The sequence below is a fragment of the Polypterus senegalus genome, chromosome 7, assembly GCF_016835505.1.
Source record: "Polypterus senegalus isolate Bchr_013 chromosome 7, ASM1683550v1, whole genome shotgun sequence".
NCBI classification, from domain to species: domain Eukaryota; kingdom Metazoa; phylum Chordata; class Cladistia; order Polypteriformes; family Polypteridae; genus Polypterus; species Polypterus senegalus.
In genome coordinates this window covers 182,918,260-182,990,348 of record NC_053160.1, presented here as the reverse complement: position 1 = coordinate 182,990,348, position 72,089 = coordinate 182,918,260, and the positions used below count along the sequence as shown (strand labels likewise).

Below are 72,089 nucleotides of genomic sequence, written 5' to 3'. Positions count from 1 at the left end.
TGTAAGTATGATGTGACTTGACCGTCTCACAGTTCGTGAAAGTGTCTCTCTTCAAAAGATCACGTCTCGTCGCAGGAAAAAAAAGTCTCGTCCCAAGATTTTTTTTAAATAATAGAGAGATGTTAATTTCTACCACACTCTGGGAGGGTACACCTTAGGAAATGACAATTATAGAAGTTTAAAAATGTCTGCCTTAAAATGACTTAGTTGACTACTGTGAGCCTTGCCCGGACACCACCAGTCGGAAACCACATCTTTATAAAATGCACACGTTTATTACACACAAATAAACACAGGATACAGTCCTGAACACCACACAATGCACTCAGCAAATAAATCACCACAATATATTTCTTCTCTTCCTCAGTCCTTGGCCGCCTATTTCCTCCTGGGAGCTTTGTCCTGCTCCCACTCCCGACTCAAGCTTTCCGACTGTAAGGAGGCGGCCCCTTTTATTCCCGCCCAGATGTGCTCCACGTGACAGGTGATGTTCTTCCGGCAGCACTTCCTGGTGTGGCGGAAGTGCTGCCCTTTGCACCGGAAGCACTCCAGGTGTCCCGGGCAGATTCATTCGCCATCTTGCCTGGTGTGGCGGAAGTGACAGTTCTCTGGGTCCCACGAGGCTTGAGGCACCCCCTGGCGGTGGCCATGGTTCCCAACAGGCCAGAACCTCTTTGTTCCTCTCCCGTGGTCCTCTCCTTGTCCAGGGCGGATGCCCCCTCGTGACCCGGACGCTATTAATGCCCCTTTCCGGTCCTTCCAGGCATCCCGGCCAGGTACTGACCCCAGTAATCTGCCACACTATATTTAGTCCTCTTTATAATGAGCCTCTGGGGGCAGGGCCTCCTAATGCTGCAACTGTTGCTCCGCCCCCCCAGGCCTTACAAGCCTTTAATGGCCTCTTTGCAGAGACCCCTTCTTACTTTGACATTAAAGAGTCTTCCTCTGTTGATCAGTGTCAATAAAAGCCAAGTTAAATCCAATGTGATTCAATTTTGTACAACAATAAACTGTGAAAACTTCCAAGGGGGTGAATTCTTTTCATAGGCACTGTATTCTTTTCCTAAGAGTCACAAATATTTATAATTGCAATGTCACTCCACAGGCATAAAGAATGGTCCTTATGTACTAACCTTTTTCTTCTAATACAAAAAGGTTTTCATCTTCAAATCAGCTAAATGTTTTACTGTTGTTTATTCATATCCCTAATCATTTCTGCTGTTCTATTATAGATGGTATTGTGCCATGAGTCTGCTGCAGGATAAGTCATTAGAAAATACAGTCTGACATATTGGACATGGTCTTCTTTGCATCACTGGAAATCAAACAATAAGGAGCATTTTTTAATGTATGAAGCACGCATAATTGCAAAATTCTCCCCTGGCTCCATCCCAAGCTACTAGTCCTCACAAGAATGAAGCAGAAGCAAGAAATTGCACAGGGTAACAAGCCGCAGGAGAAAACCAGTGGGAGTTTATGAGAAATACAGAACTCCTTCCAAAGGATGGATATGAAACACCGGTCCAATCAAAGCATAACAATGTCCATGAAGATGTGAGAAGGCCATGTGAGTGGGCAAGAGCTGATTATTTGAAAAGCAGATGTGACCATGCCGGCCACGAGAGGCTGAAAGGACTCGCATCCAACTGTGAGGAGACGGTCGTGAGGAGTAAAGCACAACTGGTGTGTTTTGCCGAGTCTCCATGGGGAATTTAAGTAGCAAATCACATAAAAAAAAACACACCATGCTCCTCTACGTTGACATGAACAAAAGCAATAAAACAGAATTGATAGGACTGGTGTGCTGCCAAAAAAAAAACAGGTAAACACAAAAGTGTCAATGGTAATATTCCATGTTTTCCATTCCCAAAAAATCTGTTGAGTGTTGTGTTTTGTTATTATGAAATCGCAGGTGAAATTAATCTTAACGTCAGTTCTGTGTAACTAAACTTGCCTGTTTCGCTTATCGCCACTTAGGGCCAAGATATACTCGACGCTCAGAAAGCTTATGCACACAGATCATGGCTGCCACGGATTCCCAGTGCACGTCGTCAGAAATTAATGTGATGGGCGCACAAGTTGAAGCACCAGCAAAAATTTTTGTACGTGAGAGCAGCATCGTTGTTTACTATTAACATTTCCATAGCTACAAATATGCTTCATTAGAACAGCAGGCATCAAATCGCCAGCTCTTTGAAAATGTATGTGGAAATTTGAGACTGATATGTCCGTGCAAAGTGCAAAAGTCTGAGAAAAGAAGTGGAGATTTAGTTGCTACAAGATAAAGCAGTGTGATGGCAAGCTGCATTGCAGCTCCAACAGGATCAATGTGTGTGCTTCGATGGTTGATGAATGGTTCGATGCAGTGAAGCAAATCATCAAACTTGCATGCTGACCTTCAAAAGTATCTGTGGTGCTTTTCTTCATCCATTTCTCACATAGGCAATACAAGAGTCGCATATTCTCCATCGTAATGACACAATATAATACATTTAAAGGTCTGACATACCATCGTCTGTGTCTCTGTTGCTGTCTCTTTTTGCACCTTCGCAACAGCATCTCACACTGCCACTTGATGGAATCCTCCAAATTTACATGAAGTACGTGGACAAGTATAGTCAGTACGCTACTTGTGGAGCAGTAGAATCCGCAAGGATACGCATCACGTCAAGTATATCCCAGACCTTAGAGCTCCCCTGTTTACTTCACTTTATCTCCTCGTTGCTTTCTTCTCACCAGTTCTCTCTGGACAGTATTTAATCCAAATTGTGCACAGCTGTGAACCGTGAGCCCTCTCGTTGTTGTTGATAATCAGGTCTAGGATGGTGGTATAGTTGGAGAATTTAGTATACTTATTTCATTTTATTCGAATTTAATCAAAAACGAGAAACGTTGATGGACTTTATACAGGTGAGGAAACCTCTCAGTTTGGAGCCATGTCATTGAGAGTGTTTATTCACATGAGCCCACCAGGACTAAGCCAAAAAAATAAAAAATCAGAAGAGAGGATTGTAAGAGAAATCAGCCGATTCCCATATTTGTCCATTTCCTCCATAGTTCAAAAAATTCCAATGCAGAGTAGGATCCTTGATGCCCAGTTGACTTTGCCTTCCTCCACATCCAAGTAAACATAGCAACCTGCAGAGAATCAGAGTTGTCTCAAGACCCCAACTGAATGAAGACCTCACAGGAAAATTTCCTTCCTGGATAAACATTCAAGTAGATTTTACTTCTGCAACCCCACTCCTTTTCATTGTTTCATGTGCTTTATTTTACAGTGTTTAATATTACGTCCCAGCACTGAGAAAAGTACAACTTATTTGTTGAATGAGCAGAAGGTGGAGAGGTACAGTAGTTGGGGTTAGCTGGGAGTTACAGATCTTCCCCTGGGTCGGCCACTTCAGGCCTGTGTAGGACGCAGACACATATGGAAGTTCCCTGGCATCTTCTACAAGCCTCTGCTGTGATTTCCTTGGACTAGTGCCTCTACGGCAGGGGTCTCCAACACGTCACTCGTGAGCTACCGGTAGCTCGCCAAAGGGTTAATGAATCCTACATAAATTTGAAAACTTGATTAGTTAAATTAGGGGTGTGATCTTTCCAAAAAATCATATCACAATCCCATTAACACTAAATCACGATCCACAATCTGAATTGCAATCTTTTTTTTCAATGTAAGAGAATATCCGGATTCAAACTCATCAGGACCTAAGTAACATTTTATTTTAAATATCAAAAAACTTGAATTCAATTGTTCTCGTGTTCGCTACCTAAGCGGAGTTAAGGAACACGCCCTGAAGCTGGCGAGTGAGTGAGGAAAGCCTCGCCTCTTGGCGTGTTTCCTGGATTTGTGCAAATAAATCGGTACCTTAAGCAAATTATGATACATAGTGAAATGAGAGAAGTCGCAAAATCAACAGGAATGTTCCAGCAAATTATAGAAAAAAAAGATCTAAATCCGTTAAGTAGTTCTCTGGTTCGCTAACTAAGCGGAGTTAAGGTTACTCCCTGAGGCAGACGTGTGAGGAGGGCCCCGCAGCCCGATGATTCTCTCTTGGATTCGTGCTAATAAATTGGTACAGCAAGCAAACTGTGATACTTATATCTATAAGATATATATATATATATATTATATATATTATATTATATTTATATATATTATATTTATATATATATATGAGAACAACACTCATATCAATGAAAAAAACCAATTACTTTAACAATCATGTTACGTTATTTTTAAAATTTTTCCTTTTCTTTTTCATAACTTCTTTAACACATTACTTCTCCGCTGCGAAGCGCAGGTATTCTGCTAGTATTATATATTAGTAATAATGTGCAGCTAAAGTCTCAACAGCATTCTCAGCATTTCTGGGGCTGAGTAGAACGAGATAGCTAGAAGAATCCTAACCAAGCAGCTCTAAAGAGGTCTACTTTGTTTGGGTCTCCATACCTCTGTCAGTCTGACGTGAATGTCATGAAATTACAGTTCAGAACAAGACTGACAGACGAATATTGAAACAACTCCATAAGAGTGAACTGAAGTGGCTCCACTCCACCAGACACCTCAGTGCCAGTCATCTGACTAAGTGAACAACACATCACACATGCAACTGGACAAAGTGAATCAGTGACATTTGACAAAATGACAAATGAATAAATCAGATCTGTGGATTTGGAATTGCATTGTTTTGTTTTGACAGCATTCATGTTTTAATTCAATAGTGTGAGATACAATAGAAATTGCATACAGACATACAAAATGCACTTGCAGGTGAACTAAATATGTTTTGTGATGTTTCAATGCAAAATGTGAGTTGTGGACACCAACATTTTGTAAATGTTCAGGCAAAACAAGCTTATTCAGAAATAAGCTATGAGAATAAACGTTAGAAAACATGAGGAGCTCTCAGCCATTTTCATTTTGTAAAAGTAGCTCTCGGGAAAAAAGTTTGGGGACCCCTGTCCTGCGGTATATGCAGTTCATCATTTCATCATTCAAGTTCAGGAAACCAAGTAGGGTCCAAGGCACTTAAAGAAACCTTTTGAATCAGCCCTAAAATGGACTGGAAGCCAGTGTTGAGACTTAAGAACAGGAGTTATGTGCTTAGAAGACCACAATCTTAGTAATGGCCTTAGCAGCAGCATTCTCAATTGGTTGAAAAAACCACACTGTTCTGCCTAAACAGAAATTGTGGCGTATGGATGGAGAAATTGGATCAGAAGATTAAAAGCTGTCAAATATTAAGCCAAAGTGTGTTAACGACTAGTGTCATGAATACATCCATAATATGGTGGTGTCTATGGAAAACAAAATGGAGTTGTAAGAAGATGCAGAAATAATTTAACACCATTAAAACAAACTTTAAACAAAATATAAATGGCAGAAATTAATTCCCTGTAGTAAAAAAAAACAAAAACTACACCTCTCACATATTTTCACAAGTAACTGGAATAGCAAAAAAAAAAAAAAGTTATTTATATCATAATACTGACAGATTGAGTTGAGTCATTTCTGAATAATTCATCAAGGTGTTAGTGTTAAGGATTATTTTTACATGTTTTGTGCTTTTAGCACTTTCTGGTGGTCTTTACATATATTGTAATGTAGCACTTTGAGCTACATTTTTTTTGTATGAATATGTGCTATATAAATAAATGTTGATTGATTGATTGATTGATTGATTGATTGATTGATATTGTGGAAAGCACCTCCGGGTGCTCCGATTTCCTCCCATAGTCCAAAGACATGCAGGCTACGTGAATTGATGACCCTAAATAGGCCCCAGTGTGTGACTGGGTTCATGTGTTTGTGTGTGTGCTTTCCTTGTCATGAACTGGCACCCTGTCCAGGGTTTCTTCCTGCCTTCAGCCCTATGCTAGCTGAGATAGTCTCCAGCAGACTGGACAGGGTGCCAGTACATCACAGAGTGAACACACACATACACACACACACACACAAAATAGGGCCAATTGAGGATCACTAATGCATCTAAAAAGCATGTCTTTGGACCATGGGAGGAAACCAGAACATCTGGAGGAAACTCACGCTTACACACTCCATGCAAGGAGGACCTGAGACACAAACCCTATTCTCCTTACTGCATGGCAGCAGTACTAACACTACACCATCGTGCCGCCTAGACAGAAGATAATTACAGAAATAACACACTACGTGAAAACATAAGAAACATAATTAATCAAAAATGCACAGTAACTCACTCTAGTTGATACCTAGCACATGGGTTCTGCCACGAGGTACCCAGTGTCATTCAGCACCAGCATCCCTTCTTCATTCATCCACTTACCTAATCTTTCCTGAAGACAACTTTGAAGTCTGAATGATGGCAGCCTGACAAGAACATGTAAGGAAACATTCACACAGCCACTCTATGGTGGCATCAACCAGCATTTCATCACCCGAGTGATAATAATCACAATAAGATCCAATATGCACCCTTCTTCCTTATTTTATTAAATAGTTAAATGGAGAATAGACTCACACACTCCAACAGTGCTACTTCTCTAAATGCTAATTTTGTTTGACAGCAACATTTTATTTTTATTGCTAACTGTTCCAACATGTGAAAAGGCAGACCTTAACAATTGAGACATCAAACGCCAGGATATTACACTAAATTACTTTAAGGACTACCAGACAAATGTAAAGAGAAAAATTTAATGACTATTAAGTTGATTTTGTACTGACAGATCAAAGTTTCTTCCAAACCTTTCAGCTTATGGAAAAAAAAACAGAAACAAAGAAACATTTGAACAATATGAGTGTGTCTTGTTAACCCTTTAATGCAAGAAAAGCAGTCATTTTCTTGCATCAATTCATTATTCCACTTTATAAATTCAGTTTAGGGTGCCTATCCCAGCAACACTGGGAAAAAGGCAGAAAGAAACCAACCTGGGAGAGGAGGCCAGCTTACGGTGAATCCAGACTGCTGCATTTTTTCACATTTTGTTATGTTGTAGCCTTGTGCTAAAATTGTTTAAATGAATTTTTTTTCCTCATGAAGCAACACTAAATACCCAAGAATGACAAAGTGAAAACAGGATATTACACGTTTTTCAAACTTATTAAAAATGGTAAACTGAAATATCACATTGACACAACTGTTCTGACTTTTGCATTGATATTTAAAATCTGCCACAGGAGCCTCCCATTCTACTACTCACCATTGAGATGTCTGGAGTCCACCTGTGGTGAATTCAATTGACTGGACTAGATAGATAGATAGATAGATAGATAGATAGATAGATAGATAGATAGATAGATAGATAGATAGATAGATAGATAGATAGATAGATAGATAGATAGATAGATAGATAGATAGATAGATAGATAGATAGATAGATAGATAGATAGATAGAATCATTATTTCATTTGTTTCCGGGAGAAATTTAGCTTTTTACAGAACGTCTTTTTAATACATAAATACGAAGATAAGTAAGTAAATAAATAAATATACACACACACTTTGGTCTGAACACAAACTATAATTACTACAAACCAAGAACAAATCAAAAGAAAGAAAACTTCTGACTTGCCTTCCCCCAGTAACAGTGAGCTCTCATGCACACATATTGCTGTTGGTACAAAGAAGCCTTCGTTGTGTTTCTTGACGCACTTCTGAATGATTTGTTGACTGAAAGTCCTAAGTGTTGGTGTGTGTGGCAGGCGTCCAGGGCCCATACCCGGCCGGGACGCCCCTTTAGCATATGTTCTGGGGGAGCTGGAGATGGGAGACCCAATAACTCCCCCTGGACGCTAGAGGGCAGTCTACCTGGGATGCAGCGGTGCCTCGGACTCCTGTAGGACTTCATGGGGGTTGGAGTTTGGTGCAGCCCTGTTGGGTTCCGCAGGCGTCGCCAAAGGGGTGCTGCAGCAGGAGCTGCTGGGCCCTTCTGGGCAGTTATTTCACCACACCCAGAAGTGCAACCGGGTGTCGCCAATCAAGCACCTGGAGTTCTTCCGGGTGCCTGATAAAAGGAGCCAGCATCCACCACTCAGGAGCCAGAGTTGTGAGGAGGAGGAGGACGAGGTTGCCTGGAAGGAATGCTGGAGGAAGAAGAGGGTACGCTTGGGACTGTGTACGGCCTGTGGGACATAGGGAAGATGTGTGCCCACAGGCGAAGAAAAATAAATAGTTTATTTATTTTACTTGTGCCTCTGTGTCCAGTCTGTGTCAGGTCGGGTGCCTATATAGCGCCTTTTCAGATGTGTCAGAGTGAGGATGTGCAGCATTGTTCACAATGTCACGTCTTTTTGTCCAGAGTGTATCCCATACCTGAGCCCTTTTAATTAGCCTGTTGATTCAGTGGGCTTCTTTTGAAGTAATGTTACCAGTCCAGCACAACACAGTTTAGAAAATCTCACAGGCCATGAAGAGTTAAAGAAGATGTGAAGGAAGTCGTAATGCAGAGAGAGAGAGAGAGAGAGAGAGAGAGAGAGAGAGAGAGAGAGAGAGAGAGAGAAAGAAAGAAAGAAAGAAAGAAAGAAAGAAAGAAAGAAAGAAAGAAAGAAAGAAAGAAAGAAAGAAAGAAAGAAAGAAAGAAAGAAAGAAAGAAAGAAAGAAAGAAAGAAAGAAAGAAAGAAAGGCACACACCTGTCTATAGAAAGTCTGACAGGAGAGCAAAAACCAAGCCACAAGGTCAAAGCTCTTGTCTATAGTTTTGGAGAAGGCTACAAAAAATGTCTGCAACACTGAAGGTTCCCAAGAGCTCTGTGACTTCCATAACTGTAAAACAGAAGAAGCTTGGAACTACCAGATTTATTTCTAGAGTTATCTGTCAGCCAAACTGGCTAAGAACCCCATGGTCACTCTAAGTGAGCTTCAGAAGTTCCTTTGCTGAGATTGAAGAACCTGCTGGAAGGATAGCCATCTCAGTGGGTCTCCATCAATTAGAGTGGTGTGATGGGAGCCACTTGTCAGTAAAAGGCATTTGACGTTTTAAATGACTCTGAAAGCTTGTGGATTGACTGGTCTGATGAAACAAAAACTGAAGTCTTTCTCTGGTGAAAAGCAAGCACTGCTCATAAACTGCCTAATACACCACCTCTACGGTGAAGCATGGTGGTGGCAGCATCATTCTATGGCAGTGCATGGACAGGGAGACAGTTAACAAATGGCAGAAAAGATTAATTCAGTCAAACACTGACAGGTCCTTGAAGAAAACCTGCCTCAGAGCACACACAACCTCAGACTGGTCTCCAAGTGTTCTTGAGTGGCCCCACCAAAGCCCAGACTTAAACCCCATACGTGTGTGGAGGGACCTGAAGATGGCAGTTTACAGACACTTCCCATCTAATCTAATGGAGCTTGAGATCTGCCAGGAAGAATGTGATAAACTTTCCCAAGCAAGGTGTGCAAAGCTTGTAGAGACGTCTCCAAGAAGACCCAAAACTGGAATTGCTGCCAAAGAGGCGCCTACAAAGTACTGAATTGAGGGTCCGAATACTTCTATGAATGAGAGATTCCACTTTTTGATTTTTAATAAATTTGCAAACCTTTTTGAAAACATGTTGTCACTTTGTCATTTTGGGTCAATGAGTGTAGATTGAAAAGCAAAAATGAAAAATGTATCTATTTAAATTAATCCTACGACACAACCGAGTGTGGAGAAAGTGAGGGGGTCTGAATATTTTCTGAATCCGCTGTCTATGTATTTTATACCGGAACACGAGTCATAAAAATAAGTGCATAAAAGGTATGAACATTTTTATTTCCAGATAGACTTATACTGCTACAGTAGAAATAATGGAAACTGTCATTTTTATGCATTATTTATCAAAAGCAGATTTTTTCACATTAGATGATGACATACTATCAGCATGTTATGAGTCATTATCATAGAAGTATCATTTGTGTATAATGCAAGGCTTATTCACCGGAATTACAGCAGCTTCTATTACATTTTAGTTTCTTAACTTTTACTAAACTGAGCTCACCTCCTAAATCCTCATAATCCCAATTTTCTGCTTGTTCCTTTTCTATGGAGATCACAGTTAATCCATTCAAGCTCATTTGAGTCACACTTATTCTTCAAATGAGATTTAAACACAGAAGTAATCTTTTGTTAAAGAATTCATAAAAAAATAAAAGTGGCCCGACGCAATTTAACCATTTAGGATGCTCATTAAATGTTGTACTTTGCCCACTGAAGTAACACACGTCAGAGTGTGTGCCCACTGTGCCAGTGAATTTGAGAACAAAAAAAAAAAAAAAATCAGACCAAATTAAATATAAAATTGCGTATTTTGACTTCTTGTTTAGGGGCGGCACGGTGGCACAGTGGGTAGCACTGCTGCCTCACAGTTAGGAGACCCGGGTTCGCTTCCCCGGCCCACCCTGCGTGGAGTTTGCATGTTCTCCCCGTGTCTGCGTGGGTTTCCTCCCACAGTCCAAAGACATGCAGGTCAGGTGCATTGGCAATTCTAAATTGTCCCTAGTGTGTGTTTGGGGTGTGCGCATACCCTGTGGTGGGCTGGCGCCCTGCCCGGGGTTTGTTTCCTGCCCTGTGTTGGCTGGGATTGGCTCCAGCAGACCCCTGTGACCCTGTAGTTAGGATATAGCGGGTTGGATAGATGAATGGATGATCAGGTTTAACGAGACATCCAATTCATTCATTCCTTAAAGCTACTGAGCCAGCGCACATCCACAGGATTCCATCCTAGCAAGCATCAGAGACAACTGGCCCACCACAAGGCAAGCACACACACATATCAGGGTCCATTTTAGGTTACCCAATCCATCTACCTGGAAAGTCTTTGGACTGTGGAAGGAAACTGTAGCACCCAAAAGAAGCCCACATTCAAATGGGGAGAACATGCAAACTCCATGCTGGGAGCACCCACGATATGAACCCATCTCCTTACTGCAAGGCAGCAACGCCACTGTGCCGACATTAATGAGACCCATCGGTGTACAATGTTTAAAATGTTGGATCTTCTTGTTACCATACAGCTTTATGTAGAAGTATGAGTTGATAACTTCTGCCTTGTCAGAAATCTGTTTAATAACAGCTGGATGAAGCAGAGAACAGCGAAGACAGCGATCAACAATCTTACAAATCCACAAATCAAAAAAGTTGGGACAGTATGGAAAATGCAAATAAAAAAAAAATCAGTGATTCTTAAATGTACTTTGACATTTATTATAAATATTATTATTATTATTAGCCCGCTTATTTTAACTTCACCTGTTTGTTGTCTGGTACAAATCTTGTAATCGATATTTAACCCACTTCGTATTGTCCAAATGACTTGAAATTTTGCACACTTACTCACTTCTTATGAAAATACATGAATCAATAATCAGCTCCACTAATTGATCAATTAATCCTTGTTAATTCTTTCTGATGTCGACTTTTGTCAAAAGGAGGAGTTGATGATGGTAATCGACTGTAAACTGTGACAAAACCAACCGTTACATTTTAGTTGGACTCTCATTGCTAGAAGGAAAGTTAGATTCTTTGGTTTGACTGAGATTTTCTGCGCTTGTGTGAGTAGCAAGGCACAAACAACGGCAAAAATGGCACCGACATGTGGCGAGAGATCAAAGTGAATACATAAAGCAAAACACTGCGTGGACGACGTTTTGCCTATTATCTCTAAACTGGACTATGACTTGTCGGACTCCGGTTTTGATACAAGTGATTCAAAATGAATGTGAGGTTCCAGATTCAGCTGATTGGTCCCCAGCTAGTTGTGGTACTGACAATATTCGCCAGGGAGGACTGCCACTTAACAAAGATAAGAGGTAGAAACCAGTTTGCAACGCACTGTGACTTTGTCCCAGCCACACAAAGATAGCCTGGCAACAAGACTGCCGCATATTCTTGGCAAACTGGCAGCCACAGCATGCAGCGACAGACGTTTTAGGTTGATTTCTGTATGAAACCACTGCTTTTCAGAAACTTTGTTTTTTGGAAAAAATATTCAGCCTTTAAAGAGTTAATTAAGAAATTAAATTTTCATATGAAGAATAGTTAAAGATTTCACCAATAGATGGTGCTATAAACGGATAGAAATATTAAAAGAAGTGTTAAAATATTAGTTACAAAATTATACTAAAACAAACCCAAGACTACAAAGTTCAAAATAAAATGCTGTATATATAAAAAATACTTTTTAAAAACCACACTTATATTAAGTTAAAAAGTGTACTGAAATTTTAAAAATAAGTCTCTCATACATCACTTGTAAAATAAAAGCGTGGGCACTTTTCAATCAATCAACATTCAAAAAACACTTCTTAAATTATTAGTAAAAGTGCCCATCTTTTATTTTACGAGTGATGTATGAGAGACTTATTTTTAAAATTTCAGTACACTTTTTAACTTAATATAAGTGTGGTTTTAAAAGTATTTTATATATATATTATATATATATATATATATATATTATTTCATTGCAGACAGTATGAACCCAAGATATTTAATGTTCTGTCCAGTCAGCTTCAATTCATTTGTTAATATACATCCATTCCTGCATTTCAGGGCTGCAACTCGCTCCAGAAAAAGTTTGGATGGTGAAGCATTCATCACTTTATAATGTCGCCATTCCTTCTCATAACACTTAAAGGACATTTTGGCATTGAGGATACCAAGCGATGAGGAGTTTCGGATGTGCAAACACGTCTTAAGGTGTGTCAACAGTATGGGGTTGTCGTTGTTGCATTTTTCATTTTGAAATTCTCCACACATTTACTGTTGAGGTCAGATAAGGAGTGTAGGCTGGCCATTCCAGTACCTGGACCTTCTTCTTCCACAGCCGTGACTTTGTAACGTGTGCAGAATGTGGTTTTGCATTGTCTTGTGGAAAAATGTCTGGACGACCCTGGAAAAGATGCCATCTTGAAAGCAGCATAGGTTGCTCTAAAAATCACAATGTACTTTTCTGCATTAGTGCTGCTATCACAGAAGAGCCAAAGGCCCTGACACAACCCCATACCATGGCAGACTCTGCAGGCTTTTGGACTTGTTGCTGATAACAGCCTAGATGGTCCGTTTTGTCTTTGGTCCGGAGCACGTGGCACCCATTTCCCCAAAAAAAGACCTGGAATACTGGCTTGTTTGACCACAATACATGTTTCCACTGTGTGTGATGGTCCATCCCAGATGCCACTACGCCCAGAGAAGTCGGCGCCGCTTCTGTACATGGTTAACATAAGGCTTCTTTTTTGCACAGTAAAGTTTGTAGTGGCATTTATGAATGTAACTACGCATTGAAGTGCTTGACAAAGGTTTGCCAAAGTAATCCCTTGTAATCCATGTGGTGATGTCAGCTATTGATGAGTGATGCTTTTTGATGCAGTGCTGTCTGATGGATCGGAAATCATGGCCGTTTAGCTTAGGCCTGCACCCTTGCTCTTTATGCACTGAAATTCCTCCAGATTCTTTGAATCATTTAATGATCTCATGCCCAGAAGAAGGAGAAACAAGAAAATCCCTCCCGATCTTTGTTTGAGGAACATTGTTTTGAAACATTTCATTCATTTCCTCATGCATTTTGTGGACAAACTGGAGATCCTCTGTCCATCTTCCAGCCTTTAGTGAATACCAAATCATGATTACAATCGCCTGTTTGAATTCACATCACTGTTTCATTATTTTACCCCAATACTGGCCCTAATTTGCACCCCGTCTCACCTTTTTTTGGAATGTGTTGCAGGCCTGAAATGCAGGAATAGATGTATCTCTCTATATAGAACAAAAAATCCTGGAATGGAAAAGCAAGGCGACGATACGTGATCTTCTCGGATGTTCTCGGAAGACATTTAAAAGACCCGTGAGGCAAAAAAGACTGGCCATGGAGCGTCTCGCGGGGACCGTAAACATGAGACTTGGTGCCAAGAGATTGTCTCAGGGCAGTCTCGCGGAGACGTGGAACATAAGATTCTTGCAAGACACGCCCCCTTCTTATCAAATAAGAGCACGGACAGCCAGCAAAACATTCAGTCATGTAAAGTCACGTGGCACACACAGATCCTGTGCTCTCAGCAAAGAAGAAAGAGCAGTGCGGAGAAAAGAGACCCAAGGTGTGATACACATGCAGAGAAAGGTACAGAATATGAAAGCAGTAACAGTCGAATGTATTGTAGCGTCCCAGCCAAGCTGAAGCCTTTTTTGTTTTAAATGACTGTTAGGTGCGATTGAGGGAGGGCAGAGTGCAGCACGGAAGGCTGATAGCGGGGTGCTGATTGATGTGGTAAGGGGGAGACGAGACCCGTGGGAGGAGGGGTTGGAGAAGGTGCTAGAAAGTCGTATTTGGGGTTATGCAGTCGGCGATTGTTAAAGCAGAACTTTTGTAACACTTTATTACGTCAGTCGCTAAAGTATCAAAAAAAAAACACAGCACGGATCGCATTGACACAAACAAAAGGAAATTAGTTTAAGTCAGAGAATTTCAAAAACAGGGTTTAACTCACATGCATTTATTGGTTACTTTACAAAAAAAATGATTAACTGCTGATGAGGTCGATCGTTTTGTCTGTGCTGAAATTCCAAACAGAGAAAGCTATCTTAAATTATGGTACAAAGTCATTAAACACGTCTCACTGACCTCACTAAAAAGATTCAGCACATTGGCACTCGAAAGATTCCAAATATTGTTTTTACAGAAGTTCTGAAATAAAAGTGAAACTAATGAAATAGCAACAATTCAAAGAAAAATAAAATCTTACAAGTGTGTATCCGGAAAACCAAACACGGGGGTTGGCGAGCGAAGCGAGCAGGGGGGCGAAGTCTCCTAGTATTAACAAATGAAATGAAGCTGACTACACAATGGTTGGGTTCCTACTGTCAGCAATGAAATAAAAAATCAAAGTACATTTAAGAATCACTGCGTTTTTTTTTTTGTTTGTTTTTCCATACCATCCTAACTTTTTCTTATTTAATGTTGTAAGAACTTTATTGGGATTCCTAGAAAACGGAACCCACTTCAGTGACAGCATGAGACTCGAGGCTGGCAGGCCTGTTAACTTTGAACAGATTCAGCTCGAGTCCAAAGGCTTGGACAGTACAAATACGGAGGACCAGATGTTTTGGGTGGGCCCCACTTCCTGATGGACTCCTGGAGATAGAGGGCTGACATCTTCTTTTACCCCGAATCAATGGCAAAAATAAAAAAAAAAAAGTAACAGCATATCCCTTGAGATAGCAACATGGACGGAAATATCTAAATTGGATTGTAGGATAAGCTTTGGCCCGTCGTGACTCCACATTGAAAGAAGACGACTTGGAAAATGAATGGGGTAGTGAAAGATGAAATTTAAATAAGTGAAATAATTTTCACTTGTCTTTTAACAAATACGGGTGGTCCAGCTCAAAACATGAGGAGTTATTTAAAAGCATGCAATCAAGCAGGGAGGCTAAATTTGAAACTCTGAACCGCCTGCACTTCATCACAGAAGATGACTGGTGTGAAATTCGCGCCAAACCTTTGATTTGTTGTATCCTGTCTGTCTGATTTTTCTTTTTTTTTTTTTTTAACCAATTCACATGTCCCACATAGAGATATACTCAGTACCCTGGGTCATCAGACCATTAGGACCATGATGAACATTATTAAAAAGCATTTTGTTATTCTTTTTTATACTCTTTCTTCAGTTAGTAGTGAAATACGTGGACCTACGACCCTAAAATAAAATGCAAATACTTCTTAATTTCTATAAAGTTACCTCTTTCAGTTTATCTAGAAGTCAGAATGGAATAGAAGGGAAGGGAAGGGAACAGAGGCCAGGGCAGAATGTGAGAGGTTGGAAGGTGGGATTAGAAAAGGTCTTCATGATTAGGTGGGAAAGTGTCTAAGGCCTGGTAGACAGGAGTGCAAACCTTTTAAACTGTGGTGATGCGGTGACTCCACATGGGGAGAGCAGTAAAAATGTCAAAACTCAAATTGCGATATGGAATCAAAGTCAGAAATGTGCCAGAGTCGATACCAGGGGGTCAAATAAATTAAGAACAATGAACAAAGCAAGAAAGACCAGAAGCCTGTAAAATCGATGAGTAACCTACGCCAGAACGAAAGACAAAATTAAAACTGAAAAAAGGGAAGGGAATTTAGAGACAGAACAGCAGGAAATACAAATTCAATGGACACTTTAGTTTCCTTCGAAAATTCGAAGAAGAGAATGGGCATCCCAGCAAGGATATCTTTGGAGTTGGTATAAAATAAGGCTCTCTGGTGCCCCTTGTGGTCACAATATCCACAAACTTGGATGATCAGGAAGCGCTAGCCATTACACCATTGACCTGGTAATTGTTATGATTTCTGATTTTCAGAAATGTATTGCACAAATTCTAGTGGGTTTTCAGGCTAATTATTTATCAATTAACAGGACACACAGAGATTCCAAATCTATTGCTTGTTTTCGTGTTTTCTTGAACCTTAATGAAAATGTATTAACATTTTAGCACAATGCCCCATTTTGTGGATACCACTGCCATGATGCATCCTCCAATATCACAGAGGTTGTGACCCTGACCTTGCTAAGTCAGGGGTTTAATGGTTGGCCTGAGTGGCCGGACTGTAAAAGACTCGTGTTTGGATTTTTCTCGCTTTACAAATCATTGCTCTTGCCTTTTTTACTTTATATTTTTGATTCTGTTTTGATTTTGTCTCCCTGGTCCCTGACATCTTGCTCTCGGCTGTAGAGGCAGTGTGTGTGAGTGGGCACTCTTCAGGACCTTGTGCCTAGTGCTTTCAGGATAGGCTTGGGCCCCCATGACCCTGACTGGATTATGTGGGCATTCAGAGTGCCATGATTTGTAGAATCATTTTTTTCTGTATTTTTTGGCATGTATTTTGAGTTTCGAGCAAATAGCTCAATACTGCCCTCTAGTGTTTACACCTGAAATAGCAGAACTCTTATTTTTTTATGCAAAATTATTCATGACAACTGGGGTTACTGAGGATGAGTTTTATCTTTGTTCCCCAGTAAAGTTCCATCTTTTTTTTTTTTAAAAAAATGTTTCACATCAAAACTGTAAAAGAATGAAAAGATTTTAAAAGTTGTTTGCTATTCCCAACTGTTACCAATTTATTCCAGAAAGGTTTTCCCTGTCTTTGGAACTGCAGCTCTATTTATAAAAATATTTGAAATGAAACTGGATGGGAATAAAAATATTTTGAACAACTGCACAAAACATTCTTTGAAATTTTTCAAACATCATTTGACCTCCATTGAGATTACCGGACGATCCAGCCACTTCTGTCTTTACCTCTGTCAGGCCTGCAGTGACGTTGGTTTTGTAATTTAGAAATCTGAATCGTGCAGCACAGATGTGCAGCTAATGACACCGATCACAGCTTTCGGATTTTTACAATTTGCAGAGTTAAAGATATTTGCTTTAACTGTAAAGGATTTGTAAGGGCTGCCTAAAGGAACGTACATTTGAAAGGGAACCAGAGCCCACCTTGGCAATAATGGAAGTAAAATGTTTATCGCACTGCACAGACTTGCACTCCCTAGAACAGATACTCTGGAACAGGGAAACAGAAAAGAGAACATACCACATTCATTCATCCAGAACACTGGGGGGTAGCACCGGATCCTGAACCAGGTGAGCAGGGGCCACTGTGCCCTTTAAAAAGGTTAGGCGACTGAAGAGAAGGCCTGCAAGATAAAGGAGGTGGAGTGTGAGAGGGGCACACTGGCCTGAGGCTCATTTGCAGAAATGCAGACATTCAAATTTGCTTTTTATTGTATAGGGTGGTCCAGATCTAAATATGCAATTTTCATTATGCTATAACTTATTAAGTTTATTACATAGAAAATCACCCGAAAAATCCCAGACCATCGAGAACTGTGCGAACTGACAACATGAAGAATCGTCTTCGTGCCGAACTGGAATCGTCCCCACATAAATCAAAGTCATCCAGACGATCAGGATCTGCATCATTAGATCTGGACCACCCTGTAGAAGTTACCAAAGCGGTTAAATAAAGTCATACTCTTACATGCAAATGAAACATTTTTAATACTTAACATTGGTATATTGAAAAAAATCATGAATAGGGAGTGGCAACATGATCATTAGCATGTGACATGGGCAGAAAGAGAGAAGGGATTTATAGTATTGATTACTAGGGTAAGCACTAAAGATTTTCAAGTAATACTGAAATACATTTACGGTAATGTCCATTATAAATTGCACCATATTAAGAAAGAAGGAGTTTTGAGTTTTAAAATGAACTTTATTAATCAAAAATCTATCAGCCACATTCCAGCACAAACAATACCAGACAAAACACAAATCAGACAACCATAAATACAAAGTTACTTTCATATCTTAGATAAGAAAAGCAAGTTTCCCTTCATCCCTTCATCATCAGGTTATCCTTTATCATCAGGTTACTCATCTACAAAAGTATCCAAATTATAGGCCAATTTTGTTTTAATTTGTTTTAATCGAATAAAGCAATTAGCACAAAAACAAAAAAAAAAAAAATATAGGCCAATTTGTAAAAATTGTAATCCAGGAAACCAGACATTTTATTTAAATTACAGCTATCATTGTATTCGAAAGGGAGGAGTAAAGGGAAAGAGAACAGAAAGAAGAGGATGACAAAGACGAGGATGTGTTGAAAGAAAGGGGGAGTTTTTCAATTGAAATTTATAAGTCAATAATCAACAAATCTTAAGTAAAACAAAGAAAAAACAACTCACCCAAGAAAGAAAGAAAGATAGATATCGGTCACTATTAAAGGTAGTATATTATCGGGTTTGGAAAAATACAGAAATAAATTACTTATAATAATGCCATTAATAAATAGCTTTATGCAAACAAAGCAAGGATTAATATTAAACAGCTGCCCAATGAATGCCCTTGATACACAGGCAGGAAAAATACATCCATTATCCAACCCATTATATCCTAACTACAAGGTCATGGGGGTCTGCTGGAGCCAATCCCAGCCAACACAGGGCGCAAGGCAGGAAACAAACCTCGGGCAGGGCGCCAGCCCACCACAGAAAATGGATACATGCATGGAGAATTAACAATGGTCACTATATTGTAAGGTTTTTAAAAAAATTATACATTCATGGCGGCACAGTGGCGCAGTGGTAGCGCTGCTGCCTCGCAGTTAGGAGACCCGGGTTGCTTACCGGGTCCTCCCTGCGTGGAGTTTGCATGTTCTCCCCGTGTCTGTGTGGGTTTCCTCCGGGTGCTCCGGTTTCCTCCCACAGTCCAAAGACATGCAGGTTAGGTGGATTGGCGATTCTAAATTGGCCCTAGTGTGTTTGTGTGTGTCCTGCGGTGGGTTGGCACCCTGCCCAGGATTGGTTCCTGCCTTGTGCCCTGTGTTGGCTGGGATTGGCTCCAGCAGACCCCCATGACCCTGTATTTGGATTCAGCGGGTTAGAAAATGGATGGATGATACATTCATTATTTATCAAACTGTGTACTCTAAATAGCTTTTGTAAAGAATGTGTCCACTATTCTATGAAAGGTGCTATATAATAAAGTTTCAAATAACTCTGCCATAATGGCTACTGGTCATATCTTTTTCATCCCCACCTAATATAAATAAAGGACCTGTCTGGTTCCTCCTTACGAGTTCAGAGGTCATCAGTCAGTGCCAGTCAGCCGCTCTTGTTTTCCACACACATCTTGAGATTTGAACCATGTGCTAGCAGTCCTTTAGCAGGTTGTTGGCCTCAGAAAGTTTCTTCAGCTACTTGTAAAGTGTGTGCGACAGATCAAAGCCAATGTGAACATTCTCTCCTTGCGCACATTTTTCCCAATGCGTTTTTGATTTGAGCCTTTCAAGCTTAAAGGAAAACAGTGCGGATGATGTGCCCGACTTGTCTGCGCACCGTGGGTCTGACGTCTAGACGAGTGCAGCACAGGCCCTGCTGGTGTTTGCCATATGTGCTTCTATCGTGCATCTTTATTAAAATCATAATGCAGTTATCGTAAGCCTCATAAAGTAAAGACTGTCAGTTGAGCGTGACACAGCCTTGCTGCTGCTGCTGCTTCAGAGACTTTATGTGTGAAGAACACAAAGTGTCGTTGGAGATTTTTGGATGTTCTGTGCCAGTAATTTATGTTTAATGGTCCACATGTGCCACTGAGGTTTCTTTTCTTTATTTCTCTCAGCACGTAACCAAAACATGCTTTGCTGATTGTCATTTGGTGTATTCTGGTGAGCTTTTAGCCAAATGACATGGAAAAGAGCAAAGAGGTGGCCCAGTTGTTACTGAGCAAATGACATACGGTGAGTAGGCAGGTGCAGGCTGCCAGTTCTGAAATCCAAACTTAAAGAGTAAGGACCACATCTGATGAGGTGGTCTCCTCAGAGGTTTTGCCTGTGCCATGTGCCAGCCCTTGTAGGACTGAAGAGATCAGAACTATTGAACTCCAAGCAATAAAGTGGCCGGTAAGTGTACATCTTCACTCTGCCATTAGGCGAAAACTGGCAAATGTATCTATTTAAAGATACATCTACAACACATGTCCTGTGATGGGCTGGCACCCTGCCGGAGGTTTATTCCTGCCTTGCGCCCTGTGTTGGTTGGGATTGGCTGCAGCAGACCCCCGTGACCTTGTATTAGGATACAGTGGGTTGGATAATGGATGAATGGATGGATCTACAACACAGTACAGTGTACAGAAAGGGTTCTCAATGATTTCTGAATCCACTGTAGGTTAATTGGAAAGATGGGAGCTACTTTGTGGTGACAGGATTAAATGGAAACAAAGGGGCATCAAGGTTTTCCAGAGGGAGGTGTATGAATTGGTCAGTTGAGGATTGTTTAAACTAGTAAATGGGGGGCTGTGCAGGAAGAAACTGGTGGATTGCAGGATGTTAAGGGCAGGCCAGGTTTAGAACTTCACCTAAAGAAACTATGAGCAGTTTAAATACTAATATACAAGACAACTTGGAAAGTTCTAATCCAGTGATAAAAAGCCAATGTTAGAATAGTAAAAAAAAATTAAAAATCACTTGTCTTAATGCTAGTAAGTTGGAGCTACGTGGAGTGAGAATAATTAGGATATCAGAGAAATAACAGAAACCTGGCTAAATAACAGATGGGGATGACGAAAACATAGAGCCTGAAACAGGGGAGAGTCCCGAGGCTTTGGAAAACATCTTGTATCACCCCAGTCCCAAAGGTATCACGACCTAGTGAGCTGAATGACTTCCGGCCTGTCGCTCTGACGTCACATGTGATGAAGACCACGGAGAGGCTGCTGCTTCACCACCTGAGGCCACAGGTCCACCACACCCTCGACCCTCTGCAGTTCGCATACCAGAAGAAGGTGGGAGTGGAGGATGCCATCATCTACATGCTACACCGATCCCTCTCCCACTTGGACAGAGGCAGTGGTGCTGTTAGAATTATGTTATTGTACTTCTCTATCGCCTTCAACACCATCCAACCTCTGATCCTTAGGGACAAGCTGACTGAGATGGGAGCAGATTCACACCTGGTGGCATGGATTGTTGACTATTTTACAGACAGACCTCAGTAGGTGCGTCTCAGGAACTGCAGGTCTGACATTGTGGTCAGCAGCACAGGAGCACCGCAGGGGACTGGACTTTCTCTGGTCCGGTTCAGCCAACATACATCAGACTTCCAATACAACTCGGAGTCCTGCCACGTGCAAAAGTTCACTGACAACACTGCTATGGTGGGCTGCATCAGGAGTGGGCAGGAGGAGGAGTATACGAACCTACTCAAGGACTTTATTAAATGGTGCGACTCAAACTACTTACACCTGAACACCAGCAAAACCAAGGAACTGGTGGTGGATTTTAGGGGACCCAGGCCCCTCATGGACCCCGTGATTATCAGAGGTGACTGTGCAGAGGCTGCAGACCTATAAATACCTGGGAGTGCAGCCGGATGATAAACTGGACTGGACTGCCAATACTGATGCTCTGTGCAAGAAAGGACAGAGCCGACTATACTTCATTAGAAGATTGGCATCCTTCAAAATCTGCAGTAAGATGCTGCAGATGTTCTATCAGACGGTTGTGGTGAGCGCCCTCTTCTACACGGTGGTGTGCTGGGGAGGCAGCATAAAGAAGCCTCACGCCTGGACAAACTGGTGAGGAAGGCAAACTCTATTGTAGACACGGAGCTGGACAGTTTGACATCTGTGGCAGAGTGACGGGCGCTGAGCAGACTCCTGTCAATCATGGAGAATCCACTGCATCCACTGAACAGGATCATCTCCAGACAGAGGAGCAGCTTCAGCGGCAGACTGCTGTCACCGTCCTGCTGCACTGACAGACTGAGGAGACCCCACACTATGCGACTCTTCAATTCCACCCGGGGGGTAAACGTTAACATTATACAAAGTTATATCTGTTATACCTACCTCGCACTTTCCACCTTGCATTTTTTTAACTTGCAATGCATTGTTATCACTCTTTAATTTAATATTGTTTTTTTATCAGTATGCTGCTGCTGGAGTATGTGAATATCCCCTTGGGATTAATAAAGTATCTACCTATCTATCTAGAGGTTCAGGCACAAGAGACTTAGGAAAGACAGGCAGAACTGAAAACGTGGGCAAGTCACCAATCATGTTAAAGAGAATGTGAGTGAGTGACGAGCCAATCCATAGTAAAGGATATCTATATCAGAGCTTGAGCGTGGGAAAGGCACTATATAAATAATGTATAATTTAGTAGAAGGTATCAGGGATAGAGGCCTGATATTTGGAGTGTGCTATAGTCCTCTTCAGTCCCCTCCAACATGTATCTTTTCACGAGTAATAAAAACACAAGGATAGATGGAGTGACAGAAGTGAAAGGCACAATACAAAACTCAATTAGATAGATAGATAGATAGATAGATAGATAGATAGATAGATAGATAGATAGATAGATAGATAGATAGATAGATAGATAGATAGATAGATCTGAGGGGCACTATAAAATAGATAGATATGAAAGGCACTAGAGTGTTGATCGACGTATATCAAAAACAGTACATAAAATAAATACACTGATCTGAATGGCACTATAAATAGATAGCTAGATAGATAGAAGGATATAAGATATGAAAGGCACCATATAAAACAAATAAATCAGAGATGCACTATATGATAGATAGTGCTTTTATCTATCTATCTACAATAGAAGATGAGAGGCACTATAAAATAAATAGACAATATAGCAAAAATTATGCGAACTCCCCTCCAAATGACTCAGTTCATGTTTTTTCATTGTTAACAGGGGCATCAAATCAAGCACATAGCCATGCATCCCAATTGATTGACACTGGTGCTAGAACGGGTCATACTGAAGAGCCCAGTGAACTGAAACAGATCATAGGATGCCACATTTACCACAAGGCAGGACATGAAATTTCTACTCTGCTGAACCTGCCCTGGTCAACTGTATCTGTAACTGTTATTATAGTGATGTGAAAGCACTGAGGAGCAACAACAGCTCAGTTATGAACTGGTAGACCATGAAAACTTACCAAGAGAGGCGGCCCAAGTGATGAAACACATAACGCATAAAATTCATGTATCCTCTGTGTCATCACTCACAACAGAGTTCCAAATTGCATTTTGAAGCAACTTCGGCACAATAACTGTGTACTGGGAGCTTCTTGAAATGGGTTTTAATGGCTGAACAGTTGGCACACAGGCTTAAGGTCGCTATGTGCAATGTCAAGCATCACTAGGAGTGGCGTGAAGCACATGGTCATTGGGCTCTGGAGCAGCACAAATTATTTCCTTGGAGTGATGAATCACACTTCACTACCTGGTAGTCTGATGGATCAATCTGGATTTGGTGGACGCCAAAACAAAACTACCTTCTGGAGTGCATACTACAAACTGTAAACTGTAGTGAAGGAGTGATAATGGCCGCGTCTGGTTGCAGAAAATGCTACAGCATACAAATTCAGTTTAGCTAATTATGTCACCTTAATTGTGTGGAGGCACTCGAGTGTCTTGCAGACAGCCCTGACCTCAACCCTACTGAACACCTTTGGGATGAATTGGAATGCCGATTGAGAACCGCGTCTTCTCATCCAGCATCAGTACCTGAAGTATCAAATGCTCTTCTGGCCGAATGGGCATAAATCCTCACAGGCACACACCAAAATTTGAGGAGTGGAAGCTTTTATAGGCACATTGGAGGGACCAACTCCATATTAATAACCATGGGTTTAGAATGGGATGTCCAACAAGCACATATAGGTGTGATGGTCAGGTGTCCACAAACGTTTGGCCATATAGTGTATCACTGCCACCTAGTGGTCTATCCTGAGCTTGTATTTCAGTCTCATTCTAACCATGCTGAATGTGGGTTTTCTAGCGGAAACTCCCATACCTACTAAATATCTGCAGATTAGGTTGACTTGCTATTCCCAATACACATGCCCGAGTCACATCCTGCTCTGTGCTCAGTGGTCCCAGGAAAGGCTCCACTCCAGAGCAAACCATTGGCAGATGACAGGAGTCTGAGACTGTTATAAAATGGCATTTTTGCTCTGGAGTGATTCTGCAAGCTGATTTCATTGTTGAAAGAGCAGTGTTTTCCTTCATATGCATTACATTAAATATCCGAGTGTCATTTCTGTTAAACACATTGCACGATATGTGAGGAATGCGTGCGCCTTCGTGTTCTGTCATCTCCAGTTACGTTAGCGCCGCTCTGTGCTCCAGGTGCCTGTGATCAGCTAATTAGTCCCAGAAAAGATGGAGCACAGCAGAGAAATGCGATCCGTGCATTCAAACGTGCACTTGGCAAGTGAGAGAGTTTGTGTTATTCGTGATTAATCAGTCCTTGACAAAAGGGGAAATTGCTTTAATTTGCTGTCTGTGGTACTCCGCAAAACTTCTAATTTACTACATAAACAACGTTACCGGAGCATTTGTTATTGGGATCTCTAGAGAAGTTGTTTGCTCTCCTCTATTTCATAGTCTCTTGGCTTTAAGGAATCTGGCTCTGTTTATTTTGGTGTTAAGGCTGCAGGCTGCAGAAAAAAGTTTTGACCTCATTTGTATATTCAGCTTATTCTTATATAGTGCTTGCTCTTCAGCGGGTACAGCTGCACAGGTTTTGAAATATAACACAGTAAAATAGGAAACATTTTTATGCCAACCAAGTGCTACCAGAATGGTATTATTTCATTGTAATATTCAAAGAGAAAATACAAATTTGTGACAGATTTACCATTGAATTTTAGATAAAAGAATGGAAATTATCTTGATATACATAAAATGGCCAAAGGTTTTTGGACACCAGATGATCCCACTTACTGTACATGAGCTTATTGGACATTCCATTCCAAAACCATTAATATGGAGATGGAATCCAGCCCGCCACTCCCCCCAAAAACCCACATTTATGGCTATAACTGCCTCCACTCTTCTCTTTCCATAAGATATTGCAGCATGCCTGTGGGGATTTGTGCCCATTTAGCCAAAAGGGAATTTGTGAGGTCAGGTACTGATGTTGGACGAGAGGCCCTGGTGCACAATTGGCATTCCAATTCATCCCAAAAGTGTTCAACAGGGTCGAGGTCAGGGCTCTGCGCAGGCCACTCGAGTTCCTTCATGTCTTTTTATGGACATCGTGTTGTGTACAGGGGCACATGCAGGAACAGCAGATGGCCTTCCCCAAATTGTTGACACAAAGTTGGAAGAACATAATTGAATAAAATGTATCTGTATGCTGTAGCATTAATAGTACCCCTCATTGCAAACAAGGGGCCATGCCCAAAGAAAGAATGAAAGAAAGGCAACCATTTGAAGAAAAGTTGAGGGTAACTTTCATGGAGATCTACATAAGCAAAACGTGGATGATCAAAGTCTAGATATTCCTTTTCAACTTAAATGACGACAATTTCCTGTAAGAGCTGCATTTGCTATGACAATTAACAAGTCAAAAGGCCAAACTCTTCAAAAAGTTGGAATTTTCTTACCTAATCCTGTCTTCTGACATGGGCAGTGTATGTTGCCTTCTCAAGACCAACTACACATGAAAATGTCAAAGTTCAAATTGAGAAAACTGCGATTCAAGGAAAACTGATATCAAGCAGGTCCAAAGTTTTTACTCAGAATGTTGTTTTGTCCTGAAGTTTAATAACTTTTGAAATTCAATATAAAGAAGTATATACTTCATTTCTTTATTTTCTAATAAGTGATTTCCTTATTTCCTATTTATTGCCTAATAAGAGGACAGGTGGTTGATTTATGAACATGTCTCTGAGGATTAAAATAAAATAAAAAATCTCCATGCATAGCACAGGCTAAATACTAGTCAATATGTAAGTAAATGAACAAATAAATATACACTAGAATATTCTACATACCATTTCACCAGGGCATATGTAGCAGACCTGAAATTTCACATCCTGACTTGTGACAAAGGTGCCAAGTTAAAAGTCACTAAGCTCTTCAGTACAAACCACTCTGCTGCCAGTGTTTGCCAATGGAGATGCAATGGCCATGTGCTTGATTTGACGCACCTGTTAACAATGAAACCCCTGAACACAGTCATTTGGAGGGGGATCCATATAGTGTAGAACACATCCATCCTCAGTCTCAGTCAAGGCTTTTGATTTAGTCACATTTTCAGAAGAAAACATGAAATATGGCTTGCCGGCTGCACACAATAACAGACAAAACTAGGTTAAAAGTTTTGAGGGCTGCATTCTCACGTTTACCTCCCTGAAAGAGAAACATGGAGAGACTCAATACTTTTCAATCAGAACTCGTACACAAATTTTATTAAACATTATTAACATTATTATTATTACATGAATATAAATATAATTAAATATAATTATGATAACATTATCATATTATTATTATTATTATTATTACATGAATATAATAATCTATTATTAATCTACAAAGCTTTAAATAGCCTTGCACCGGACTCCATCACTAGGCTCGCCCACTAAGGTCCCCTGATTCTGCCAGCCTTGTTGTGCCCCACACTAACCTGCACTCTAAGGCAGACAGGGCCTTCAGCTGTATAGCGCCCAGACTCTGGAATGACCTCCCGAAATTAATAATATCAGCGGACTCCATTCATTCTTTTAAAAAACTGAAAACTCATCTGTTCAGGAAGGCTTTTAACATAACCTGACACTTGACTCCTTCGTTCAGTCTTCTTCTCTGTTCAGATGCGCCAGATAATATGTGTGTGTATGGTATATCACAAATCATGTTATCTGTTAAGCTTTTTTTAGCATTAAATTTAGTATTTTACTCTGGCTTATAGTCTTTTATTCTGTTTAATGCTTTATATATCCTGCATCTATATGTTTCAGTGTTCTATTCAGGAAACATCTATATCCGATGTTACATATAGCTATTGTTTCTTACTGAGATTCTGTGAAGTGCCCTGAGCATGGGAAAGGCACAATATAACTTATTATTATTAACTAGCAAAAAACCCACGCTTCACAGTGAAGAAGTACTGCCTTAAAATTTTTATTAAAAAGAAAATTAAACCTTTTGAGGGAAAATATACTAATAATTATTTTTTAAGGATATCTTTGTATACCACATTGTGAGTTCGGCCCTCCGGTTGTAATATGACCAAGCTGTGCGATGAGCTTACTCTTGAGCATGCAACTTACAGTTGGCCATGTGAACAGTAATCTTGTTTCAAATCTCACAGCTTGGATTGCTGCTGTCATAATCGGTTTGAGTTTCATGGTTTGTTTCAATTACGTTAGTATTTGCAGGACTTGTTGTGTTGAAGTGACATTCGGCATCTGTCAAGCGTTGTAAGCACACAACCGGTTTCATCGATAACTTCACATCCAGCTTTTGAGAGTTTAAACATTCATAAACATCAAAGTCACCACTACTCAAATCGTCACCTGTGAATCTAAGATGTTTAAGAGGCATTGGTGGTTGTCGAAAGGTGTAAAATATTTGGTCATTTGAAAGCGACAACCGAACAATTCAGCAGCAGCCATCAACTCACATGCAGAACCATAGATGAAGGGCTTAAGCATTTCACTCTTCTAGTGCTCCTGTGTAGTATAATTATCTCCGGTACCGTCATCAGTCCACACCTTGAACCTGTCCCAGTCATTTAATACATAAGACACAATGTTCCTCCGGATATCAAGAGTGAGCCTGATATGGCCGTGCAATATGTAACGAAGAGAATGGAAAAGGTAGATGCCATCTCCGGGCATGGAAACCACTCGGTAAGTTCTTTGATCGATGGTGATCACCTCGATAGACATGTTAATGGGGGTACGGTTGGAACGATAAAGGAAATAAGTACCTGAACAATGTAAAGCAAGTCTAAAAAACCTACACAATAACTATAATCGTAATAAATGAACAATAAAACAGCGGAGAAGCCGTGGATTAAATAAAAAGGCTGCAGTTATCAGCAGGGAGACGTTAATATTGTGGCGAAGCAAGGAAGGGAATGTAGAGACCGGAGCGACAGACGGCCTTATATAGGCAGGCAGCCAACAACGTGGGAGGCGTTGGGATGGGGGACCCAACACCGCCTCACACGGTGACTGAGCTGCAGGCTATGGACGTATATATGTATGTAAGTAGGATTCAGTTAGCGTTGGGAACCCGCGTACCAAATTTCTTGAAGATGGGCCCATAAGTAACAAAGACCGTTGAAAAGTTCAATATGGCGTCCGACAGTGGCATCATACCACTGAAATAAGTACATACATTGGTTTCGGTTAGCGCAGGGAAGCCGCCTACCAAATTTCGTGAAGATGGGGCCATAAATAAGAAAGTTCAACATGGCGGACGTTGTCAACCGTTATGACCGTTACGCGCAGAATTTCAAAATGAAACCTGCCTAACTTTTGTAAGTAAGCTGTAAGGAATGAGCCTGCCAAATTTCAGCCTTCTACCTACACAAGAAGTTGGAGAATTAGTGATGAGTGAGTGAGTCAGTGAGTCAGTCAGTCAGTCAGTGAGGGCTTTGCCTTTTATTAGTATAGATAATATTATTATTATTAAAAAATACTTTGACAGATGGACAGACAGAAAGACAGATAGATAGATACTTTATTAATCCCAAGGGGAAATTCAAATACTCCAGCAGCAACATACTGATAAAAAACAATATTAAATTAAAGAGTGATAACAATGAAGGTATAACAGACAGACAATCTCTATATATGATCTTCATTTGGATCTTGATCTTTGTTTGTCCGCGAATGAATTAGAAGACGAAGCACTAGATGGCAGTAGAGAGACAGTGCTGCACGTCTCACAGTTGTACCGTGGCTTGCTCACATGTCAGTGGAGTGATCCCTATTTATGCTTTAAAGAGCCTGGATACCTATGTGTCCCCCTTTATAATCATTGCTCCGTGTATGTTGCCTTACTCTTTGGATTGCCACAAAGCAACCTGCGACATTGGAGAAAGGTTGAGAAGACATCGTGAGAGGAAATGACAGCGTCGTGAAAACAAGTCGGACTGTGAACGGACAGAAGCAGAAATGCTCCTACACCACCACATAATTACGATTCGGACAGTGATTCTGAGTAGGCCGTTCCTATCGAATCAATATCCAAGAGTTTTCTTTTGTAATTTTGTTTCCCTTATAAAAATTCATAATGCTGTGCGACGAAGGGCCCAGTTCACGACTGGCAGCCGCGTTTAAACAGGGAGCCCTTCACAGACAACCTTAACACGCGCAACGTAGTTGGGCGCACATGGCTAGTAAATTTGTATAATGTTAACGTTTACCCCATAATTTGAATTGAAGAGTCGTATAGTGTGGGGTCTCCCTTGTCAGTGGAGCAGGACGGTGACAGCAGTCTGTCGCTGAAGCTGCTCCTCTGTCTGGAGATGATCCTGCTGGATGCAGTGGATTCTCCATTTGCTAACTGCTTGTAACAATTTGGCAGTATGCTTTTACCTAAAACAGTTACACAATACACATGAAAAGCTGTACACTCTCAGAATTATCACTTCCAATATTCCTTATTAAAAAGCTGTATGACACTAATGTTTGTGTGGGTCTTTAAAGCGACTCTCCTCCCTGATTTACTGAAGAAAGTAATGGATGTCTGTCTTCAGCCGAGATGATTTCCAGTTTGTTCCACGTCGCCCTCTGGTGCACACTTACCAGATCATTTACTGTACATTAGTTCCAATAATTTGGGCTGCATGTTTGGTAACTTGCTGGAGCTTTTTCAAAATTTGGTTTGTCAAACCACTAAACCAAGCAATGAAGCTGACAGTGATGACGCAATGGATCACACTGAGATAAAAGGACCACTTTAAAGAGTCAGAATTTATAGAGAAGAAATAAGCGCCGACTACATTTAGAATAGCTATTTCTGTGTTAATATTCCATTTCGATGATTGTCTAGGTGAGTTTCTAAGTACGTATATAAATGACAGGTTCCAGCATGCCTAAAATCTGTATTTGGATTAAAGGAATTTGAGTTTGAATTACGAGAATTGGAGAAAATTCTACTGTATTCTGCTCTGTTGTGGGCAGCTTAGTGGTGCTGTGGTTTTGGCTGCTGCTCACAGATTTAGTGTTCCAGACTCAAATGCCAAGTAACTGTCTTTGTGGAGTTTGCATGTCCTGTTAGTGTCATTGTGTGTGTTTTTCCCCCCAAATATTCAGATACGTCTCCCACATCCTACTTAATACATATAAACCCTAGAAAGAATTTTGGGGTTTACACTGACGCACCATCCTTACTGTCCAGACATTGCACGGAAGCAATAAAAACACAAATGATCATTTTTGGTTTTAATGGAAGATGGGGTGTCAAACTGAGATCAGACATGGGATTGTGCTTTTAAAAGGACAACAGGACTCTTGACCAGTGAACGAGGGGATGGCGGGTCTTCATTTCAAAAACACGACCCCCTGTAAAATGGATTCCTGTTTGTGAACCGTGTTCATTTTTAGGAGGTTCTTTATTTATCTACTGTATATTTCATCCTTAACCAGCTTCCAGTTAGCAACAAGTGCTGATCTTATGTTCCAGCTCAAGAAAAAAATGGGGTGATGTTCTCAGACGAGGATAACAAACAATATAAGAAATGCCCAAAGTGCTCAAGTGAGTGCGCTGCCCAGCCACAATGTAGCATCCGCCATTAACGACAAAAATTGGATTCAAAGTGTAAAACGAGTAGCTATGAAAATTTGATTTTGTTTGCTTCTCTGGTATTCTGACTCCTGCCTGCTAATCACTTTGTTTTCCTATTCTTTTCATCTTCTGGTTATTTTGTCCAAAACATCCTTGAGTTGCTCAGTTCAAAAGAATGACAGCCAGCACTACTGGACCAGCGTCCATGTAAAAAGAGATGGGTGAATGTGGATGGACGTGACCGAACAAGAAATGCACGACACGCCGAGTACTTTGAAACTGGCAGATGGTATTGTGATCTCCCTTTTATACCACATTGCATTGTCCTTACTCAGATATTTGAGGTTTTGTGGGATTTACAAGAGCTTTAGGCTATGTCCAGTCTGTGACAGTAAGGAAATGGTCATCATGATGTCACCAGTGGCTCATGTGCTGATCACACTCCCATTACATGAAACATGATTTGTATTTTGACAGTTCTTATAATCTAACATTTTAGCAGACGTTTTGAGTTTAATTGTTCTTAACCTGTCCCAAACATAACAATTTTGCATCAATACAAACCCCTACATACTCTAAAGGTGTTGCTTCTTCTAACATAGTGCCTCCTGTTTTGTGTTTATCCTTAATGCTCTTTTTGATACATGCAGCACTTTGCCCTTCCCTACATTAACCTCGATTTCCAAGTGCTCACCCAGCTTTGACAATTGTCCACATATTTTTAATTTTTTTTTTTTTACTTCCTCCTGATTATAATGTGATTAATTTTACTAACTAAAATCAGAGTCAATTTTATTAATATAAATTAAAAAAGAGGATAGAGCCTCAGAGGGTTTCTGCTATTTGCCTGTCATCCGTAGTCTTTGTCACCAGCTGATTAACCAAGTTATGCTTTGGTCTGTTTTTATGTTTTACTCTGGAATACTACATATCTTGTCATGTGGCTTATTCAATTTATTTTGCCCACTTAACTTCTTTACAGTTTAAACTTTTGATATTTTTCTGGAACTGTTTCTGTTTCTTGGTACTACGGTAAACCCTCGTTTATCGTGGTTAATCCATTCCAGACTCTACCGCGATAAATGAATTTCCACAAAGTAGGATTCTTTATTTATAAATCTAATATTTTCACAGTTAGATCATAGAAAACCTGTTTACGACCTTCTAAATACGTTTAACATTATTAGAGCCCTCCAGACATGAAGTAACACCCTTTAGTCAAAAGTTTAAACTGTGCTCCATGACAAGACAGAGATGGCAGTTCTTTCTCACAATTACAAGAATGCAAACATGTCTTCCTCTTCAAAGGAGTGCTGTCAGGAGCAGAGAATGTCAGAGAGAGAGAACAGTAAACAATCAAAAATCAACAGGGCTGTTGGGCTTTTAAGTGGAAGCACCGTGATAAAGCGGCCGCAAGGAAGGGATCAATGTGAAGGTAGTCTTTCAGCATTTTCTAGAGGAGCGTCCGTATCTTCTAAGCAAACAGCCCCTCTGCTCACACCCCCTCCGTCAGCAGCACAGAATGTCAGAGAGGGTGAGAGAGACAGAGACAAGCAAACAATCAAAAATCAATACGTGCTGTTAGAGCTCTTAACTGTGCGAAGCACCGCGAGGGAAGCATATCGTATATCATTGAGGAGTTTTATTTAATACGTAATACATGCTCTGATTGGGTAGCTTCTCAGCCATTTGCCAATAGCGTCCCTTGTATGAAATCAACTGGGCAAACAAACCGAGGAAGCATGTACCATAAATTAAAAGACCGATTGTCGGCAGAAATCCGCGAACCAGCGAAAAATCCGTGATGTATATTTAGATATGCTTACATTTAAAATCCGCGATGGAGTGAAGCCGTGAAAGTCGAAGCGTGATATAGCGAGGGATCACTGTAATTCATTTTTTGCTATGCATGCTTACTGTTACACCTTTGCCTGATGAAGAGGCCTTAGCTGCCTCAAAAGCTTGCATTTCTAATCTATTTAGCTATCCAATAAAAGGTGTCATTTCACCCTACTTTCTCCAGTATCAATCTAAGGCTAACACGGTATAACACTCTACTGCACGGGTGTCAAACTCCAGTGGGCCACAGTGGCTGCAGGTTTTCATTCTAACTCTTTTCTTAATCAGTGACCAAGTTTCACTGCTAATTAACTTATTTTCCCTTCCATTTAATAGCCTTGTTTTAAACGATTCAGTCCTCCGAATCGATTCTTTTTTCATTAAATGAAAGCCAAACAGAAATGAGATGTGAAACAAGCTAACAGATAACCAGCTAAATTGGGAATTCAAACTCCAACCAGTCTCTTAATGAGAAGCCCATTCTTGCTGTTAATTAAGCCCTTTATTTAATTCCACAGCTTGTTGCTCCTTTCATTCTGCCACAGCAGACATTTCCAAAACTGTTGATTTTTCTGTTTTTTTCAAAGAACACTGTCAAAATGTTTTGACATTTTGACATTAATTAGCAGCAAAAGCAGGTCACTAATTAAGAAGATGGTTAGAATAAAAACCCTGCAGCCGCTGCAGCCCTCCAGGACCGGAGTTAGACAACCCTGCTCTAGCACATGGGTGTTGAACTCTGGTCCTGGAGGGCCGCAGTGGCTGCAGGGTTTCATTCTAACCATCTTCTTAATTGGTGACAAGTTGCTTCTGCTAATTAACTTCTTTTGTCTTAATTTTAATTAATTTGACTCACATACAGTGCATCCGGAAAGTATTCACAGCGCATCACTTTTTCCACATTTTATTATGTTACAGCCTTATTCCAAAATGGATTAAATTCATTTTTTTCCTCAGAATTCTACACACAACACCCTATAGTGACAACAAGAAAAAAGTTTACTTGAGATTTTTGCAAATTTATTAAAAATAAAAAAATTAAGAAAGCACATGTCCATAAGTATTCACAGCCTTTGCCATGAAGCTCCAAATTGAGCTCAGGTCCATCCTGTTTCCCCTGATCATCCTTGAGATGTTTTTTGCAGCTTCATTGGAGTCCACCTGTGGTCAATTCAGTTGATGTGACATGATTTGGAAAGGCTCACACCTGTCTATAGAAGGTCCCACAGTTGACAGTTCATGTCAGAGCACAAAGCATGAAGTCAAAGGAATTGTCTGTAGACCTCCGAGACAGGATTGTCTTGAGGCACAAATCTGGGGAAGGTTACAGAAAAATGTCTGCTGCTTTGAAGGTCCCAATGAGCACAGTGGCCTCCATCATCCGTAAGTGGAAGAAGTTCGAAACCACCAGGACTCTTCCTAGAGCTGGCCGGCCATCTAAACTGAGCGATCAGGGAGGAAGGGCCTTAGTCAGGGAGGTGACCAAGAACCGGATGGTCACTCTTTCAGAGCTCCAGAGGTCCTCTGTGGAGAGAGGAGAACCTTCCAGAAGGACAACCATCTCTGCAGCAATCCACCAATCAGGCCTGTATGTTAGAGTGGCCAGACGGAAGCCACGGCTTAGTAAAAGGCACTTGGCAGCCCGTCTGGAGTTTGCCAAAAGGCACCTGAAGGACTCTCAGACCATGAGAAACAAAATTCTCTGGTCTGATGAGACAAAGATTGAACTCTCTGGTGTGAATGCCAGGCGTCACGTTTGGAGGAAACCAGGCACCGCTCATCAGCAGGCCAATACCATCCCTACAGTGAAGCATGGTGGTGGCAGCATCATGCTGTGGGGATGTTTTCTAGCAGCAGGAACTGGGAGACTAGTCAGGATAAAGGGAAAGATGACTGCAGCAATGTACAGAGACATCCTGGATGAAAACCTGCTTCAGAGCGCTCTTGACCTCAGACTGGGGCGACGGTTCATCTTTCAGCAGGACAACGACCCTAAGCACACAGCCAAGATATCAAAAGAGTGACTTCAGGACAACTCTGTGAATGTCCTTGAGTGGCCCAGCCAGAGCAGAGCCAGACTTGAATCTGATTGAACATCTCTGGAGAGATCTTAAAATGGCTGTGCACCGACGCTTCCTATACAATCTGATGGAGCTTGAGAGGTGCTGCAGAGAGGAATGGGCAAAACTGGCCAAGGATAGGTGTGCCAAGCTTGTGGCATCATATTCAAAAAGACTTGAGGCTGTAATTGCTGCCAAAGGTGCATCGACAAAGTATTGAGCCAAGGCTGTCAATACTTATGTACATGGGATTTCTCAGTTTTTATATTTTTAATAAATTTGCAAAAATTTCAAGTAAACTTTTTTCACGTTGTCAATATGGGGTGTTGTGTGTAGAATTCTGAGGAAAAAAATGAATTTAATCTATTTTGGAATAAGGCTGTAACATAACAAAATGTGGAAAAAGTGATGCGCTGTGAATACTTTCCGGATGCACTGTAGTTGTTTCTTTTTCCTTAATTAGCAGCCAAACAATAATGAGACAAAAACTGAGTTGCCGCATGACCAGCTCACCTGTGCCCATCACACAATATCTGAAAATAAAGGTGAAGTTCTAAGTAAGGTTGATCTCTCAGGTCACCAAAACATTTTGATGGTGCTCAAAAACAAGCTTAATTAACAGAATGAATGGGATTCTCTTTAAAAATCTAGTTAGAGTGAAATTGTGAGCTTGAAGCCCCAATTTAGCTGGTCATCTGTTGGCTTGTTTCTCATTTCTGTTTGGCTGTCATTAAATGAAGAAAACAATCAATTCAGAGCACTGAATCCTTAAAAACAGGGCTATTAAAATGAAGGGAGAAAGAATTTAATTAGCAGTGAAAACTGGGCACTGATTAGGAAAAGGGGTAGAATGAAAACCTGCAGCTAATGTGGTCCTCCAGGCCTGGTGTTCGACACCCCTGCTCTACTGCTATGGAAATCCCAGACACCACAATGTACCAGATTCACATGGAACTGAAAACCAGATGAAAGAAACTAGCTCACTTACAACAGCCGATTTGCAGAACAGCTATGCATCAGAAGCTCAGAGAGGCTACGAAACCATCTAACACAAATTTGCTACAGCATCAAAAAGAAGTCTACAACTTCATTCTTCTCCTGGAGAACAACTTACAAGATATGGTTAAAGAGACTCCAGAGACTTCTGATCAAGAACAAAAAGAAAGGTTACACTTCACCTGATAAAGGGGCCTTAGCTGCCTCGAAAGCTTGCATTTCTAATCCATTTAGTTAGCCAATAAACGGTGTCATTTCACCCTACTTTCTCCAGTATCAATCTATTGCTAACACAGTACAACACTATACTACTGTTAACATTTAAATATAATAATAATAATATTGTCAGTATGACTTGTTTTTGTAATGACAGCATTTCATTTTCTCTTCCAACTGTCTGTCCATAAATGTATGCGTTTATGAGAAGAGTCTGAGATCTTCTGAGAATGGTTTGGTGTTGGCCTGCCTCTGAGAATCTTAATCATTTTGAAAAAACCAACTGGACTTATCTCGCTCAACTGGAAGAATCCTAACTCTCCTATTTCAAGTCAGTGGGTACCTGATGTTATCTACTATTTGAAGTTGGGAAAAAATCACATTCTCACTTAGAGGATCTGTACAAAACGTTTTCAAAACCCGGCAGGATGTAATCAATAACATTTTAGAAAAAGCATTTTAATTAATTGAGGAAGCCAATTGTCTCCCCCTTTTTTTTTTTTTACTCTATTTATTTTCCTCCATCCATCCATTTTCCAACCCGTTGAATCCGAACACAGGGTCACGGGGGTCTGCTGGAGCCAATCCCAGCAAACACAGGGCACAAGGCAGGAACCAATCCCGGGCAGGGCGCCAACCCACCACAGGACACACACACACTAGGGACAATTTAGAATCACCAATCCACCTAACTTGCATGTCTTTGGACTGTGGGAGGAAACCTCTATTCATTTTTATTCATTTATTAATTTATCTATTTACTTATTTTTGCGAGCTTAAAGTTTTACTGTGAAGGCCTAGATATCTTTCTCATCGGTGGAGGTTAATAATAATAATAATTCATTACATTTATAGAGCGCTTTTCTCAGTACTCAAAGCGCTGTCCACACAGGGAGGAACTGGGAAGCGAACCACAGTCTCCTTACTGCAAAGCAGCAGCACTACCACTGCACCACTTGATTTGTTTCAAAACAAGTCTTGTAAAACTTGACTTATTTGTATTGAATGTTATTCGATTTTAATAAAACCATCCATCCATTATCCAGCCCACTATATCCTAACACAGGGTCACAGGGGTCTGCTGGAGCCAATCCCAGCCAACACAGGGTGCAAGGCAGGAAACTAACCCCAGGCAGGGCACCAGCCCACCACAGGGCGCACATACACACATACCCACACACCAAGCAGGAACAATTTAGGACCACCAATGCACCTAACCTGCATATCTTTGGACTGTGGGAGGAAACCCACGCAGACACAGGGAGAACATGCAAACTCCACGCAGGGAGGACCTGGGAAGCGAACCCGGGTCTACTAACTGTGAGGCAGCAGCACTACCCACTGCGCCACTGTGCTGCCTTAATAAAGTCAATAAAATCCAAAAAAAAAAATATAAAGACCAACTGTGAAGAACAGCTCGTTAACCCTTGAAGTGTGATGGTCTCTTCTGCAATCATGCAGTGGTCAACAAGGGGCGTGGCCAAAAACCAATGTTCAGCAGGAAGTACGATGTGTCACGTGATCAGCTGTGACACAATAAATGTTTTTTCTTCCTCTCCATAGACTTTTCACAGGATCACCCAGACCCATTTGTGTGAGCCAGAATGGTCTTTTTCCCCCAGCACTTTTAACTCTTTGAGGGCTGAATATTTTTTCCAAAAAACTCAGGTTTCTGAAAAGCACACAAAGCAAAGGTTTTACACATAAGTCAACATAAAATGTCTGTTGCTATGTGCTGTGGCTGCTGTTGGCGTGTGTTCGGCGTCTCTGTGACTGCGTTGGGGGCACCTCGATGATCAGCAGGAATGCATGGTGGGCCAGCTGCCTGGCTGTCTTCACACAACAGGTGGGTGGCGTTTGCAGTGTGATGCAATCTAGTTTGTACCTCTTGTCATGATATGTGGTGGTCCTCCCAGGAAAACACTGCTGTAGGTGCATCAGCTACATGAAAGTGTTCAGCACCACGATTACCTGGGGACCGATCAGATGATGCTGGTACCTCACTTTCATTTTTGATCTCCATCTCCAGATCACCTGCATCAAACTCGGAATCAGACAAGTCCTATTCAACGAAATTATGTAAAATGTCCATGGAGTATTTTGCTTTGCACATTTGCTTTGGTCTCTCCCCAGATGCCTGTGCCATTTAGAGGTTGTTTGCTCTTCACTAATCGAGGTTAAATCAACAAAGCTATGTAACTTTCCTTCTAGCAAAGAGAGTCAACAACAACATTTATTTCTAGAGCACATTTTCATACAGATAATGGAGCTCAAAGTGCTTTACATGATGAAGAAAAGAGAAATAAAAGACAAAGTAAGAATTAGAATAAGACAACACTAATTAACATCCAATAAGAGTAAGGTCCGATAGTTTAGTCGAACTAAAGCATACGGGGGAGTTTTGTTGCAGTTTACAGCGGATTACCGTCCTCTACTCCTAAATTTTGACAAAAGTTGACATCAGCCCTGAAAGAGTTAATGTGCCATAAAATAAAGTTACAGATTTATAGAGACAAGTTGAAATGCTGGTAAGGAAGAGACCTGAGGGCAGAGACCTCGAACAGAGATATTATGACAGAAAGGGTTGTGCACACTTAGAATATCAACCTTAACCTGGCTTTGTTTGAATCAATGGTTTTACATATCAAAAAAACCAATGGAGGAAGGCAAGCTTTGAATTCATTTTCTTTGTGCTGCCCTGGAGCTTGCTGGAAATTCTGCTGGTCCATTTCGAAACTCACTCTCAATTTTCAAATGCATAAAACAACACAGACATATTTACAGAAATAAATGCAATGCAGGCATAAAAGACAGAAAGAGAAATTGGGTCCGAAGGTATAAACTGGTAAATGGATTCACGCTGCAAAACGGCGGGTATGGTGTAAATTTGCAAAGTGTATCAAATTCATAACCTTGCATACTTGAAAACCTCCTGCCAGCTTCAAAAGACTGTTTGAACCAGATGAGTTGAGGACGGTCGAGTTAAATTCAATCACATTTATTTGAATTTGCACTTGAAAGGAGAGCTAGCAGGAACTGTTAGAAATGATTTGCACTTAAACACAACAGCTGACTTTTCATCGGCCCGGCTTGCCTCTACTTTTTTGGACTTGAAAGACAACAAATGGTTAGTCAAGTTTGTTTGTAGAACAGGAATTACCTTGTGGGCAGGAGTGTGTGGCCTGTTCTTTAAAACACAAGACAATTGGTTCAAAACACTGTTGTCCATCTATCTATATATCTAAATCTATATCTATAAAAAAATATACAACTACAAAATAAAATACAAATAAATAAAAATACTGTAGCAGTCTGCTTATAAAGTGCCATAGGAAGGGGTTGTAGTACAGGGGTAGGCAAAGTGGGTCCCGGAGGGGTGTAGTGGCCGTTGAACTACTTACTGCTCCAGCAACATGTTAATGTTTCATTTTAGATGACTTGCTTGTTAGGATTCCCTACCCTGAATTCTTTACTGGTGGCTAACAGGCTACGGATCTGCACTGGCAATCGGAAGGTTGCCGGTTCGAATCCCATAAACGCCAAAAGGACCGGGGCTAGTTTCCTGCCTTGCGCCCTGTGTTGGCTGGGATTGGCTCCAGCAGACCCCCGTGAAGACCCTGATATAGCGGGTTGGATAATGGATGGATGGATGGATGGACTCTGCTCTGTTGGGCCCTTGAGCAAGGCACTTACCCTGCAATTGCTGAGCGCTTTTGAGTAGTGAGAAAAGCGCTATATAAATGCAAAGAATTATTATTCTTATTGCATTCAGTGTTTTGTAATGGTTCCTTATTTACAATATGTGAAAGACCAAGGTACCATTGTTTCTAATTTGCTTCCATTTACACCTCATCATGAACTATTTGATTTCGTAAAATTTTGGAAGGAAATGGAAGACAAAAAGGGGAAGAACTGAGAATTACGTATTCACTTCAGGCAATATCTGACGACCAATTCAAGTGTCTTCACGGTCATTTGATTCAAATAATGGTTTAGTTTCCGCTTGTTGTAAAACTGAATTTATAACTTCTCTTTTACATGCCACTGGGTTTTGACTGAAGGATCATCCCCACTCATGAATTCTGATCAGTCACTTTAGAGTAGCAAAATGCATACAAATATTCATGGTGTTTTGCAGAGTGATGTTATTTCATCCACTAGATGGCAGCAGAATACCGACCTGGGCATTATTCGGGCTTAAAACTGAAAAGCAGATCCTTACACATCACCCCGAGTCTAAATCAGGAATAACTGTAATTACATAGGATATCGTGCCACGCTCGAGGTTAATGCCAGGGAGATTAATATGTTATCAAAAGATTCTGGCTTCAGTCAAAATATTGACAGTGAATTACAGGAAGCATTTTGGACCTACAGATGATGCAACCAGTTATTATAAGTGAGGGTGCAATTTTCTCTCCTCTTACTCATCAGATAAATAAAAATATGTTTAAAAAAACATTTGATCACTTAGTGTGCCTTTATGTAATATTAGATTTTTGCTGTAGTCCTGAAAATCATCAAATATCCAAAATTTACAATAACAGAGACAATTAGAAAGGGGCATATACTTTGGCACAGCACATTATACATAAAATTAACTTTGTGGTTTAAAGTCATGCCTCTTTACCACTAAGCAGCCACTTTGCATTTTTACTACACTTCGTGGGTATGAAGCATGCAAAAGCCTTACAGTTCATATTTAACTTACTGTCATGTCAAGCTAGTGTGGTGCTGAGGTGTCACCCATTTCATGACTGCACTCGGGTCCTAATTTGGGATGCTGAGGTGGTTCGTCACGTGGTGGGTGTAGCAGCGACGCGCTGTATCAGTAGGGTACACCAAGACTCCCATTTTTACAGCTTGTCTGACCAACAGGCAACACGCTGCCCTGGTCTGATAGCACAATAAGAACAACAACAACTAACTTTATTTCTAGAGCACATTTTCATACAAATAATGGAGCTCAAAGTGCTTTACATGATGAAGAAAAAGAGAAAAAAGACAAAATAAATAAGAATTCAAATCAGAGAACACTAATTAACATAGAATAAGAGTAAGGTCCGATGGCCAGGAAGGACAGAAAAAACAAAACAAAACAAAAATAGAGAAAAAATAAAATCTGCAGGGGTACTGAGGCCATGAGACCACCCAGCCCCCTTTAGGCATTCTACCTCACATCAATGACCTCAATCAGTCCTCTTTGTATTTAGGGTTCTCATGGAAGAACTTGATGACGGTCACGTGAACTTCTGGCCTTTAATCCATCAAAGTAAGGACATCACGGTGCTTTGATCAGGTGGTGGAGGTGCAGGTCGCCACCACAGAACACCAGAAAAAGAACAGAAGAGAGAGTAGGGGTTAGTACGGTTTTGGAGCCACCATGAATAGTAATGATAATTGAATATGCAGAGCATCAGGATTAAATTAAAACGAAGTTATGAGAAGGCCATGTTAAAGTAATGTGTTTTCAGCAGTGTTTTAAACTGCTCTACTGTATTAGCCTGGCGAATTCCTATTGGCAGGCTATTCCAGATTTTAGGTGCATAACAGCATTAGGCCGCCTCACCACTTCTTTTAAGTTTAGCTCTTGGAATTCTAAGCAGACACTCATTTGAAGATCTAAGGTTACAATTTTGAATATAAGATGTCAGACACTCCGATATATCAGATGGAGCAGATTATTTAAGGCTTTGTAAACCATAAGCAGGATTTTAAAGTCAATTCTAAATGACACAGGTAACCAGTGTAGTGACATCAGGACTGGGGTGATGTGCTTGGATTTTCTTTTCCTAGTTAGGATTCTAGCAGCTCCATTCTGCACTCGTTGTAATCAATATTTATTATTATTTTTGGGTGGTCCTGAGAGGAGTGTGTTACAGTAATCTAGTTGACTGAAAACAAAAGCGTGAACTAATTTCTCAGCATCTTTCAATGATACAAGAGGTCTAACTCTTGCTATATTTCTTAAGTGAAAAAATGCTGTCCTAGTGATCTGATTAATATGTGATTTAAAATTCTGGCCAGAGTCAACAGTTAACCCTAAATTCTTTACCTCTGTCTTGACTCTTAATCCTAATGGATCAAGTTTATTTCTAATAACCTCATTATATCCATTGTAGCCAATCACTAAAATTTCAGTTTTTTCTTTATTTAGCTTGAGAAAATTGCTACTCATCCATTTAGAAACACAAGTGAGACATTGTGTTAGTGAAACAACAGAGTCGGGGTCATCAGGTGCTATTGATAAATACAGTTGCGCGTCACAAGAACACACTACTACTACCCCTCAGATGAGAACCTTATCTCAAAACCTTTGGATTCTTCCTTTCCCAAATGACACTTGAAAAATAAAAATGACAGTTGCGACGGATGGCCAGGGCCCATGCCTGGCCAGGACACCCCTGCACCATATATACCACGGGGACAAGGTTGGGAAACCCAGTATCTTCCCCTGGACGCTAGATGGCAGCCTCCCTGGGCTGCAGTGGTACCTCGGACTCCCCCAGGGCTTCATGGTGTTTGAAGTCCGGTGCAGCCCTGTTGGGTTCCGCAGGCGCCGCCAGGGGGTGCTGCAGCAGGAGCTGCTGGCCCCTTTTGGGCATTGGTCTCACCACACCCGGAAGTGCAGCTGGATGTCGGCAATCAAGCACCTGGAGAACTTCCGGGTACCCAATAAAGGGAGCCAGCGACCACCACTCAGAGGCCAGAGTCGGGAGGAGAGGATGAAGCTTCAAGGGAGGAGTGGTGGTGCTGGAAGGGCATATTTGTGATTTACTGCAAGAGTTTTTGGGACTGTGTTGTGGCTGGAGGGATTACGGGGAAGACGTGCCCTTCAGCTGAAGAAAATAAAAAGTGTTTTGTGTCTTTTACACGTGTCTCCATGTGAGTCTGTGCCGTGTCGGGCGCAATATGGCATCTTTATATTATACAGTCAAATACGAACAAGGGATCACAATTGAGAGCTTTTTATTTTTGTTTTAATCAAAAAACACTATAGCAACTTTAGAAGCCTCTTGAGTTTATATAGACATTCATGATGTTGAATGGAAGAGACACCAGACAGACAAAAGTGTGACGAAATGTTGGAGCCTATTCAAGCTGCATCAGGCACAAGGCAGGAGGCAACGCTGGAGCAGACACCAGTCAACTGCAGGGCTCAAAATTCTATGCAACCACACTCACTCAAAACAGGTCGTGTCATTTCCAAAAAGGATGTGCAATGCAGCACCCTGAGACTCCAATGGGACACTTGACAGCTACGTCCGACGTTACAGACAGAGCCTAGTTCAGCCTTACTTCAACCACTCCATTGTATCTGCATCACCCTTGACCTCCACAACAAAATGCCATAATGAGAAATATGAATTTGTACATATACTATACTTCCATTTCAGAAAAACAGGATTTCCTCTCTCAGTAAAGACCTAGATTCTGTTATATTTCACATATCACAGACTTTTCTAAAAAGTACCAATGTACGTACATGAATATTTATTCTTTTAAGATTAGATAATTAGATCATCCCTGATGGGGGATCGCAAGAATCGTTCGGTACAGGGGTACTTTCATCGGATTGGCTGGCCCAGCGTTGTTTGAGCTGTGGAATGGCCAAATGGGGGGAGACAGCTTGATGGCCGAGGTCTCCATGACTCTGAACAAATCCAAATCTTATTATGTGATAAAGTGCCACATGAGAGGATGGGCATCAAATTAAAAGAAGTGGGAGTTCAGGGTGATGTTTTTAGATGGGTGCAGAATTGGCTCAGACACAAGAAGGTGAGTGTGATGGTGCAAGGAACCTCATCAGAATTGGCTGATGTTTAGAGTGGTGACCAGCAGGGGTCAGTGTTAGGGCCGCTGCTATTTGTAATATATAGAAATGATTTAGATAGGAATATAAGTAACAAGCTGGTTAAATTTGCAGATGATACCAAGATAAGTGGATTAGCAGATAATTTGGAATCTGTTATATCATCACAGAAGGACTTGGACAGCAGATTTGTGGCAGATGAAATTTAATGTCAGTAAATGTAGAGTATTACACATAGGAAGTAAAAATGTGAGGTTTGAATACACAATGGGTGGTCAGAAAATAGAGAGTCCACCTTATGAGAAGGATTTAGGAGTCGTAGTGGACTCATCACGATCGACTGCCAGCCAGTGTTCAGAAGCCATTGAGAAGACTAACAGAATGTCAGGTTATATAGCGCCTTGATGTGTGGAGTACAAGTCACAGGAGGTTCTGCTCAACCTTTATAACACACTGGTGAGGCCTCATCTGGAGCACTGGGTGCAGTTTTGGTCTCCAGACTACAAAAAGGACATAACAGCACTAGAGAAAGTCTAGAGAAGAGCAACAAGGCTGAGTCCAGAGCTACAGAGGGTGATTTATGAGAAAAGATTAAAGGAGTTGAATGTTTTAACAGCTTAATGTCAGTAAATGTAAAGAATTACACATAGGAAGTAAAAATGTGAGGTTTGAATACACAATTGGTGGTCTGGAAATTGAGAGTCCACCTTATGAGAAGTTATTGACTTCCAGGCGGTGTTCAGAAGCCATTAAGAAGGCTAACAGAATGTCAGGTTATATAGCGCCTTGATGTGTGGAGTACAAGTCACAGGAGGTTCTGCTCAACCTTTATAACACACTGGTGAGGCCTCGTCTGGAGTACTGGGTGCAGTTTGGGTCTCTGGGCTACAAAAAAGACATTACAGCACTGGAGAAAGTCTAGAGAAGAGCAACAAGGCTGATTCAGGGCTACAGGGGTTGAATTATGAGGAAAGATTAAAAGAGCTGAGCCTTTACAGAGATGAAGAGGTGACCTGAGTGAAGTGTTTAAAAATATGAAGTGAATTAGTCCAGTGGATCGAGACGGTTATTTTAAAATGAGTTCATTAAGAACACGGGGACACAGTTGGAAACTTCTGAAGGGTAAATTTCGCACAAACATTAGGAAGTTTTTCTTTGCACAAAAAACGAGAGACACTTGGAATAAGCGACCAAGTAGTCCGGTAGACAGTAAGACGTCAGGGACTTTCAAAACTTGACTTGATGTTTTTTTATGAAGAAATAAGCGAAGAGGACTGGCAAGCTCTGTTGGGCTGAATGACCTGTTCTCGTCTCAAGTGTTCTAATTTGATATCATCTACTGTTAAATTCTGCTCTGTACTTGTAATATTTTTATTTTCATACTGTATTGAGGATTTGTTCTGTTCTGTGTACTGTATTGTATTTTATTGACCCCCTTTTTTTTGACACCCACTGCATGCCCAACCTACCTGAAAAGGGGTCTCTCTCTTTGAACTGCCTTTCCCGAGGTTTCTTCCATTTTTTCCCCCCCCGACAAGGGTTTTTTTTCTTGTCTTCTTAAGAGTGTCAAGGCTGGGGGGCTGTCAAGGGGCAGGCGCTGTTAAAGCCCATTGCGGCACTCCTTGTATGATTTTGGGCTGCACAAAAATAAATTGTATTGTATTGTATAAAGTTTATCAATCCCAAGAAAAAATTTAGACACATACAACAGAAACAGAAGGATAAGGACTCATAGGATAAATAATACAAACAATCAATAAATGTATATTGTGCAGATATTTCAAAATGAACTTAAGTCTTCAGTTAAACTGCAACCATAACATTTTTCAAACTACTAAATACACTTAATACTGTACTTTCTATTTTGTAGACTTAAAAGTACAAACGTTGTAAAACAGCGCCGCCTACAGACAATCCATCATTACTTGCTATATGCTTTATTAATTCAATTCGCAAAAAAAGGCCAATAGATTTCAGATCCTGATTAAACGCTAATGCGGTGTTTAAGAGCTAATCTTCTCTCTCTTTTTAAACTTTCACTCCATTTAATTTTTTTTCAGTTAATTTTTTTAACTGTGTATCGCGCTCTTCACCGATTGCAGGCGCAGGGCGCTGTGACCAATTCTTTGGTAAACTGCAAACATAAATGTTACAAATTACTAAATACAGAACTACTAGGGTGTTGTACCGTGTTCGCCATTATGAATGTAGTGAGAAGTCAAACAAAATGACAACTTTTATTGGCTAAATAAAAAGCTTGCATATTGTAATCTTTATTTAGTTAGCCAATAAAAGGTGTCATTTTGTTTGACTTCTCACTAAATACAGAATTAGAACACAAAGACAAATATTTGTTTAAGCAGACAGGAAAACAAAGCATTTTGATTAACATAAATATAACCCAGCACTATGTGTTAATTATTTGTTGAACTATGGCCAATTGATAACGGACCAGAGGAAAAACAAATAATTGTAAAATGTGGCTAATCTCCCATTACCTGCAAATTATTAAACGTGTTTGTTATCAAGTTTAAGCTGTATCCTTTGGTGCAGGCATGTGTGCGGGGCGAGAAGAAGAAAATGGAGCAATCCGGAAGGCAATTACATTTTTGGTTGGGAAGTCTGTTTGTGTTTAATCACAAATAAAAGTTAAGCAATATGAGAATTATTAGGAGCTTCGCAGAGTCGTTCTGGAGAATTTATTCCAGTTTTTTCTGCCACACAGATGACTTACCTCGTCCTTCTATTCATTCCATTTTTAATTTCTCGTATACTAAGTATAGGGAAAGGATTGTAATCGTCCGAAGATTTGATGTCGGGAGAATTTCGACGTTATAGACCTCCCCGAGTCCGAAAATACCATTTTTGAAATTATGTCTGTGTGTGTAAACACGATAACTTGAGAATGCTTTCACTTATTTCAACCAAATTTTGCATACTAGTATTAGGCACAAAACGTAGATTTCTATCAACTTTTGGACTATATCCGTTAACCGGGAGTGGTACTTTACCTTTTATTCATGCAGCTGCACGGTCCGATTTATTCAACTTTTCTTTTACAAGTAATGTTCAATACATTGTTAATTTGATCTGTTGTTGATTGTTCTTTAATTTACATAATATAAAAATCTAACCATTGTCTTGCGGTTTACTCCTCAAATATCGATCCCCGTACCCATGTATAAGAGAAAATCGAGGGGAGACTGTGGTGTCCGAGCACAGAACCCCAGAATGCAAATGTTCTATTTGTGATTGGTCTGAAAAAGTGGGATGGGAACTTTGTTAGGTGAACAAGGTATGCTGGGTGCTGATGGCGGAATCAAAATAAAAAGCGGTTGTTTGTTGTTACCTAAAAGTAGTGATGGGCGGAGTGAAGCCTCATGAAGCATCAAAACGTTTGAAGCAATTGTGTCGGAAATCGTATCGAAGCTTCGAAGCATTTGACACTCACCTCTTTAGTGACCCCTCCTGGCCATTTTCATTAACATTACACAAACTCATGATCCACTTCAATGACGTCTGTTATAACTCTTATTGCTTTTATTTTTCGCTGCTACAGACTGACAACGAAGAGAAGGGTTCGTCAGCAACTTCTAGTGTCTGATGTCTAAAAATATCAATATATAAATAACTAACGCCGACAAGCAGAATGCACTATACGCTAGCAAGAGTTAAAATAAGACGCCTCACGCATGGATTCCCGGCTCTTTCAATTAGTATTTACCTTTGCACTGTATCATTATAATCGCTCCTGTTATTAGTATTAGAATTAACCCTCATCTTTTCTTGAGATCACATTTAATAGCCTTAAATGTTTTCCTTGGTTTGACTTAATTAAAATGGAGTAGACGGAAAATAATGGTTTATCCCTGTACTTTGCCATGATATAGGTAAGCACATTTGAGAAAGAAAAGGTGAAATCCTTAAATCAGTTGTTATTATTCGATCAAGTATTGAAATATTTCATTTATTAGTACTTTACAATATTTTGTGGAGCACGAAAATAACGAATTAGCTACAACGAAATGACGCCGTCAATGGCACAATTAACTAAGATGGTTGCTTTTCAAATTCTGAACGTAGTGCTAGCCCGAGTTCGATCCCACTTAAAGACTCATCAAAATTAACAATAATAAAAAAAGGATCAGAATTGGTCTGCTGCTCATTATTTTGGCATAAAAGCCCTCACGAACCACCACCTTTTCGGTGAGTAAGTAAAAGACAGATCAGAGACCACTCCCGATTTTTACTGTACAGCCCGAGATTCTGCTGTCTGACTCCCTGGGTAGCCCGCCGCCGGGCTGGGGACCTGCGACTCTGTGTTATATTGTTTTCTAAAAAAAAATTGCTTTACAGTAAAAATCTATTTTATGAGCCAACTGAGGAATCCGAGAAGCGCAAAATACAGAAAATACACAATAAGAAGAGTAAAGAATAAAGTAATTATAACCCAACAGCCTCTCATCATCCAGAAACCGCTGCACGAGTGGGTCATAATAAAGGAAGGATGGGTTAAAACATAGGGAAAATTCATTACAACAAAACACAACTATACAGTATACAATGTTCATTTTTTAAGTTTAACATCAGATTCTTCAACTATAAATCACGACGGTTGCCTAATTGAAATGCTTTTAAAGCGATGTAACTTTAAGCAGGCCACAAACAACAGCACATTGCTTACCTGCCCGACGCTCCATCAAAGTCGGCTCGAACGAACTGCGGAAAAGGCGCGCAAAGCAACGCCACTGCAGAGGGTCAAAGGTCAAATATTAATTTAAAAAGAATATCAAACAAAAATTATTTTAAATCATTTGTCACGATTTAACACGCGTAAAAAATTCAAAAAAAGGGATTTAGGGAGCAATTAAAAAGATCACCCTGAATGTGGTGGCACGCGAACAGTGTCGATCCCGCTTCTGTCTCAGTGCTATAAGCTTCGCTGCCTTGTAGGGGTCCTGTACTAGTGAGGGGCACAACGATTCTTTTTAGTGATTCCAATCATTTCGTTCAGTTCGCCAAAAAGATTCGAATCTTTGAATCACTGATTCGTTCACTTCTGAAACAACAAGCTGTATTCTATCATAACAGTGTAACAACTTTAACCACCAAACAAAAAGCAAAGTAACAAAATAAGTAATTCACGCGCAATAATAATAATAATATTCTTTATTAAATTCTGACAATAAATAAAATGTAAACAATTAATATAAAAAAATCGGCAATGGTCTCCCCTCGACTTTCTCATATACTCAGATATGGGGATGGATATTTCAGGAGTAAACCGCAAGACATTTATATTATATACATTAAAAAACCATCAACAACAAATCAAATCAAATTAATAATATAGTGAACAATTATTATAAAAGTAAAGTTGAATAAATTGGACTCTGCAGCTGTATGAATAAAAGGTAAAGTACCACTTCCGGTTAGCGGAAATAGCTGAAAAGTTGATAGAAATCTACGTTTTGTTCCTAATACTTGTATGCAAAATTTGGTTGACCTCAGTGAAAGCGTACTCAGGTTATCAAGTTTACACACATACGCAGACAGAGACACAGACATAATTCCAAAAATGATATTTTCTTACTCGGGGAGGTCCAAAAGATCGAGATTCATCAATATCTGAAAATTGAATTTTTGGAGGATTCCAATACTTTCCCCATACTTTGTATATGAGAAAGTCAGGGAGGTCTAAAACACTAAGATTCATCAAAATCTCAACATCAGCTCCACAGATGATTACAATTCTTTCCCTAAACTTTACCTAAACTTCGTATACGAGAAAGTAAAATGGTATTTTCTGATGCAGGGAGGTCTAAAACATCGAGATTCATCAAAATCTCTAAATGGAATTTTTGGAGGATTCCAATAGTTTCACGATACTTCAGATACGAGAAAAAGTCAGGGAGATCTAAAACGTCGAGATTCACGGAGACTGACACAGCCAACGGATCTATACTAATAAAAGGCAAAGCCCTCACTGACTCACTCACTCACTCACTGACTCACTGACTCACTCACTCACTCACTGACTCACTGACTCACTCACTCACTCACTCACTGACTCACTCACTCACTCACTCACTGACTCACTCACTCACTCACTCACTCACTCACTCACTGACTCACTGACTCACTCACTCACTCACTCACTGACTCATCACTAATTCTCCAACTTCCCGTGTAGGTAGAAGGCTGAAATTTGACAGGCTCATTCCTTACAGCTTCCTTACAAAAGCTGGGCAGGTTTCATTTCGAAATTTTACGCGTAACGGTCATAACGGTCGACAACGTCCCCCATGTTAAACTTTCTTATTTATGGCCCCATCTTCACGAAATTTGGTAGGCGGCTTCCCTGCGCTAACCGAAACCGATGTACGTACTTATTTCGGCGGTATGATGCCACTGTTGGACGCCATATTGAACTTTCCAACGGTGTTTGTTACTTATGGGCCCATCTTCAAGAAATTTGGTACGCTAACTGAATCCTACTTACGTACATATATACGTCCATAGCCTGTAGCTCGGTCGCTGTGTGAGGTGGCGTTGGCACTCCTGAGCATAATCTAATTTTGAAAGTTGGGGCACCGATAATGTTACTGAGAAACTTACAGCCACCGAAACTTTGTAACGGCACGAGACTTCAGGTCACGTGTCTGCAAAAGGACCTAATTGAGGCAACTATTTTTACTGGCAGTGGCTCAGGGGAGAGAGTTTTTATTCCTCGCATCCCCGGTATACCCTCTGATCTCCCATTTTAATTCAAATGCCACCAATTTCCAGTAAGGCTCTGCTTCGCAATGACCATTAATAAGTCTCAGGGACAGACCCTACAAAAGGTTGCCATTGATTTGAGACAAGATTACTGTTCACATGGCCAACTGTACGTTGCATGCTCAAGAGTAAGCTCATCGCACAGCTTGGTCATATTACAACCGGAGGGCCGAACTCGCAATGTGGTATACAAAGAGATCCTTAACAAATAATTATTGGTATATTTTCCCTCAGTTTAAAAAGGTTTACTTTTATTCTTAATAAAAATTTTAAGGCAGTACTTCGCCGCTGCGAAGCGCAGGTATTTTGCTAGTTATTTAATAAAACAGTCATTCTTTCTGAGCCATGGACCTGCTCTGCCATAAGCGTCCGACTGATGAAGTCCTGCTGTGATGGTCTTCCTTCTGACGGGTTCTCCCGTCCCAGCAGAGGTCTTCTGCAGTTCTGTCAGAGTCACCATTGGGGTTTCTGGTCTCCTCCCTGATGAATGCCCTTCTTGCCTGGTTACTCAGTTTGGCTGGATGGCCAGCTCCTCATGTTTTCAAATGTCTTCCATTTCACAATTATCGAGTCCACTGTGCTCTTGGGAATACTCAAAGCTTTGGAAATGGTTTTATCCCCTTGACCTGATCCATGCCTCAGCACAATTTGAATGTCGAGATCTACACAGAGTTTCTTGGACTTTATGTTTTGTTTTTTATTTGTCCTAACATGCAGTGTGAAATGTGGCACCTTCTCTACACTGGGACACATGTACCAATGCCTACTGGGATAGGGTCCAACTTCCCCACAACCCAGTAGGTTTAGAAAATGGATGGATGGATCTTTTTTAAAATTGCCAAATTGCAACCCAGCGCCATTGGGCATGAGGTACGACATGACCCTGGACTGGAAGCCAGCCTATCAAGGAGCCAACTGATGCCCTCCATCCAATGGCTGCTCTAAGAAACTCCAGCCTCCATGCCCCTTTGGTTAGAGAATGTTGTTGCCTATTATATCACTGGCGATCCTCAAGATATAATGCTGTATAAATAATGTCAAATTAGAGCGTTCAAGTTCTCTCGACGTGAGCTTCACAAAGCGCTTTTCTACTGTGAAACCCGTTTGGACCGAGTAGAGCGGGGCAAACCTGTCCATCCAGATATCAGAGGCTAATCTGGCACTGGTGCCCAGAGGGGACTGGGCGGTCTCATGGTCTGGAATCCCTGCGGATTTTAGTTTTTTCTCCAGCCATCTGGAGTTTTTTTTTGTTTTTTCTGTCCTCCCTAGCCATCAGACCTTATTTTTATTCTATGTTATTTAATGTTGACTTATTTTAACTTCCTACTATGTCTTTTATTTTTGTATCTTTATGTTATTTTTCATTATGTAAAGCATTTGAGCTACATTTTTTGTATGAAAATGTGCTATGTAAATAAATGTTGTATTGTATTGTAAGTGTGGTGTACAATAAGCATTTCTTATTTTAGGATTCTCTGTGAGAAATAATCATTTTGGGCCAATTCCCAAGAGGTCATTAAATAGCCATTGTGAAAACTGCATTTGCATTTTACAAGACACATTGATGAGGTGCCATTGTTTTATAATTTAGCCATTTCAATTAATCTGACTTTACAGGAAGTCACTTTATGGACACAATTAGCAATCGCATGCCAGCTGCAAGCATCTCAGCTGCCACCGTCACTCAAACAAAACCGGAAGCCCTGGTGCTGCAGAATGGCTTCACGCTTTACTGCTCTCGGCTCGAGGGCTTTGGTTTCATTTAATCTTTCTTTAAGATTTTATCTGTGCAGCTAAAGTAAGAGAAATGATCAGGAATGTGTCGGGATCAGGGGGCAATTCCAATAAGTTTAGTTTTTGTTATACAAATAGTGTCATTTATTATATGGGGCTGTTCAAAGCACATCTATAATATGGTGCCTTTGGCATCTCTCCTTCCATTATTTTGTGCTATTTGTATCTGTCACTAAATGCCTTTCATATTTACCTTTCTATCAATTAATCAGTCATCAAATATTTTTCCTATCTCTTGTATGGTGCCTTTCAAATCTTTTATGTGGTGCCTTTTCTATCGGTCCAACCGTCTATCATATGGGGTTATCAGATAGAGTGTCTTTCATTATCCTTCATACAGTGCCTTACCTGCCATTGTAAACTGTCTTTCAAATTATTCTGTCACATAGTGCCTTTCATTATTTATTTATGTTGTATAGGTCTTTCCTATCTATTATATAGTGCCTTTCACATATGCCTGTCACAGGGTGCTTTCCTGTCTATTTACAGTTCTCTTCAAATCTATCATAAGGTGCCTTTTCTTTGTGTATCCATCTGTCTGTTACATTTTGCCTTTCATTTCTGAGTATCTACTGTATGGTGGCTTTTACTGCCTTTCCTATCTAGTGGATGGTGCCTTTCAAATCTATCAGTCGTACAGTGCTTTTCTTATCTATAGTGCCTTTCAAATATAATGCATTGTGCCTTTTCTGTCTATTGTAAGAAGGCCTTCAAGTCTATGTGTCGTATACTGTAGTGCTTTCATAAATATATACAGCACCTTTCATTAGGTCATTTAGTGCCTTCCTGTCGATCTACTGATCTATTGTGTAGTGCCTTTTAAAACTGCCATTCATGCGGTGCCTTTCTTATTTATCTAATATACAGTTCTTTATCTATCTGTCTGTCTATGTGATATATAGTGCCTTTCACATCTGTCTATATATCTAATGTAGAGTGCCTTATCTATCTATTATATAGTGCCTCTTATATCTATCTATCTAATATATAGTGCCTTTCATGTCTGTCTATATATCTACTATATAGTGCCTTTTACATCTATCTATATTATATAGTGCCTTTCACATCTGTCTATATATCTAATATATAGTGCCTTATCTATCTAATAAATAGTGTCTTTTATATCTGTCTATATATCTAGTAAATAGTGTCTCTTATATCTATCTATCTATTTAATATATAGTGCCTTTTACATCTATTTAATATATAGTGCCTTTCATTTCTGTCTAGATATCTAATGTAGAGTGCCTTTCATACCTGTCTGTCTATCTAATATATAGTACCTTTTACATCTATCTATCTATCTATCTAATATAGAATGCCATATCTATCTATCTAATATATAGTGCCTTATCTATCTAATAAATAGTGCCTTTTACATCTATCTATAATATATAGTGCCTTTCATGTCTGTCTATATATCTAATATATAGTGCCTTTTATATCTATCTGTCTAATATATAGTGCCATAGATATCTAATGTAGAGTGCCTTTCATACCTGTCTGTCTATCTAATATATAATACCTTTTACATCTATCTAATATATAGTGCCTTTTATATCTATCTATCTGTATAATATATAGTGCCATAGCTATCTATTATATAGTGCCTTCCATACCTCTCTATCTAATATATAGTGCCTTTCATACCTGTCTGCCTATCTTCTTCTTTCGGATTCTCCCATTTAGGAATCACCACATCAGATCATCCATCTCCATCCATCCCTGCCTTTTATGTCATTTTCTGCCACACCAATTACTATCTAATATATAGTGCCTTTCATATCTGTCTATATATCTAATGCAGAGTGCCTTATCTATCTAGTATATAGTGTTTTTCATATCTGTCTATCTATCGTCGTCTTCTTCTTTCAGCTGCTCCCATTTTGGTGTCACCACAGTCCATCCATCCCTGTCTTTTTCGTCATTTTCTGCCACACTGACTGCCTTCATGTCCTCCCTCACCACATCCATAAACCTCCTCTTTGGCTTTCCTTCTTTCCTCTCACCTGGCGGTTCCATCATCAATATTCTTTTCTCTGATGTACCCCTCATCTCTCCTCTGCATGCAGAGCCTTATATATCTACCTGCCTACCTAGTATATAGTGCCTTTCATATCTATCTATCTATCTAATACAGAGTGTCTCATCTTTCAACATGGCGCTGGACAGTGGTGACATGTTGCGTGTTGGTCAGCCATACTCTGCACGGACGATAATGCCAGTAAAATAAAGGCTGACCAGCAGCCATATGCCTGACCGGGTGCCTTGTGGATCCAAAGCTCACGGTTCAAGTCCCTAGCCCGGCTGTTGTCTGTGTGAAGTCTGTGTGATCTCCCTTGTCCGTGTCCCCAAAGATATTGAGCCAGATGTGTGTGGGCAGTGCATTGGACTCGATTATTGTCCCTCCAGAGTCCTTCACCGTATGCCCAGCCGAATGCCAAATGGGCAGCAGAATGTCCTGTATTTATTTGTAGAGATGGCGGTCAGTGAGTTGTAAGGTTGAGCTAAATCACAGCACCACTGCTGGAGGTTTATCATTTTAAAGGGGCATGGAAAGAAGACACAAGTAAAGCTTTCAAGAAACTGCAGAACTTGAAAACGTTAAAGCAAAGAAGCCCCGGGCCTCCTCAGGCTTACGCTGGCATTCCTCCATAATGAATTCTTTCTTAAATTTAGCACATTTTTTTTTTTTTCTGTTCTTGCCTTGCCTAGCGTGGCTATCTGTGACAATTTTAAAAGGTAGAAGAGCAGTTGCTTTGACCCGCGGGACTCTCAGTCTGTCTTAAGGACTTGTCCATTTAAGGAGCAGTTTGCCTGAGCTGGGGGTCCCCCAAGTATCAAGATGACCCCCCTTGGGGACTCAAGACATGCCAGTCATTGCAGAGTGCTTGGCCATGTCAAGCAGCTGCAGTATATAAGCCAACACTGCTTGAAATATTGAGACCCACCCTCTTACCGTCCAGGACAGGCCGCACAGAAATGGTGAGTTACTTACTGCAGGGGGCCGTAAACGCGGGCATTGGAGCCGATCTGGGGAGTCTTAGTGGAGAGAGAAGAACGAGCTTTGATATTAAGATTTATCAATGGATGATCACAGCACATCCACTAGAGGCGCTTCTGTAAAAGAAAAAAATAAATGAGTTAATCAACCATGAAAAAATATTCAATGCAAAATACACATGACGGTAAAAATTAGAGTTACACTTGTGGGACCTGCCGCTGTACTGCTGCTCTTTGAATCACAGAGGTGCAGAGATGGTGTCTTTACTGTCTCTCTCTGTCGGCCTGTCTGGGAATCCTATGGGGCCTCTCAGATCTAAGAATTATGAAGTGTCTTACTTAACTATCTACCTAATCTCTGTGTAGTTGATGTGAAATTGGTGTATCTATCTTACAGTGCTTTCACATATATAGTGCCTTTCATGGTGTCATATTGTGCTTCTTATCTAACTACCTATTACTGTATAGCATCTTTCAAACCTGTCATATGATGCCTTTTTATATTGCATATTTCATTATCTAGCTGTTATATAGTTAGTTTACTATCTAACATATAGTGCCATTCCTATCTATTGTATGGTGCCTATCAAAAATAAACATAAAAATAAATATTAAACAAAATATAGTATATAATATAATATAAAATATAATAATAAAATAAACATAATATTAGCAAACAGTATGATTGCGATTTAAGATGGACACTTCAGTTCAGAGTCACAGTGGGAGGTCAAAGTCTTTTATGGTAACATTAGGTGAAGGCAGGAGCCTCGTTACTGTACAGTCAGCTAACGTGAAAATAAAGTGCTGCTGTACTGTCTCTCTGTGTGTGTCTGTGTGTGTGTGTATATATATATACATATATATAATATATACACACATACATACATATATTATATATACACACATACATAGATATATAATATATACACACATACAGACATACATACATATATATATATAATATATACAGACATACATATATAATATATACACATATACACACATATATTATACATACACATATACACACATATATAATATATACACATATACACACATACATACATATAATATACTAGGGAGTCAACCCCCCCCGGCGCCTTCGAAACCCAACCCCTAGTTGCGGCCAGAATATTAGTAAAATCTGTAAATGTACAAAAGAAAAATGATTATTTATCGGTGTCAAAATCACAAAATTCTATAAACATGTAAAAGAAAAATTAATTATTTTTTAACGGAGTAAAAATCATGAAATGAGAATAAAATATTTACTCTCTTACTGACTGGAGAATTCCCGTTAAACTGAGGTCCACCATGCTCGATGCACGACTTTCTTCATATTTTAGTTTATAATTTATAAACGGAATAACAATCTGAAAATCTAACATCACAATAAAGTTCGATAAATTCTGCAAAGAATGATACCAAATATATTACGTAGGATTTAAAATAAGCCCGATTTAAAGCGTGACAAAAAAGTCACATAAAATCGTTGCACAAAATCGTTGTATTTTTAGGCTTACGATTTTATATTTAGAGTAGATATACACATATACATACTTACATATAAAATATATATATATATATATATATATATAATATATACAAATATATATACATATATATATATATATATATACATATATATATACATATATATATATATATATATATATATATATATATATATATATATATATATATATATACTGTATATATATATATGTGTGTGTGTGTGTTTTTACAATTGCATTAGTCACTCGCGGAGGCAAAGTAAGTCAGAGCTAGCCGAGTCTGGGTTTCAGCTTCAGACACTGCACCACATGGCCTGCCTGCCTGCCTCCTGCCTGCCTGCCTGTGTTTATTCCAAGCCGCTCTCAATGCCATGAAGGTAAAATAACAGACGCAGCAAATGCGCATTATGGGACTCGTTGACGGTCAGGCAGCAGTTCAATTCGTCGGCCACTAGGTGGCACATTGAGCGCTTCACGCTGTAAGAGGGTTGTAGTATTTCAGAGTAAGTGGAGTAGATGTTAACACCGCCACCTTGCAGATCTCACATAGCAGGCTAAAATCCTGCACCTGACTAAGTACAAAAAGAATCATGTGCAGTAACAATGTGTGTGTGTGTTGGGGTGTAATTCACAGTCTAAGGAAATACGTTCACGTGTATTGTGCCATATGATAATTTGACAAAGCTGCTCAGTGGAGGAACTGCAGACAGCAAATGTGACAGAGTTGTGTTTAGAGCATCTATGAGAAGTCTCTTGGATATCAGACTCACACCATCTCGCTTCTACCTAATCAGGCAAGCAGAAAGACCAAGAAGAAGGAGGGAGGTGCCAAGCGTGCCCAGAGAGCCTCGTCCAATGTCTTCTCCATGTTTGAACAGACTCAGATCCAGGAGTTTAAAGAGGTAAACTTAGAAAAATCAAATCTCTTCTTCTTGCAAAATGAAATATTTTTAGGATTGCTTTCCTTTATCAGGGTTACACAAACATTTCTAGTAATTCTCCTTTATCTGTTGTACAGTACCTTAACTATTAACTAGATCTTGATGTCAGTCATATAGTGCCTTTTGTCTATCCATCTATCAATCATATGGTGCCTTTAATTTATTATATATTTCACATCTGTCAGTCATATAGCGCACTTCATCTTTCTATCTGTCAGTCATATAGTGCCTTTCCCTTCTTTTATGTGTTTCCTGTCTGTTAATTGTACAAAGCCTTTCTTTCACCAGTCAGTTACTGTGTGGAGTATATTTCATATCTGTCTGCCAGTCATATAGTACTTATCTATAATTTAGCACTTTTCCTGTGTATTATACAGTATATATATAGTGTCATTAATAAATCAGTTTTACAGTATCTTTCATATCTGTCAAGTAAAACAGTGCTTTTCCTATTTACCTATTTTTCATATAGTGCCTTTAATAATTCTGTTATATAGTTTCCTTCATATCACTGTCGGTCAAAATTGCTTTTCATCGATCTATCAGTTATATAATGCCTTTTATCATTCAGTTATACTATACTTCATATTTATCTGTCAGTCATATAGTGCCTTTCATCCATCTTTGTTATTTAATCAGTTTTACAGCATCTTTCATATCTATCAAATAATATAGTGCCTTTCCTATTTACCAATCTTTCATATAGTGCCTTTCCTCTCTATTAGTTATCTAGTGCCTTTCATAAATCCGTTATATAGTATATTTTATATCTATCTCTCAGTCACATAGTGCCTTTTATCTATCTGTATGTTATTTAATGCCTTTCAACTATCAGTTTTATAGTATCCTTAAAGTAATAATCGTGCCTTTCCTCTATATGTTATATATTGCCTTCCATACAATACCATTTAAATCTTTCAGTCACAAATATTTTTCATTCATGAATCTCATTTATATATTGCCTTGCAAATATCATCTCTATATTTTACATTTGTTACTCACCTAGTGCCTGCCGTCTATCTTATAGCACCTTTCATATGTACTTGTCTTTTGTACGCGTATAGTGCCCTTCCAATCTATCAGTTACATACTGCCTTTCTTCATCCCTCTTTATATCCATCCATAATCCAAACGGCTACGAACTACAGGGTCACGGGGGTCTGCTGGAGGAAACCCACGCAGGCACGAGGAGAACATGCAAACTCCATGCAGGGAGGACCCGGGAAGTGAACCCAGGTCTTCTTACTGTTAGGCAGCACCGCTACCCACTGTGCCACCCCTCTTTTTATATATAAAGTCCAACGTCTCTCTGTCTGTATGTCTGTCCGCTTTTCACGAGAGGACTACTTAACAGATTTAGATTGGGTTTTTTTTCAATAATTTTTGCTTGAACATTCCGGTTGATTCTGCGACTTCTCTCATCGTGCAATGTATCATAGTTCGCTTACGGTACCGATTTATTTGTGTGTATCCGAGAGAGAGGCAGCGGCAGAGGGAAAGGCGGTGGGTTCTCCTCATTCACAGGCCAGCCTCGGGGAGTACCTTGCATCCGCTAAGTGAGCAAAGGAGAGAACTATTTCACGGTTTGCGATCAGGTTTTTTTTTCTGTAATTTGCTTGAACATTGAGGTTGATTTTGTTACTTCTCTCATCGCGCTAAGAATTGTAGTTCGCTTGCAGGAGCCATATATTCGCGCAAATCCGAGGAGAAACGGGGAAGCGTGACGTCAGGAGTGGGGGGGTCTCCTCACGTCCTGTTTTATTTCTATGTGGGCGGAGCCGCAGCGGATGGCGAGTCACTTATATATTTCATATCTGTCACACGTAGTGCCTTTCATCTATCCTTTTTACAGTGCCTTTCATGTCTACTCCTCATTTGTTTTATTGCTCGTTATTTCATTTCCTATTATTAATAATCAGCAGTTTGTAATCCCGTACATGACACAATTAGTTTTCCATGCACATTTAAAGATGTGCAGGTATTGGTGTCTTCGCATCGGTCCTGTGTAAATACGTGTGTGTGTGTGTGAATGAGCCCTGTGATCGGCTGGCGCCCTGTCCCTGGCACGTTTCTGCCTCCAGCTTTGTGCTACCAGGTTAGGCTCGCTCACAATCCCATTACCCGTCGAGACCCCCATTTGAACAATGCAGGTTTGAGAGTGTTGTCTTGTTTAGTTAGTTCATTTACACGATGGCGTTGCCCTTCACTAATGCAGTGGCGTAGCTGGAAGCGGTGCTTCAATTTGCCGCCCTCCAACATATCTGAATATGTTATCCTATTTCAATAGAAAATTAAAAAGAAGTATAGAGAAAAATTAAGACACATTTTGCATAAATGTATTCATTTACTGAGAAACAGCAATAATTTTTCACATATAATTATTTTAATAAGCATCAACTAGACAAGAATATATAGGGTGGTCCAGATCTAATTATGCAATTTTCATTACGCTATAACTTATTAAGTTTATTACATAGAAAATCACTCGAAAAATCCCGGACCATCGAGAAGTGTGCAAACTGACGACATGAAGAATCGTCTTCGCGCCGAACTGGAATCGTCCCCGCATAAATCAAAGTCATCGAGACGATCTGGATCTGCATCATTAGATCTGGACCACCCTGTGGTATAGACGCACTGATAAGCCGTGTTCTAATTATTAGTTTAATATAATGACGCCAAAACCAGAACCAGTGTAGTGTACAAGTGATAGGTGGGGATGTTTTCTGCACAGAGCAACAACGCATTCGGATTGATAACGAAAATAAATTATAAATCGTAAATCAGGTGTTTATCTTCCTAGAAATTCTTATCGGTGTACTGTTTATTTTTGTTATTGCCATCACAGAAGGACAGTCTGAAAATTATTTTTGAAGAATCTGTGGATAAAAATCAGAGAATTTTACTTCTTTCACTCATGAGAGGTATTTTTCCGAACCCTGCTGCTTACACACAAATTGTACTGAGCCTTTTGACCAATAATACCGCCCCCAGAAACGTGCCGCCCCCCGCTAGCTACGTCACTCCTCTAACGCTCATCACTTCTTCTTTCCTACGCAGGACTCCCTCATCTATGACCTGACGTGCACTTTATGTACGCTGGTTTTGCATTCCCTTCATTTACACAGAGCATTTTACACAGTTTACCCTTAAAATGTGCATCACATTACAACGGGTATTAGCTGCCATGTGCCTCATAATCAGAATACTAATTCTGTATGTAATAAGCATTGGAGAAAGTCAAGCGGCACTCTGTATGAAAAGTGATAAGCAGAGTTACAGCCGTCCATTGCAGTTTGCCATTTTCTGTGTTGGATTACAATTTCAAACGACCGCTCCAAGGTATTTCCTTCTCTCTTGTGCAGGCGTTCACGCTGATCGATCAGAACAGGGATGGGTTTATCGATAAAGAGGACCTCAAAGACACTTACGCTTCTCTTGGTAAGCCCTCTGTGATGTCGGTATAGTTTTGGATGTCTTGTGCCGTCGTGGTGTCTTAACACTCCAATTACGATTTTGCAGGTAAACTGAATGTTAAAGATGATGAGCTGGAAGGCATGCTAAAAGAAGCCACGGGGCCCATCAACTTCACAATGTTCTTAAATCTGTTTGGAGAGAAGTTACATGGTAAGACACTTCAAAACTTCATTTGTACAGCCTGTTCGTGTGATTCCGGGGTTTTGTATTTTTCTTCCCTTTTAATTTGGAGACAAAACTTTATGACGGAGCACAACTCAAACGAACAAATGAAAATAACATAGCAGGCCCAGCACCACATTAGTTTGAATTTATTTATTTATTTTTTTTTAAATAGTGGTTGGAGTGCCAATCCTGCCAGCAGCCCCTGAGTTTTCCCTGCAAGTTGGGGGACCTGGCCAAACAGATCATCTTCTTCCATATCTTCCTGTTCTCGTCATCTTGCTCTGTTACTTCCATCACCTGCATGTCCTCTCTCACCACATCCATAAACCTTCTCTTAGGCCTTCGTCTTCTCCTCTTGCCTGGCAGCTCTATCCTTAGCACCCTTCTCTCATTATCCCCAGTATCTCTCCTCTGCACATGTCCAAACCAACACAATCTCGCCTCTCTGACTTTTTCTCCCAACCGTCCCACCTGAGCAGACCCTCTAATGTCCTCATTTCTAATCCTATCCATCCTCATCACACCCAAAGCAAATCTCAGCATCTTTTAACTCTGCCACCTCCAGCTCTGTCTCCTGTGCCACCCATCTCCAGCCCATATAACATAGCTGGTCTCACTACCGTCCTGTAGACCTTCCCTGTCACTCTTGCTGATACCCATCTGTCACAAATCACCCCTGACACTCTTCTCCACCCTGCCTGTACTCTCTTCTTCACTTCTCTTCCACAATCCCAGTTACTCTGTACTGTTGATCCCAAGTATTTAAACTCCTCCACCTCCCTCATCCTCACCATTCCTCTGACCTTCCTTTCATTCACACACATGTATTCTGTCTTGGTGGTCCTACTGACCTTCATTCCTGTCCTCTCTAGAGCAGATCTCCACCTCTCCAGGTTCTCCTCAACCTGCTCCCCACTCTCGCTACAGATCACAATGTCATCAGCAAACATGACAGTCCATGAGGACTCCTGTCTAATCTCGTCTGTCAGCCTGTCCATCACCATTGGAAATAAGAAAGGGCTCAGAGCTGATCCCTGATGTAATCCCATGAGGACCTGGCCATACTCTGAATAAAAAAAGATGCATTTTCCAATGTATCTGGGTTAGTGTGGACTTTTGAAATTGTCCCTCGTAAATGGCAAGTTAATGTCACATAGATTTCTACATAAAAGCGTGGAGGTTTAAAGAGTCATTATTGTACCGAGTCCAGTGAAACTCCTAACTTGCATGCGCTAATCAACATGCTGCATGTCACCACAGTAGAATCTGTGACTATAACTTCTTTATCTCAGGGCCATCTTAACGCTTTGGCATGCTGGGCAGTTGCCTGTGGGCGCTATGCTGTATGGTTTACCAATTGAGTATCGGTCATATGTCGATATTTTTGTGTTTTTCACGGCTCGTCCTGCCACGTGCAAAAGTTCGCTGAGGACACTGCTATTGTGGGCTGCATCAGGAGTGGGCAGGAGGAGGAGTACAGAAAATTAATCAAAGACTTTGTTAAATGGTGCAACTCAAACCACTTACACCTGAACACCAGCAAGACCAAGGAGCTGATGGTGGATTTTAGGAGGTCCAGGCCTCTCATGGACCCCGTGATCATCAGAGGTGACTGTGCAGAGGGTGCAGACCTTTAAATATCTGTGAGTGCAGCTGGATGACAAATTGGACTGGACTGCAAATACTGATGCTCTATGTAAGAAAGGTCAGAGCAGACTATACTTTCTGAGAAGGTTGGCGTCCTTCAACATCTGCAGTAAGATGCTGCAGATGTTCTACCAGACGGTTGTGGCGAGTGCCCTCTTCTATGCGGTGGTGTGCTGGGGTGGCAGCATAAAGATGAAAGACGCCTCACGCCTGGACAAACTAGTTAAGAAGGCAGGCTCCATTGTAGGAGTAAAGTTGGACAGTTTAACATCTGTGGCAGAGCGACGGGCACTAAACAAACTCCTGTCAATCATGAAGAATCCACTGCATCCACTTAACAGGATCATCTCCAGGCAGAGGAGTAGCTTCAGTGACAGACTTTTGTCACCGTCCTGCTCCACTGACAGACTGAGGAGATCGTTCCTCCCCCACACTATGCGACTCTTCAATTCCACCCGGGGGAGTAAATGCTAACATTAATTTTATTTTAATTTTTTCATTTTATTACTATTTAATTTAATATTGTTTCTTTGTATCAGTATACTGCTGCTGGATTATGTGAATTTCCCCTTGGGATTAATAAAGTATCTATCTATCTATCTATCATATAGTGCCTTTCATATCTATCTATCTATCTATCTATCATATAGTGCCTTTCATATCTATCTATCTATCTATTATATTGTGCCTTTCAAATCTATCTATCTATCTATCATATAGTGCCTTTCATATCTATCTATCTATTATATAGTGCCTTTCATATCTCTATCTATCTATCTATCATATAGTGCCTTTCATATCTATCTATCTATCTATCTCAAGTTATATTGTTCAAACATTTGTGCTGATTCATCTTCGATGTACAGCACATTTTTTACTGTTTAATCACTGATTTTGTTGGAAGTACCAATCCAATAAATATGTTTTGTTTTGTCCGCCATATTTACATTTTTATTCCTGCGAGTGGTTGTGTAAGTAGGGGTGCCACTGCAGTGCTTTGCCCGGGGGGTCTATAATGCTGCCTTACCTTACCTGGAAGGACCACCTCGCCTTCAAACTTCTGTCTTCTTCACCTGAAAAATCTCACATCTTAGTCGGATTAGAAGTAGAAAACAAGCAGACAAAGGCCATTCTAAGCTTAAGAACCCATTCTTAGATTATATGGTCTTAGTTTATTGCAAAACACTAAGGAGATTTAATTGCTCTCCTCATTACTGTCTTCTAGAATTTGAACACAAGTTTATTTAAAATAAGAATAAGAAATCTTTTCAGAATTGAGTGCTTTATGTCAAACCAATACCTGGTTTGTGTTTATCGACTAATTTTTATTTTTTCTGTATTACAGGTACGGACCCTGAAGAAACAATACTTAACGCCTTTAAAATGTTTGATCCGGAAAACAAGGGACACATTCCCAAAGATGTGTATGTTGGAGATAAAATCTTTACTAATGACCTCTCTATCCAATGCCATTTCAATTAATCAATGTACTTGTGTCTTTAACAGGTTACAGCAAATGCTTATGACGCAGGCGGACAAGTTCACAATGGAGGAGGTGTGTATGGCACTCGAGGAATTGTGTGTGTGTGTGTGATAGGCTTATTATGAAGTTCCTGGATGTTGTACTTCTGTTATTTAACGAAGCCCGCACTTATATATGCAGTAAAACCTCGATTATCCGTCAGTCCCCGTTAACCGCACCCGCCAGCGCCTACTTATTACTTTGGTACATGCGGTACGCTGCACACTCTGCACATTATACAATACAGTTTATTTGTTGTATAGCCCAAAATCACACAAGGAGTGCCGCAATGGGCTTTAGCAGGCCCTGCCTCTTGACTCTCTTAAGAAGACAAGAAAAAAACTCCCAAAAAAGAGAACAAACCTCGGGAAAAGCAGTTCAGAGAGAGACCCCTTTCCAGGTCAGTTGGGTGTGCAGTGGGTGTCAAAAAAGAGGGTAAATACAACACAATATACAGAGCAGAGCACAAGTCATCCTCAATACAATATAATAGTGTAATAGAAATGTTACAAGTACAGAGCAGAATTCAACAGCAGGTGATATCCCATAATACAATTTGGAATTGCTCCTCGGCCATCAAGTCCTCTCCCCCTATTGGCCATTCCACAGCTGAGTCAGCGCTGAGCCAGCCAATCCGATGACAGGACCCCTCTGCCTGGCGATTCCTGTGGTCCTCCATCAGGGATGACTTTACCTTAGGCAGGCAAAACAACTTGGCAGGGGGGCCGAGGCACCAAGTGCCACATTTGAGTACAGAGAAGAGAAACCGAACGTTAGAACAAGTCTCCCTTGGGCAAGAGTGTAGTGTTCACTACGTGTCAGGACGCAATTTGAAATCGCAGCAGCAGTTACGTGGCTTCAGTTTTAATAGCTTTTTGTTGCCTTTTCTCTTTTGTTAGAATTAATCTGCCATACATTGTAATGGCCGATAAATGGTATGCGTTGGAATTGTCACAAAAAATTGAAATTATTAAACATGTACGAAATGGTGAAATTGTTGCTTCAGTTTGCGGAGTAGGAAGAAAAGCAGTGAACGATACAAAGCGTGATGCAGACAAAATTGAAAAACGTGTCAAAAATTGAACTGACAGTGTCTTTATTCTGTAGTAATGTTGTGCTTTTCTTTTTCTGTTTTATTAATATATTGTGACATGCAGGCAGCTTGTGATGAGCTGTGCGGAGCAGACAGGGTGGAATGAATGCTGTAAGTGATGGGACTGGGTGAGGGGCTTCTGTTCTGTAAGGGGCCGACCCGCCTCTCAGGAGATGAGTGACGGGAGAAAAAAAAGGAAGGTGCGGCAGAAGTAGAGAGTCAGGAGACAATAAGCAGGACTTTTGAGAAAGTGAGTGACAGGAGATAAACTGATTGGTAGGGAAAGATTTCTTTTATTGTTGTGGAGGTGGGCTCTGTAACCCAGACAAGACAGGCCGTGTTTGTTGTGGAACGAGGACTCCAAGGAAAACAAAGAAAACTCCAGTACCTCCGAGGTGTATTTGCTTATTACGCCTGTCGCTACAATATTATTTGGGTTAATTCATTTTGTTAATACTATATTTTTAATATAGTTTTGTAAGTAAATATGACTATTTGCTACACTAATCTACCGTATGTCATTTTTAAAGTAGCTGTTCTGTTATCCGTCTTTTCCCTTATCCATCATGAACTCCGTCCCGACCCCTGACAGATAATCAAGGTTTTACTGTACTTACTTTCGTTATATGCCATTAAAACAACTAAAACATATTGAATGATGAAAAAAATGAGTTGTATGCTCCTTTGCTATTAGGGAATTTTCAAAATCCTATTTAGTTTGGTGAAAGCTGACCCCAAAATGCAAGATTCCGCCCCTCGAGTGAGGCACAAAAGTGAAATTTAACAATATCAATTTATTAATCCATCCATTTTCTAATATGCTCAGCTACTTAAATTTATAAGCTACTATTCTAACACATTTTCAAATCTGCTGAATACAATTTTAGGCTAGAGGGGGGCCAGGGCCAGAAGACGTGAAATCTGTTAGGCGTCTATCGTTTCATACAGAAACTAGGAAACGCCAGCGCTAATGGGGGTTCATTTGTAAGCTGACGGTTTCAGTTTTGGCAAGGCCGTCTTCTGCTTTCTCCCGGAAAAAGCAAGAGGCCCGCAGTGATCAATCACCAATGGTGGTGTAACTTTCCAAAGCAGTGCTTGTTTTATCGACATGTATTTCTCTCTTGTTCACATCATTACATTCTACATCTTGGATGAAGCCCTATTTTAGAGATTCTCGTCACAATGGATGATCAATAAACACAAAACATGCAGCTGTTTATGAATTTCTGAATATGTACAGTATGTACTTGTGCCCTGAGGGATTCTCAATATATAGGCTTGTAGGGACTGAGCTTTATATGATTAAGTGTTTCGGCCCATGACTGATGATGATCAACAGATGGCACTGCTGTTATCTTCCTATGATGGTGTTCTTTGTCATGGCAGCAGCTTCTGCAATTTGGTTCACACTTAGCAGATGTCACAGCTGTTCTTTTCCTTTCTGTTCTGTCAACATCTCAAGCAGTGAGCCGTAACATAGTTGCGACCCCCAATAAACTTTGCGGAGGTTGCTGCTACCCCAATTTTTCACTTCACCAGTGTGTATCTCGTCATAAGGTTTTGCATATGACCAAGATCAAGACTCTAACAGCAATGGTTCAGAAGTAACTGAGTGACAGATTAACATCAGTTCCTTAGCATTTTCTATATAAAGATGTACGTGGCATTAACTTTTAAATAAGCAGCAATATTTCATCATAAAGTCTCTAAAAGCTTGTCCACAAGTATCTCTTGCACACATCCCTACTTACAGAACGTCAGTTACCCACTTGGCAAATCATTGAGGATGGAGAGGAAAACCAGAATACCCACAAGGAGGACGTGCAAACTCAACATAGACGGCAACTACACAAGAGAGTCAAACGAAACAGCGACAGAGCTTTCTATTACTCTACTGTGCCACCCTAGTATAAATTCTAAGAATTTAAAATACATTTACCGTATATACTCGCGTATATGTTGGGTTTTGAAACCGAAAAATCGATCATAAAATCAGACCCCAACTTATATGCCTGTTCAAAAATGTAAGTTTTTTTTTGTATCTTCTTGCCCAATCTCGCACCAGTTTCTCAAACACATCGAATTTTGTTTCAGCAGCGCAGTTACCAATTTCTTTCGCCACCTTTAACAACTTTTCATTTAAAACCAGCTTCATATTTTCTTCTGATCTAACGCTCCATCGTAGATAAGGGATGCTCTTATGATAAAGGTGTATAAGGGTGTATAACAGTGCAAACGTCACTTCGGAATAGTTCTGGTAATACTGTGTGGTCACGTAGGCAATACACTTAAACAAAATGGCTGTGTGCTCCGTGGTTATTCTCTCAGGTGGGCGTTAGCATATCGTAACCTCTTGGAGCAACAGCGTGAGATTTATATGTTCGACTTATACAACGGACGTTATAAAATACCGGAAATTAAACAGTAAAATCAAGTCCTGACTTATCCGTGGAAGAACTTAAACTTATATACGGTACATATGAACTGTTTCTGCTGCACATTTCTTGTGAGTATACATTTGTGTTATCAGTTATCTCTCTTAAGTTGTTCACGTTTTTAATAATGCCCTTCAAGACAAGTCAGCAATCTGTCCAAACAGAACCAAGGAGAAGGCTGTTGCATTTATGTTATCTTTCCTTTTCCTGTAACATTCTGTATAATAAGGAAATTTATAAGATGTCATTTTTAAAGGGGCACACATTTACATTTTGTAAATATACCATAAATTATGTGTGTGTATATATATATATATATATATATATATATATATATATATATATATATACACTGCTCACAAAAATTAAAGGAACACTTTAAAGAAACACATTAGATACATCAGATCTCAATATGAAGTTGGATATCTATACAAATAACGACAGGGCAATGTCTTAGGAACAAAAGGATGCCAAGTCTTTTAATGGAAATAAAAGTTTTCTGCCTACAGAGGGCTCAATTGTGTAGACACCCTAAAATCAGAGTGAAATGAAGATGTGGCAGGCTAGTCCATTTTTCAAAAAATTAATTTCTGCTACTCAAAATGCTTTTCAGTATCTTGTGTGGCCCCCACGAGCTTGTATGCATGCTTGACAACGTCGGGGCATGCTCCTAATGAGACGACGGATGGTGTCTTGTGGCATTTCCTCCCAGATCTGTATGAGGGCATCCCTGAGCTGTTGTACAGTCTGAGGAGCAACCTGACAGCGCCTAATGGACCGAAACATAATGTCCTACAGATGTTCTATTGGGTTTAAGTCAGGGGATCGTGAAGGCCATTCAATTGTTTCAATTCCTTCATCCTCCAGGTACTGCCTGCATACTCTTGCCACATGAGGCCGGGCATTGTCGTGCATTAGGAGGAAACCAGGACCTACTGCACCAGCGTAGGGTCTGACAATGGGTCCAAGGATTTCATTCTGATACCTAATGGCAGTCAAGGTGTCTTTGTCTAGCTTGTAGAGGTCTGTGAGTCGCTCCATGGATATGCCTCCAAGATCATCACTGACCCACCACCAAACCAGTCATGCTAAACGATGTTACAGGCAGCATAATATTCTCCACGGCTTCTCCTGACCCTTTCACGTCTTTCACATATACTCAGGGTGAACCTGCTCTCATCTGTGAAAAGCACAGGACGCCAGTGGTGGACCTGCCAATTCTGGTATTCTATGGCAAATGCCAATTGAGCTCCTCGGTGCTGTGCAGTGAGCACAGGGCGCAGTAGACATTTGGGCCCTCAGGCAACCCTCATGAAGTCTGTTTCTGATTGTTTGGTCAGAGACATTCACACCAGTGGCCTGCTGGAGGTCATTTTGTAGGGCTCTGGCAGTGCTCATCCTGTTCCTCCTTGCCCAAAGGAGCAGATACTGGTCCTGCTGATGGGTTATGGACCTTCTATGGCCCTCTCCAGCTCTCCTAGAGTAACTGCTTGTCTCCTAGAATCTCCTCCATGCCCTTGAGACTGTGCAGGAGACACAGCAAACCTTCTGGCAATGACACGTATTGATGTGCCATCCTGGAGAAGTTGGACTACCTGTGCAACCTCTGTAGGGTCCAGGTATCGCCTCATGCTACCAGTAGTGACACTGACTGTAGCCAAATGCAAAACTAGTGAAGAAACAGTCAGAAAAGATGAGGAGGGAAAAATGTCAGTGGCCTCCACCTGTTAAACCATTCCTGTTTTGGGGTCATCTCATTGTTGCCCCTCTAGTGCATCTGTTGTTAATTTCATTAACACCACAGCAGCTGAAACTGATTAACAACCCCCTCTGCTACTTAACTGACCAGATTAATATCCCAGAAGTTTCATTGACTTTATGCTATACCCTGATTAAAAAGTGTTCCTTTAATTCTTTTGAGCAGTATATATATATATATATATATATACACACACCAGTTTCATAGGTCGTCTTTAAACACGTCTATCAAATGTTCTAAAATTTTCTTTTCCTTTTTCTTTCTGAAAAATCACCCCAGGTCCAGCAAATGTTCCAGTCTTCTCCAATTGACCAGGCGGGCAATCTGGACTACAAGAGCCTGTGTTACATCATCACACATGGAGAGGAAAAGGAAGAGTAGGAATTTCTGTAGAAATCAGTGTGAAATGTGAATAAACTCTGACTTAAAAGTAAAGTTGTCAAAAACTGAATTGTTTTCCTTTACTATCTCACCACAAAAGATCTCATTTATTCTTCTTCTTCCTCTTCATCGTTTCTGACTATGTGGGGTCGATGTGCTTTATCAACCTTCTCCATACAGCTCAGTCCTGCACCTCCTTTCCCTTCAGATCTTCTTCTATTTTATTCAGCCACCTCTGCTTTGGTCTCCTCCACTGTGTCTTCCCCTCTTCGTCTATGTCCCATCACTCTTTTGTCCACATCTTCATTGTTTCTCCTCGTCACATGTCCATACCACTTCAACCTGCATTCCTGTACTTTCTTAGATAATGCTACCACTTCCAATTGTCTCGTTTCTTATTCTCTCCTTTTTTGGTAACTCCACACATCCACTATTGCATTCTCATTTCTGCCACATCTAACTTCTTCCCAGCGCTCCCTTTCCTGCCCAAGTCTCAGTTCCATACATCATCGCAGGTCTTACCTCTGTCTTAAACACTTTACCTTTAACCTTCACCTTAATTCTTAGATCACACAATACTCCCGATTACCATCTTCCAGTTGTTCCATCCACAAAGCATTGTGTGGTTTATCTCTCCGTCTAATTCTCCATCTTGGGCTGCCACTCATCTGAGAATCCACTCTTTCAATAACACTCCCTGCAGCAAAACTTCTCAATTCTGATCATCATCTTCTAGCTTACCAGTGGGAGTAAACCAGCCCAACGTGGTGCGGGTCCCAAGCCTGGATAAATAGAGAGGGTTAGCATCAGGAAGGGCATCCGGCTGTAAAATATTAGCCCAAACCATAATGACGTAATCAATCTAATCGGCATCTGAGAAAGATATCATTTATTAAATTATATTACTCCCTTCTGAAAAGTGGTGGCTAACTTTAAATCATAATACAATGAACAGTCAGAATGCTTCAACAATAACATACAAATGGCATTTTAGAAAAGTTGGTTTAAACTATACAGACATGTATTGATTATAGCAGGTTTTTAAAAGGTAGCATTTTTTTTAAAATTCATAATAAACAAAAAATGACCATTTATTGCCCCGGGTTTAGAATAAGGTCTTGCATTAAAGTATTGTTTTTGTATTGTACAGCACCATTCGAAGCACCAGCCCTTCACCACCTACCTAACAGATAATGTTTGGTGAGTGTACTGGTGTTAGAATGGCTGCAGTCGCATCATCCATGTGGGTGCTACACACTGGTGGTCTTTGAAGCGACCCCCCAGTGTTCATGCAAAGCACTTTGTGTAGGTTAGAAAAGCACTAAATGTAATGATTAAATGTAATTATTATTATTACTGTGTGTCATATTTAAAAAAAATAAAAAGTAATAGAGATCCTCCTTTTAACTTATAAAGCCTTCAATGGCCCTCTGCCTACTTATCATTACTTATTAAACTAGGGGGCTTCACCCCCCTGCTCACTTTGCTTGCCAACCCCCTGCCTGTGCTACGTGCCAGCAACTTCACGTCTCTGCCACACGCATGTGGATTTCACTTTCACCAAACAGCAAAACTTTTAATTCTCACGGATACGCCTT

General features: G+C 40.4%; 1 protein-coding gene across 1 annotated transcript; it reads left to right on the top strand.

Annotated features, from left to right (window-relative positions):
* Nucleotides 1-55,432: 55,432 nt before the first annotated feature.
* Nucleotides 55,433-70,545, top strand: LOC120533057 (myosin light chain 5-like). Its single transcript, XM_039759690.1, has 7 exons — nucleotides 55,433-55,536; nucleotides 57,866-57,973; nucleotides 61,378-61,453; nucleotides 61,535-61,639; nucleotides 64,647-64,725; nucleotides 64,808-64,856; nucleotides 70,390-70,545. Exons 1-7 carry the CDS (start codon nucleotides 55,534-55,536, stop codon nucleotides 70,489-70,491), a joined length of 522 nt encoding a protein of 173 aa, XP_039615624.1. The 5' UTR covers nucleotides 55,433-55,533; the 3' UTR covers nucleotides 70,492-70,545.
* The last annotated feature ends 1,544 nt before the right edge of the window (nucleotides 70,546-72,089 follow it).

Bases quoted from the DNA above. Each gene is read 5' to 3' on its own strand.
- LOC120533057 (XM_039759690.1), top strand. The intron at 61,454-61,534 runs GTAAGCCCTCTG...ACGATTTTGCAG, and splicing joins AGACACTTACGCTTCTCTTG to GTAAACTGAATGTTAAAGAT. The intron at 64,726-64,807 runs GTATGTTGGAGA...TGTCTTTAACAG, and splicing joins GGACACATTCCCAAAGATGT to GTTACAGCAAATGCTTATGA.